This window comes from Alosa pseudoharengus, unplaced genomic scaffold (assembly GCF_046254945.1).
Source record: "Alosa pseudoharengus isolate Yale_2024_CS ecotype anadromous, Long Island Sound unplaced genomic scaffold, YU_APseudo_1.1 YU_APseudo_1.1_scf_18, whole genome shotgun sequence".
In the NCBI taxonomy this organism is placed as follows: Eukaryota; Metazoa; Chordata; class Actinopteri; order Clupeiformes; family Clupeidae; genus Alosa; species Alosa pseudoharengus.
Window position 1 is genome coordinate 10,866,446 of NW_027468650.1, and position 72,089 is coordinate 10,938,534.

Sequence of the window (72,089 nt, forward strand, 5' to 3'; positions counted from 1 at the left end):
GTTGTCATGAGTGGATCTGCGAGAGCGAGTAGCTCCTCCTCGAGGTAAGCCATTTCTTTCACTTCTGAAATAACATTCAATGTTCTGCATGTAGCCTAGACATAATTAGATTTGGTGTATAGATGTAGCATATTAAAATGCAATTAGGTCGTGCAGACAGTCCGAACTGCACGCTCATGGAGCTGCTTGAGTAGCCTATCTACCCGGGTCAGTCGAATCAGCTGGGCGGGCCGGTTAGGTTGTTATGAGTGCGAGTCAGCCGAATCAGCCGGCTACGTTGTCATGAGTGGATCTTTAGAGGAGCGAGTAACTCCTCGTCAAGGTTAAAAGAAAATCCACAACAAAAGCCATGCTTTCACTTCTGAAATAACATATATTCTGCACGCATAGCCTACTTTAAAATGCAATGAGGTCGCGAAGACAGTCCGAAACATTGCAAGCTCTGTATGGAGAGTAGGCTAGCCAGTCGGATCAGCCAAGCGGGCCGGTTACGTTGTTGTTATGAGTGCGAGTCAGCCGAATCAGCGGCTACGTTGTCATGAGTGGATCTTTAGAGGAGCGAGTAACTCCTCGTCAAGGTTAAAAGAAAATCCACAACAAAAGCTATGCTTTCACTTCTGAAATAACATATATTCTGCACGCATAGCCTACTTTAAAATGCAATTAGGTCGCGAAGACAGTCCGAAACATTGCAAGCTCTGTATGGAGTTGCTTGAGTAGGCTAGCCTACCTGGGTCATTTGGATCAGCCAGGCGGACCGGTTACGTTATGTTGTTATGAGTGCGAGTCAGTCGAAACCGGCTACATTGTCATGAGTGGATCTGTAGACGAGCAAGTAGCCTACTGTAGTTTCTACTCGTGTCAAGGTGATAATAATAATAGGCCTAATGAGAATAGTAGTAGTAGTAATAATAATAATAACAATAATAATAATAATTTATTCACTGCAGGGCATTTCTACATTCCTGTTTCTATGTCTACATTGAAAGTCAATTGCAAAGGCTAGGTTAAGACAATAAATAAACAGTCTGGCTCAAACTGCTTTCTTTCCCGTGAGTGGGCGGAGGTTTTGATGCTATTATATTAGGCTATTTTATATTATATTATATTATATTATATTATATTAGGCTACCTAACATGATATATATATATAGCTGATTAATAGGCTAATAATATTAGTTGCCTAGTAATACCGATTAGAATAGATTCCTAGTAGCCTACTATTAGTATAGTAGTGGTAATAAACATTGTAGCAGAGTAGCATTAGACCTAGGCAAATTTTCTATTGTTAACAAAACAACAACAAATAATTAATTATTATAATATAGGCTACCCTCTCTGTCAATAAGATCAAAGTTTCTGAACATGAGCACCAAAAAGATGAACAATGTGTGGATGCACTTTGACCAGGAGAGCAAAACTCTTAGGCTAAATGCAAGTACTGCAAAAACCTGGTTTCAAATCATGGAGGATCCACATCCAACATGAGAAGGCACTTAACGAAATGAAGCACCCCACTGCACTGCTTGAACGTAGGACTGAATTTCTTTGCGATTTAGCAATACTGACTCAAGTGACTCAAGTGACTCGTTCAACCCGGATCAGTTTAGTGAGTGACTCAGAATAACCCGGATCCTTAAAAGGAATCGAGTTTGACAGGCCTAGTTGAAACATGATACCGAGTGTGAACGTATGTCTCATAGCCCATCTCGGCTTGTCCCCTGCCCCCCTGCATTCCAAAAAGAATTCAGTGGAAATGCATGGATTCCAGTTTCTTCCAGTAGCAGCAACTAGAATCCATGCATTTCCACTGAATTATTTTTGGAATCTGATCCCTTATCATACCTGTTCATTCTTACTCGTCGCTCGACTTATCGTGACTAAATTCAAGATGGCTGCAAACGCTAAACTTCGTGAAGATACTGTCTGTATAAATCGTCTTGTAAGTAAACTACCAGTGCTTTTTCAAAGTTCTCAATGTCTCGTTTTAAATGTCAGGGCCTTCGGTAGTATACCAATGAAGTGTGGAGATACATTGAGCCTCGTAAATGGTGTAAAACAGTGATTTATTTGCACGGCTAGCCCGATGCCGAAGCACCACCATTGAACAAGCAGTTGGTAGCATCGGCTAACTAGCACCAGATTTTGGAGTGCAGGGGACAAGCCGAGATGGGCTATGAGACATACGTTCACACTCGGTATCATGTTTCAACACACTTTAGGTCAATATCACACTGGAATTCTCCTTTAAACATGTGTTTTTGACATTTTGAATGTTGTGTGTCATTTTGCTGGAGATTTTGGGCATTTTGCATTTTGTGTGAGCAGTTGTGGGTTTTGTGTGTGGAGTTTTGAAAAATAGACACAGAGTTTTGAAAACGTGTTTAAACAATTGTAAAAAACTGTAATTTGCAGCATGACAGACGAACTCCCATTGTGAGCGCACTCTACGGACCAGTGGCATCTTTAGTAGCCCTAAAATTTTTCATTATTATTTTTCCCCAGCAATCAGTACAAATAAGCATCGGTAAATATAACAATTAATCAAGATAGATTTGGCCAAAAGTGGTCGTGGGCCCGGAGCGACCGCCTCCCGTCTGTTTGTGTGTGTGTGTGTGTGTGTATGTATGTGTGTCTGTGTGTGCATCTGTTTGTGTGTGTGTGTGTATGTATGTGTGTCTGTGTGTGTGTCTGTTTGTGTGTGTGTGTGTGTGTGTGTGTATGTATGTGTGTCTGTGTGTGCGTCTGTTTGTGTGTGTGTGTGTGCGTGTGTAAAAGAGAGACTGACAGAAAGAGTGACTGAGAGGGTAAAACTACGCCATGATGGGAAGAGATGGGATGGAGGATTACAGGAGACAGGGGAGAGTGCAACCTGCTACATACCTGCTCCACGTCTGGGGATTGGACTCAGATACCCAACAAAGGAAGCTTTCAAAAAATATAAAATCTTGAAAGATGAAACTGAAGACAACAAATTCTGGTGAAGTTCAAGGCTGGTGTTTGGAAATCAAACCACATCATCAGCTGACAGTTACTGAAGGCACACGCCGAAATGCGTCTGTGCAAATAAAAGTCTCTATATGCATAGTGCGGCTTCTCTCCTACTTTACTTTATATAAACTGAAAGTTGGCATGTGTAGATGTGCACAGACGATGTTGATATCCTTGTCCTCAGGTAGAATAAAGCTGATTGGAGCAGACTTGATTAACATTATCCTAATCTCTACATATTGTAACGATTTGATAGCGACACACACAGTTGTCCAATCAAAAGGTTTATTAGCTGAGAACGAGAGCAAGGACACAGACACAGAACACAATACACACGGGGCAGGTCAAGCAGACACACACACTACACATACAGGGGAGGACGCAGCCCCCCACACAAAAAGGGTCACACACGAGGGAGAACTAAAAGGGAAACATGTTACAACAAAGACGCTAACATTACACTCAAAACTAAGGAGAATTAACGACATAAACCCCCCAAATGTTCGCTCTCGTATCCCAGGATGCCCTGCGCGGGAGAACGCTAACACTGTCTTTTGCGCCGACGTTACATAGCTCCCCCAACAAGCCATTGCCGTCCTCGGCAATGACCACGAGGTAGCCACATGCTAACGTCGGCGCGCGTCGCCCGCCACTCAGTCCAGTGCGACAGTACCGCCAACTCACGTGGGGTGCACACGCCGCAGGAGCTCACTCAGCGGGGCGCCACGCTGCTAGCAATCCAGTACGGGCGTGCTAGCAGCCACGTGGCCGACCCGCTCGTCACCAGCTCCCTCTCAGCAGCCGCCCTCAGGCTGCACTTTCCGCGGCGTGTCACCGCGGCCCTCCTCCTCTCCTGGCGGGGCCCTAGGTGGCCTTTTCAACCGTCGACACTGTACCAAGCACCGGGGTTCGAGGGGGGTCAGATGAAGCTGCACCAACGCCACTCCGCTCAGTCGAGTCGCCGACCAGGACAGACAGGCACCGACTCCGCAGCAACCGGACCGCGCTGAGCTCTCCCGCTGCAGCTACCGTCTTCGGCGTCCCTCCTCGTGTTGCCATCTCGCAGAGCCGTCCTGCTCTGCTCCCGACCCGTTCCACTCCTTCGCGGCCTCGGCGAAGGCACGACCCCCGAGATGGCCGTGCTATCGAACTCCACACACAAACTTTTTTTCAAAAGGCGCCGGCCAACAGGCCAACTAGAACGGGCGCCCACACAGCACGGTGCCTCACACACGCACCCAAACGTTTTTAAAGTTCAGAGGGCCTTACCGTCGAAGCTGCCCCACCGTCGTGAGTTCGCTGCCCTCAGCAGCTCCGCCAACCGTCCATCGTCTAGGAACCTCTTCCTCGCCGCACTCCCTCGGCTCTGCTCACGCGTCGCGGCTCGCTGTGGAGTCAGCGCCCAGGCTAGCGTTGTCTTCTCCACGACCGCTTCTTCCGGCCAGATCTCCTCCCATGGCAGCAGGCAGATCCCGGCGACAGCTCCTCTCCTCCGGCGGCAGTAACGATAGAAGGCTTCAAGCTCCTTAGCTCTCTCCGGATCCTCTTGCGTGGGCCTCCACCCAGTGGTGAGGTTTCCCGCTCCCAGCTTCTCTCGCTGAGCGGAGGCCATGTTCGAAAGTCGCTTCTGATACCAATGTAACGATTTGATAGCGACACACACAGTTGTCCAATCAAAAGGTTTATTAGCTGAGAACGAGAGCAAGGACACAGACACAGAACACAATACACACGGGGCAGGTCAAGCAGACACACACACTACACAAAAAGGGTCACACACGAGGGAGAACTAAAAGGGAAACATGTTACAACAAAGACGCTAACATTACACTCAAAACTAAGGAGAATTAACGACATAAACCCCCCAAATGTTCGCTCTCGTATCCCAGGATGCCCTGCGCGGGAGAACGCTAACACTGTCTTTTGCGCCGACGTTACAATATGTATAAGTTAATTTCCTTCAATGTAGATATCTATAATACCCATGTGCATTCTACTGTACATCTGAGGCTTTGCTTCCTCTCGTGTGCTATGCCTGTGTGAATTCCCCTCTCCCTCTGCCTGATCAGACGCTGATGTGATTGATGAAGTTCATTCAGACTCCTAATACAGAAGGGTCAGTCTGGCGAGGCAATCTCACTGTGCTGCCCCTGATCTGGCTCTTTCTCAGCTGAAAATTAGTCATCATCTATCCCCGTCAGTAGCAGCCTGGCCGCGGCGCTAACTGTATGCCACTACGCAGGCTGTCTTATGAGAGACAGGCTGATAAGTAAACGAGGGGAGGGAGAGGGAGAGGAGGTGAGGGATGTGGGGAAAGAGTAGGCTTGGAAAGCAGTATGAACTGGGGGTCAGTGGTATAGGCAAGGGAGCTTTTGTGAAATGTATAGATACTGAACCGAACTGAAAGTGCAGATATAAATAGAAAACCTTTACAGAGGACGTTTACGGAGGACGTAAGGAGGGCTGGAGAGTGAAGGACAAGACAGAAAGAAAGAAAGAATGAAAGAAAGAAAGAAAGAAAGAAAGAAGGAAAAAAGAAACAAGGACATTTGCAGAAGGAGAGCACAGAGGGGAAAAAACTAAGGTGGTGGGGAAAGGAAAGGGAGGTGGAGGAAGGCAGAGAGCTTCACCTCTCTCCTTGTGGAGTCCATCTGGTGTCTGGACAGAGTAGAGCCTGGGGGGGTCAGCCCCAGGGGCTCCACCATAAGCCGTGCCCTTCAGGAAAGTTCAACAGTCGCCCCAAATCTCTCTCTTCCTACTTCTCTTTCTCTGTGTCTGTCTGTCTTTCTCTATCTCTATCTCTCTCTCTGTGAGAATAAACACATGGTGGATAAGATTTCTGCCAAAACAGCTGGACTAGGTTAGAGACAAATCTGTGTGGGGTAAATAGCAGGGGGTGTGAGTGTAAGGGTTTATTTAGCTGGGGTCAAATTGACCCCAAGGATAAAGAGTGTCGGTAAGATTTGAGGATAACGCAAGGGTTAATACCACTGGTATTGTTATAACAATTGGAGAATAACCTCCATCATCATACATGTTCTGAATGCCTTTTTTAAAAATCCGATACCGCATGGCATAGTACACCTCACCATGATCACAAAATTCATAGTTTACCCACCTATTATTTTACCACTACACCCCTGAATTGGAAGATTAGCATTAGTGTGCAGTAACTTATGTTAAACTTTCATGCATTTTGTGAGTTGCCAAGATCATGTCACCCTACAGAAGGCCCTCGATGACTTCTCCTCTGCCGATATTGACGAGCTACTAGATGTCCTTGAGAAATATGTTGAACAAGACACAGCTGAGACACTTAGAGACATTCTTATGGAGGTCACACACCAAGAGCTTGTGCAAAAGCTGCTGATTGATTGAACGAGGGAGGTGATACAGCTAAATATCACTCTTAACCATAATGGGCTTTTCAAGATGTACGGCAACCTTAATCCAACTCCTTAAAAAGTATGAGGACTTTTTCCGTTCCCTGTAATGAGGACACCAAAGCAAAGGAAGGTAGAGAACCACCTTAGAACATACCTCAGGGAGTTAGATGAAGAGGAAGTTTGTTTTCTGAGTGAGGGTTTTCTGTTGGCCTCTGTCACAGATGCTCACACCTAGACGCTGAAGTTTGGGGATGTTGTTTAGATGAAGCATTCTATTGTATTCCGTCTGTTCTTTTGTGTATCCAACCTGACTATTTCTCATTGTAACGCTGTAACACTTCTATTTCTCCATCAGACATAGAAAGATACAGTACATGCTACGGAATACTGTAAGTGCATTACACTGATAGGTCATGACGAACCTGCCGAGGGCTCAGGTATCAGAGTATGAACTAAACTGACACGCTTTCAGCCTGCGGTATACTACACCCAGAGACACATTTGCAGTTCAATGTTAGCAGGCGATTCTGTCACATAACAATACACTTTTGAATGTACAGTATGGCTAATGAGACAGATTGTAAAGGCACATATGACACAGAAGAATATCAGGGAATGTGACTCTGCTATGTATACTGGTAATTAGTCATTACTCTGTCCTGAGGAGGAGTCAAAGAACAGTACATAACAGACTAACCGACACCTATGTGATCTGCTTCATCAGGCTGCAGTATCGACCTCAACTCCGGCAGTTCGGCCCTCTCTCTCTCTCCTCTCCTACAGATACTGGGGGTCATGACCACGGGCACTGACATTTTCAAAACTAGAGAGAGCAGAACAGCATGTCGACCGCTGTCATAAACATTAACATGGGTTCTTGTGACGTTGCGGTGAGTCATTATGTTTTCCTCAGAGGCGAAGGAGAGAGACCGAAACGACCCTGTTGCTCATGGACCCCGAAGGCATCAACACAACCTTTTCTGACTCTGGCAACAGGTGACCTTTGACCTCTTATGCATTGCCCCCCCCCACCCCTCCATGTTCACATCAGCAGACTAATTCAGCACATCCTCACTCTCTGCTATTTGTATTTCATAAAGGCAAATCTGTACATAGTCAAATCCTATGCAACCTTTTGCGTTGCACACAGGATAGAATTCATATATAAAGCAAAAGCAGTTCAACTGAAAACTCTAGTTTATGCAAGAGGGCTTCAACCACCACATGAGTAGGTAATTTAATAATGTGTACACTCACACCTTTCCTGCCCTGTCCTCTGTGTGTGTGCGTGTGTGTGTGTGTGTGTGTGTGTGGTGCGCATGTGTAAGTGTTTGTTTGTGAAAGAGGGAGATAGAAAGAGAGAGCGAGGGCCATCTGTGCCTGTATGCCTGCAGACTCCCAGACTCATCAGTGCGTCAATAGTGTTTCATTTGCGATAGTGGACCTGTAATAATCTCTGTTGCACACCTCATGTTTGCTGCCAGGGGCATCTGGACCTCTGCAGCCTACCTCTCTGTCAGAGTGCCAGCGCCAATTTAGCGGCTGTGACTGAACTAGTCCCAACAGTGATTGTTTCACTATAATTTGTGCTGTAATGAAAATGTAGCAAAAATAAGCCATTGCATACAGGGTCAACATACATTTATACTGTACACACAGACACACACACACAAACACATGCACACGCACACACACGCACACACGCACACGCACACGCACACGCACGCACACACACACACTATAATTTGTGCTGTAATGAAAATGTAGCAAAAATAAGCCATTGCATACAGGGTCAACATACATTTATACTGTACACACAGACACAGACACACACACACAAACACACACGCACACACACACACACACACACATGCACACACACACGCACACGCACGCACACACACACGCACATGCACACACACACACGCACACACACACACACACACACAAACACATGTTTTCTGACTGGAATCCACGTTCATACATTGGTAAACATTTACCGGAGATGTGCTTAATCAATAGTCATCACATACACAATTTGATGTAAAGTCTTTCGAAAGAAGTCAAACATCATATGAGTGATTGACAGCTTTCCTATTGACAGCCAATCAACATCACTGCCACAGAAGAGGTCAGGTGGGCCATACATGTGTGTGTCACACTGAGAGACTGAGAGAGTATGTACTTTCTGGGAACTCAGAGGGAGAGAGCTTTTCCTATTGGTGTTTGAGAGTGGCTGAAGCGTGTCTGAGCTACTGAGCACATGAGTGTCATTGACAGATAGAGTGGTCATCCCCACAATGCTTACACTAGAATTAACAGGCTCGTTCAGCCAAATATGACGGCTGTATCTCTCAATGCCCTCTGTCTCTGGCAGAGATGGGAAGTAAAGAAGTACAAATAAGTACTGTACTTATAGTATTTTTAAGTATCTGTGCTGGAGTATTTATCTTTTTACTTTACTATAAATTTTCACAGAAATATCTGTACTTTCTACTCCTTGCATTTTCAAAAGTCTCGTTACTTTAGTGTTAATGCATTTGAGGCGAGTTGTCAATTATTTTTTATTGGACATTAGCACATTGTGTGCTTTCCCAACGAGGCTGATTTCAACCTAAATCGATAGGACAGTAGTGATGCAAGAAGTGGGGATGACTTTGCAACTGTAGGAGTGCCCCCTAAGGAGCAGTGGCAAAACCATGGTGGCCAAAACATGACAATTGTACAACGTATTTGTTGAATTCAGTGCTTTATCTGAATGTGTACAGACGTCAAAACATCATACTCTTTGTTTGCTTTTCCATCTTAAAAATGTGTCAGAAAATATTCTGACATTTTACTACCAGGCCTATTCTGCCAGCAACCTTACCTCAAACAGAAAGTTTATTTCTCTGCAAGTTTATCCTTGGCTTTGTAGTAGGTAACAAGCTTGCTTGTCCATAGGGACAATTAGGAGTTGCAGTTAAGGAGTTACAGTTGTTAAATTGGAATATCATTGTAGGCTACAGTCTGCTTCTTTTTAACAGAAACAACTGGTTAAATAGTCCTACAAAAAGGCTCTGTACTTTGTTACTTTGACTTTAGTAAAGAAGTTGAATCACTACTTATACTTTCACTAGAGTCTTTTTTTACAGATGTATCTGTACTACTTGAGTATGGCAAGTGTGTACTTTAACCATCTCTGGTCTCCTGTATATGTATAGACTAAAGCAATCCCAATGAATTCAGCTGCAGAAGAATCTGAACGAGGGCCAAATACAGCAGCAGCTATATGTACCAAAGCACTTATTCACCTAATTCACGCGGCAGCCATTGTAAACCAAAACGAGGCGATTCGCTTAATTCACCCAGCAGCCAGAACAAGGGGTACGCAAACCATAGGATTGTTGTGTTTTATGCATTCGCCAGTGGGTGGCGAGACCGTGTTAATGATATAGTCAGTGAATAGTACTAAAGTAAGTAATAGTAAGCAAGTCGCTTTGGATAAATATGTAAGAAAAATAAACAACAAACCCATACTGTCTGTAATATAAAAATAAAAGTTTTAGTTTTTAGTTGTTTGTTTACTCTGTGAGGTCATCTGTATGACTTTCTTTCTAAAGTAATGAATGCCATATTTTATGACATGTTCTGTGATGCAGAATTGCATCTCAGTAGGCAGTTTTCAATTATGTCAGAGGAGGGATACCCTTGCGAAAATATCCCAGACCTTCTAACATGATTACACTGAAGACCATGCGCTACATCCCAGATGACATAATTTGCATGAACTTATTTTCTTCTCTGATAGTGGAAAACTGCCTTTGGACAAGATCTCTTAATGGTTCATTAAGAATAATTTTGTGGAAATCTATTCATCTCCGTCATGAATAAGTGGCTTGACCTTGGTAATTAAACTGGTGTTTTCCCCTGCTATTGGGCAGATGTGTGAATGTTAAGATGCCTCAGAAGCAGATTTCTCATGTGGCATCAGTAGCAGTGGGGTGTGGCACACGGCAGTGCTAAAGTGCATCCAAGAGGTTGACGGCTCACCAAAGTGCTCCGGTAAGTAAGGGATAATGGACGACATGGTGGTCTGCTCACAGAAGTTAATGCACGGTCGAGGTTGTAAAACGGCCCCGATGCGAAGCGGAGGGCCGTTTAAACCTCGTAGTGCATTAAATTCTGTGAACAGACCACCGTGAAGTCCATTATCCCGCTTATTCCACTGTTGCCACTTGCGTTGTGTTCATTTCCTGTTACAATTTAAACGTTTTAATCGCTAAAACTGTCTTGTTTGTAGAACTAATTTCTTCCGACTAATTTCTCAACTCACAGGACAAACTGCCGTTACTAGTTCTAAATGGATGGTTGCTACGGCCAAAGGCCAGTCGTTAGTTCTATCTCTCCCGTTGTCAAGTGGGCGTATCCCAAGATTCTGATGAACTTTAGCTTTGAAACATCGCTATTTTACTTAGCCTGCTGTCATCCATCTAGCTAAAAGCCACCTCCGTCATATGCTACAATGTTGCAATGTTCTGAACGTATGCATTTTACAGCTCGGATGCAACGTGACAGTTCATTTAAACTTCACAACGAGTTCGGCGAATTAATATACAAGTGTGATACGGCCAAAAAAATGGATCTACTTCATAGGTGTGCAGATAACATATGGTTAATGGTCGTTCTAAATTACGTTGGACAATGGGAAATTCAACCAAGCAGTGGAATAAGTAAGGGATAATGGACGACACGGTGGTCTGTTCACAGAAGTTAATGCACGGTCGAGGTTGTAAAACGGCCCCGACGCGAAGCGGAGGGCCGTTTAAACCTCGTAGTGCATTAACTTCTGTGAACTGACCACCATGGAGTCCATTATCCCGCTTATTCCACTGTTGCCACTTGCGTTGTGTTCATTTCCTGTTACAATTTAAACGTTTTAATCGCTAAAACTGTCTTGTTTATAGAACTAATTTCTTCTGACACATATCAACTAATTTCTCAACTCACAGGACAAACTGCCGTTACTAGTTCTAAATGGATGGTTGCTACGGCCAAAGGCCAGTCGTTAGTTCTATCTCTCCCGTTGTCAAGCGGGCGTATCCCAAGATTCTGATGAACTTTAGCTTTGAAATATCGCTATTTTGGAGATCACGTGACGCATCCATGGAGCTGCACGCTCACTGAGGGAGCTCCTGACATAAGCCTCTTTTTTTCTAAGTTTATCCTCGCTTAATGTCGACTGTGTTGATTTATTTTTGCCGGTTTGCTTTTCTAAATGTCTAAGGCACGTAAACAGCTGACTTCTAAGCCCTCATCCTCGAAGCAAAGGAAAGAAAAGAAAAAGTTAACGGAAAGTTCTGGTACTGGACCTACAGCTAATGTTAAAATGGCGGACACTCTGGAAAAACTTGAGTGCGTACTGAAATCTGAAATGGCAACGATGAGAAGCGAGCTATCCTCTCATATGGCTACTATGTGTTTGAAAATTGACTCGATATCTGGGGAACAGAGAGAACAGAAGAAACTCCTGAATAGCCATGCACGTCGCTTGGACACTGTTGAGCAGCAGCTAGTTGATCTACAGGACCGTAGCAGACGCAATAACCTCCGTCTGGTTGGGCTCCCTGAAGGTATGGAGAAGGACGATGCAGTGGGCTTTCTCAAAAGATCTTTACCTATGTGGCTACCAACGCTGGTGGACAGAGAGATTGAAATAGAAAGAGCTCATCGCGTTTATGCCAATGCCACTAACGACAAGAGACCCCAAGTCGTCATTTTCAAACTTCTTTGTTTCAACGACCGTGATGCCATACTACGTGAAGTAAGAAAACATGGGCCTATTCGTCTGGACGACGGAGTGATCCTCAGCTTTTTTCCTGACTACTCGCCCACGACTGCCAAGAAACGAAGTTTGTTTACTGCAGTGAGAAAGGAGCTAAAGGACAAGGGGGCTCAGACCTTTCTTCAGTATCCAGCAACTCTGAAAGTGACTTTTAATGGTGAGACTTCCTTTTTGCAAACACCAGAGGATGCACGTCAGCTACTCGACTCCCTATCTGAAACGGTTGATACAGGTAACATTGGAACAATGGACTAATGTTTGGATTCTTTCATGCTAGGTTTTATGTTTCATGTTACCTAATCCATGTTGCCATCATCGTTCTTTATCTGTCCGTAACGGCAAATCTTGGCGTTGTTTTTATTTAATTTTTTCCTCTACTTTGAGTTAAACCTACAATTCTTCTGAGCTTTATGATACCTTGTTTTCAAGGAAAGTGCTTATTTTACCGGCAACAATGTTTTACCCTTCCTTTTTTATTTATGTATGGGAGAATGTATTCATTTTTGAATCACTACCTACAAGCTAGCCTTATGGATGTCTAAAGAACATCTGTTTTAGTTGTAGTCTCTACTGCCGTAACATGGCTAACTTGTGGTTGTTTTTATTTATTTTCTTCTTCTTCTCCTAGCCTACCTCATAGACTACTAAAGCATAGAGGTGGTCTTTGTTTTTCATTCGGCTTTTGTCAGATCCCAGTGCACACCAGTGCTGATGTCACGGATTACTAAGAGGGTGGGCAGTCATGGGCTTGTTCTATGCCCAGTCTGCAGTGAGGGAATTGTTCTTTATGTTTTTTCATTTTTTACTTCTGGGAGGGAAGGGGGGTGGGGTAATGGTAAACATCTTGTGAGACAAATTCTTAATTTTTTGTTTTGTCATTCATCCACTCAAATATCTGATAGTTATGACTGACTTACATATTCTTAGTTGGAATGTTAATGGCCTGAACGGTCCCCATAAACGTGTATGTTTTCTGGATTTGTTGAGGAGGAGGAAAATTGATTTGGCGCTGATTCAAGAAACACATCTTAAGAAAGAGGATGTTCACAGGTGCAATAACAAGTTTTACAAAGTGGTCTCTTTTTCAACATCTAATGATAAAACTAAAGGTGTGATGATACTAATACGGAGGAATCTTCGTATTGATATACTAGAGCAGGCTAGTGATACAGATGGCAGAATAACTCATGTTAAAGTTTTGATTGAAAATAGGAGGTTAGCTTTTCTTTCTGTCTATGCACCTTCTACCTATGATCCTAACTTCTTCTCTGCACTAACCAGTTATCTCCATAATTTGTCTGACTGTGAAGTGGTGATGGGGGCTGATATGAATGCAGTCATGTCACATGATCTGGATAGATCAGGTGAGAGTGAATCCCATTCACAGTCACTCTGCACTGTCAAACTTAGGCAGTGCATTTCTTCATTGTCTTTGTTGGATACCTGGCGTATGTTTAATCCCTCTGGAAGAACCTACACATTCTTTTCCTCTAGGCATAAGTCTTATTCACGAATTGATTTTGTTTTCATCTCTAGCACTCTTTCCTCTTCTTTACTTAGTTCAGACATTTGTCCCATGTCACTTTCTGATCATGGTATTAATGTTCTTAGACTGTCACTAGCTAATCGACCTTCTCGGGCACCTCGCTGGCGCTTCAATCCTACATTACTTCGCAATGAGAATTTCTTTATGTCATTTAAAGCTAACCTTTTAGAGTTTATCGAAATCAATCAAGGCTCAGTGGATGATCCACGCATAGTCTGGGAAGCAGTCAAGGGCTTTATCCGTAGCTTTTCAATTTCATATGCATCATATCTACATAAATCACGTATCAAGAACATTTCTGACCTTGAGTCTGAGCTCTCTTCACTAGAGGCAGCAAATCAGGTCTCTTTTTCTCTACAAACTTCCACTAGAATTAGTGTGGTGAAAACCGAATTGAATCAGTTGCTCAAAGCTAAAGCAGAATTCCTGATTCAAAGAACCAGACAAAATTACTATTTCAATGGGAGTAGGCCCAGCCATCTTCTAGCTCTACAACTGCGGAATAATCAAAAAATTTCAAATATACCTGCTATACAGCACTCTTCTGGCAAAGTCCTCACTGACCCGAAACGTATTAATGACACCTTCTGTTCTTTCTACTCTACCCTGTATACGTCTGAGTCTTCCTGTGACAAACCTACATTTTCTTCTTTTCTCTCTTCTCTTAACTTGCCTAGATTGTCTGAGGCTGAGACTTCTTCTCTTGCTGAACCGATAACTCTTCAAGAACTAGAGGAATCTTTTAAATATACGAGTAAAGGCAAATCCCCAGGCTTGGACGGGATTCCTGTAGAGTTGTATTCCTCTTTTTGGTCTGAGCTGGGTCCACTAATGTTAGACATGATCAATTATTCAGTTAAACATGGGTCCTTCAGGCAAGATATCAATACGGCTGTTATTTCCCTTCTGTTGAAAAAGGATAAGGACCCTACCTCATGTTCTAGTTATCGTCCACTCTCCTTGCTTGGAGTAGACGTCAAATTGTACACTAAAGTTCTGTCACGGCGATTGGAATCCTTTATGACCAAGCTGGTTCACGAAGACCAGACTGGCTTTATAAATCTCGTTCAGCCTCTGACAATCTTCGTCGTTTATTACATATAATTTATTCTGCTGATCAGTCAGACCCCCTGTGGTGTTTTTTCTTTAGACGCTATGAAAGCGTTTGACCGTCTTGAGTTCAACTACCTTTGGTCTGTCCTGGAGCATATGGGTTTAGGCACCGGCTTTATTAACATGAACAGGTATTATACAGTAACCCAAGGGCGGTTGTTTTGACGGGACAAATATGTTCACAGCCCTTTTCCTTGAGTAGAGGTACGCGCCAGGGATGTCCTCTCTCCCCTTTGTTGTTTTCTCTGTCATTGGAGCCCCTAGCTCAGGCTATCAGGCAGTCAGACATAATTCCACCCATCAGAGTTAAAAATACATCTCACCACATTTCGTTATATGCTGATGATATTTTATTATTCGTAAATGAGCCTGCCTCATCTATACCGCATATTCTTGCATTATTTGACCATTTTAGTTATCTTTCAGGTTATAAGATTAACTGGAGCAAATCGTGTTTTCTTCCCCTAAATTTTGACTCTAGCTCTGTGCCTCTTCCCAACACTGCACCAGTTGTCTCTACTTTTCATTATTTAGGCATAGACATCTATCCCTCGCTATACAATACTGTGAACAAAAACTTTAAGAAAATCCTTTCAAATATTAGCGCAGACCTTTCAAACTTGACACATTTACCTAATTCCTTATTTGGCCGCATCTCAGTTGTTAAAATGAATATCCTCCCTCGCATGAATTTTTACAGTGCCATGTTGCCTTTGCCACCCCCTGCTCATTTCTGGAACTTGATTCCACACTGCTTAAATACATCTGGAATGGGACGCGCCCTCGCATTAAGTTGACCACCATTCAGTGCAGTAGGATAGATGGAGGTCTCTCTTTTCCTAATTTTAAACTCTATGCTCAGTCATTTACTCTTCGCCCTTTATCAGTTTGGTTCAACGCTGGCTCCAAAGTAGCATGGAAAGTCATTGAAGAGTCCTTGGTGGCTCCATATAATTTAAAAGACTTGGTCTTTTGCAGTATTTCAACTAAGCAATATAATCTCCGTTTTGGCCCGATTATATCCCATCTAGTGTCCACCTGGAAGTCTTTGGAAAAGCGGGCTGGTTCCATACCAAACTGGCACTATCATTCTCCGCTTTTCAATAACCATAAATTTCTATCTGGTAACTCCCCATTCAGATGCTCTCAGTGCGCAGAGTACAACATTACCATTCTTGGGGACTTGTTCAATGACAAAGGCCTAAGGTCATTTCAGGATATTAAAGCTCACTATAACATTCCTGCCTCTACGTTCTTTATATATTTGCGTATCAGGTCAGCTCTCCGTGCTTATCGGGTCCCTTTAGATGCAGAGTTGCCTCTACATCCTCCGTACTTTAACGTTTTTCAACAACACTCTTTTAAACTCTGCTTCATCCATATATTCTTTTCTCCTCAAATCATCATACAAACCTTTAGGAGTAGTTGCAGTTTGGTCAAAAGACTTACAATTTAATGTACAAGACACTTTTTCCGAGCACACATGGGAAGTCATAACCATGTCTTCTAAAAATCCCAATCATCAGATGATACACTGGAAATTAGCACACAGAATGTATTTAACACCTTTAAAACGATCCTATATGCGTCTTTCCAGCTCTCCTAACTGCAATTTATGTCCACAAGGGGCACCTTCATTCATTTTTTCTGGGAATGTTCAGCTCTTACACCTTTCTGGCAACAGTTGGCTAATGATGTTTCTATCTTGTTGGACAGAGATATCATCTTAACTCCTAACCTGTTTTTCTTAACTGACTTCTCAGAGCTTGAACTTACACCCTTTCAGACAAGCCTTCTTCTTGCTGCTCTTACAGCGGCTAAGAAGTTGCTAGTTAGCCGATGGAACCCCCCACACTTCATTTGTAGGCGTTTATGGGCTCTTAGTCTGCTTGACATTATCTCGATGGAGCTGTCAACCGCTAGGATACATGGGGCTAGACCCCAAACATTGATGAGATGGAGTACTGCTTTTGACCATGTTAAAGCTTTTATTTTTGACAATCTTGTCTAACTAATTATTACCCCTTTTTTGTGTAATTTTTTATTTTATTTTATTTTATTTTAATTCCTATTATTATTCATTTATTTTTTAACTTTATAAGAATTCTGTATAATTTTGGGGGGCTGTACATGTACTTGTATGTGACGTTTTTGTATGTATAGACCTCTCTATTTATTTGTCAATCAGATGTTTACCACAGGGTTTCGGGGAGGGGGTGGGTGGTTACCGGGAGTTATCTTTGTACCTCTGTACTTGATTTCTTCTTTGCTATTTCAAAATAAAAAACAATTGTTCACAAAAAAAGAAATATCGCTATTTTACTTAGCCTGCTGTCATCCATCTAGCTAAAAGCCACCTCCGTCATATGCTACAATGTTGCAATGTTCTGAACGTCTGCATTTTACAGCTCGGATGCAACGTGACAGTTCATTTAAACTTCACAACGAGTTCAGCGAATTAATATACAAGTGTGATACGGCCAAAAAATGGATCTACTTCATAGGTGTGCAGATAACATACGGTTAATGGTCGTTCTAAATTACGTAGGACAATGGGAAATTCAACCAAGCAGTGGAATAATGGTCAATAATATGACAATCTTGTCTTTCCTCACTGATCAGGAGACATGGCAAGAACAATCTGGTTTCAACATGCTGCATGAAACCAAACCCAGAAGGACCACTGCTCACCTCATGATTGCACATACTGTACATACACACACACGCACACACACACACACACACACACACACACACAAACTGTAAGTTGAGAGCACACACACACACACACATACTGTGAGTTGAGAGAGCACACACACACACACACACACACTCTCACACACACACACACACACACGCATGGAGCAGTAGGCATCTGCTGGCAGTCAGGGAGCAGTTGGGGGTTAGGGAACCTCAGCTGTGCAATGTGGATATGGAGGATTTGTAGTTAAACAGACACCCCTCATAAGATCAACAGACACCACGGCATCCCTCATAAGATCAACAGACACCACGGCTACCCGCTACCCTTCATCTGTCATCCCTCATAAGATCAACAGACACCACGGCTACCCGCTACCCTTCATCTGTCATCCCTCATCAGATCAACAGACACCACGGCTACCCGCTACCCTTCATCTGTCATCCCTCATAAGATCAACAGACACCACGGCTACCCGTTACCCTTCATCTTTCATCCCTCATAAGATCAACAGACACCACGGCTACCCGCTACCCTTCATCTGTCATCCCTCATAAGATCAACAGACACCACGGCTACCCGCTACCCTTCATCTGTCATCCCTCATAAGATCATCCCTCATAAATTGTTGCTCTTGGGTGCTCCTTGTTGGTGCCCCCCCCCCCCCCAATCCCAATCCTCCCCCACCTTTCTTATGCAGCCCTTGCCATTTAATCTACTAAACCCTCTTCTACTGCACTAAACCCCCCCCCCCATAAATGCACAAATAGGCTGACACCAGACATAATTTCACTGCATTTCTTACTTCCAGTAACTACATGCATGTGACAATAAACTTCCTTGTATCCACAGACACCACGGCTACCCGCTACCCTTCATCTCTCATCCCTTATGTGATCAAAATGTCAAAGTGTCCACTGAGATACAATCCTTCATCACAAAACAGCAAGGAACAGCAATACATAAATCATCAGATTTACAAATGGTTAATGGGACATCTGTCAGTGGGATTAGATCATAATTAAAGCTTATAATTAAAGAGTAGAATCTCTGAGTACATTTTACAGTCAAAGACACAGTGTTTTTGTGTTAACCTACCATGTCTACAGAAATGCTCCTCATTCTAGACATTGTGAGGCCTAATTGTGGCAAACCCTCCTAATTAAGACAGAGACACATACTGTTCTTTTCACCACAGCCTTTAATCAGAGGTGTCTCAGTAGGTTTGGAGAACATGGTGCCTTTGGAGTACTCATCTTAATGAGCCTTTTCAGTACAGAAATAAAGAGATGCTGGATTTCAATTCGCAAGCTTTATTTATTTATTATTTGCTCCTTAGGTAGGGAGAAGAGAGAATATTGCAATAGTGTCCATCAAAACCGAACCACCTTTGTCCTTAACATCTTAAATTAAAACGCACATGAGTTAACTAAACAAAATGGCTGATCTCATTACATGTTGTTTTCCAATACATTTCCAGAGGATCGAGTCCCAGACATCAGGATGTTTTACACTCGAGCTGAGCTCAACATGTCTAACATCAGTTTAATAAACGAACAAGTGGCTCCCATACCATGACATGTTGCTATGACTACACAACCGTAAATGGACACACATGAAATGAAATATTGATGGAGTGAAACCATGATTTTACAGAGATTAAATTAAATGAAACCATGAAACCATGACTTTTGGGTAATATAGATGAATACAAAACACACTAATCTGTATTTATAAAAGATATAATCCGATTGTATATGTACAATGATACATCTCCAATAATCACTGAATATTCCATGTTACATTCTTAATCAGCTAAAAAGGACATGTAACTTCTCTGACAGTTACTCTTCATTGGCTTCCTATAGCAACCCGAATTCAATTCAAATCTCTCACTGTGGCACATTGCTATCTTAATTCCGTGACCCAGCTCTGCGGCCCCTCTCGCCCACTGCGGGCCTCTGATGAGTGCCTACTGTATGTGGGCCTTCCATCAACACTAAGAGGACCGGGAACACTTTGGGCTATATTTTGGGTCACCAGCGCATGGCGTAAAGTTCGTTATTCACCGGCACGAAGTTGAATTCGTTATTTTCCATTTTTATTTTTTAAGCATTGCGCCCAGGGGTGTGGCAATTAACAACCTAGGGAGGGACCTGGCGCATTGTCTAAAAATCGCTATCATACACCACCTAAACCTGGTCAGAAGTCAATGGCGAGTTGTTCATATGCTATTTTAAGAGCGCATGTCAACAGTCATATTGGCAGGTGCACGCACCATCCTTCTATCATTCATGAACGCACACCAGCGCACGTCCATGCAAAGCATTACAAATTGCACGATTACAATGGGAAACATAATTAGAATAAAGATATTACGAAATACTGTACATCTCATGATGAGTAGTTATTCACCATCATTTGCAAAATTGGTAATGACGGTTAAAAGTGATTAGGGGAGAGGCGAGAGACACGTATGGAGCACAGCTGAAGACACACTGTCACGAGATATAAGCAACTCCTCTGCAGGATAAATGTTGTTTTATTCAGTCATTTGAGCAACATTAGGGTAAGTGTTGCTTTTTCCAGCCTATGTTTTCTATGGTAACCCATTGTCAGTCAATAGTGAAAGTAACTGCATATAACTGTCTTGTCGTTGACTGACTCCTTGGTGAAGTTAGTTTCACTTTGCCAATGAGTTCAAATAATACACGAGTGCAAATGCGTGAAGGCTATGCTAGGTTTTAGTAAAGCATGGTTTAAGAATGACTATTCCATACGGTCTCGCAAGCAGCCTCCTTCAAATGCGCCGTTGAATGCCAAAATACCGATGCATTTATTTGACATATCGCGCATTGCGCCGTTAAAGGGAATGACAGATGTCATTCTCATTGGTTTAAAATGATGTTACGCCCCAAACACACCCATATGACTGATTAAAAGACCTAGGAACACCTTGTTACGCCATGCGCTCCACTTTTGAGAACGAAACCCCTCCCAATGTGAACTGGACATCCTGGACATCCTACGACTTTTGACGAGTGACGATGCACTTTAGAATGTCATGATAGGGCCCTTTATAATAACTACACACAATTCATCATTATGACCGCCGCTAGCGAAGCTAGCGAAGCGGTCATTTAGGGATTGTCAAAGTTTTTTTTTTTTTTTCGTCATCTACTTCCTGAATTTTTGGTCAACGATACCCGGGACACCGAACCACCGGGGCACATGAAATTTGGTGGGTATGTAGCCCCACTAGACTTTTCCGGAAAAATTTCGTTTCGTCCCCGGGGGCCACTCCACCCCCGTGCTGGGCCCCCCGAACCGCAAAAAAAACAGTTTTTCCTAAATAACTACCTGAACCGTGGCACTGAGGATGAAGAATCTTTTATGGTATGTTGGTCTCAAGGGCCCACATCAACCTGGCCCATAATCACTCATTTGTGATTTGCACCCCCCCGGTAAAAAATGAAAATGCAATATTATTCTGCTTTAATCGCCCCTATCTTCAGTTAAGATGTTCAGAACTGCACCAAATTTTATGTGTATGATTGACCTGGCATTCTCTGGGGGTATGCCAAGTTTCGTAGAATTTCATCCATGGGGGGGTCTAAAAAAAATTAGGTTATGTGTACATTTAGTGACTGTACACTCATTGGCCTGTAGATGGCGGTGCACACATATACACATGCACACACACACAGGCACCCACATACTATCGGTATTAGAACGGCCGATACATAATTACAAATTCAGTAGGATTAAAAGAAAGCCATAATAAATATTCATCACCATCATCATGGCTGCATTTCCAGTATTGGCGATAAGTAGTCGTCTGACAGAGATGTTTTTGTTCATAAACAAACAAACAAACAAACAAACAAATAAATACATAAATAACATTATGCTGATACCTTTTGCTTTTCCCAAATACAATGTAGCCTACAGGTGTAAATGACCTTTCATCAATCAGTTGCAATGGATGAACTGTGATGAACTGCCCTACTTGTGATTGTTTAGAGATTTTAAAGGTTTTATAACAATGCTACATCTTCTTTGGCTATTCTACAATCTATTCAACTTTTCAGCACCAGTAGGCTACTTTCTGTGCAGCCGCACACACACACTCAGGCATGCCAAACAAGCATACACAAAAGTTTCAAGAGTGGGGGATGGAGTAAAATATGGAGACAAATTGAAGTGTGATTTATTTCCGCGGAACGGCTGTACAGGACTGAGCGGCGGTCATATTTTGTACCGCTATGTGATACATCTAGTTTATTAAGCCTTTGTTACGTATTAGTTAATGGTTTGTTCATCATTAGTAATTTATTGTTCATACATAATTTATCATCAGTAAAGCATTTGTTCACACAGTTATAAATGGTTTGTTCATAGTAAATAAGCCTATATACATTATTGTTAATACTTAATAAATTATACAATAATATGTTTTTTATGAAGTAATATTTCCATTATTTAACAGTTGTTACATACACATGCATTAATGATTAGTTAGGGTGAGGATACATATTTTATAAACCACTTCCTAATACTATAATTCATGATTAACTCAGGAGTTACAAGTGGTTAGTTAATGATTGTTATGTCTGTTTTAGTAGAGTGAAGAGGTGACACCAGGCTTAATGTTCAGGAATTTTTACTGGAGAAAACGTTACAGTCAAGCATAACACACTCGCTGAGTTCTCCAAGCGCGAGCATACAACAGAACTCTTCCTAACTACGGTGGCCAGTAAACATCAACAACTTAGAATACTGCAATTAACTACAGTGGCCCGCACATGACAACTACCCCAATACATAACAATGATATTTTGTGAGCTCATGTAAAGTGAGGACGTTTTATGCCTTGCAACACATTTACAAATGAGTTATAAAGTTTACATTAGCATTTATTCATTTAGACGACACTTTCACCCAAAGCGACTTACACATGTCAATGAAATTAAAGGGCAAGGCCACATTGGTGGACGCCGGGGCTTGAACCCCGAACTTTATGGGTAAATGCATGCTAACCCGGCTCCTTATCCACTACACTACTTCTGCCCAGTGGTATCACAACAGTCAATTCAAAAATATGATATAGATATGCGTGTTTACTTACTATGAACAAACCATTTTTAACTGCGTGTAAACATGATTTACATATGAGAATTAATGTAGGAATAATGCTTTACAAATGAAGAATACAGCATTTAATTATAGTTTACAAATAGATGCTTAACAGTGTGTAATAGAAGAAAACAGAAACTCTTGCATGGTTGTTGTAGGTCTTTCTATCTGGGCCAAGGTAGTGTAGTGAATAAGGAGCTGGACTAGCATGCAGTAGCCTGTAAAGTTAGGGGTTAGATTCCCGGCTTTCACTGTTGTGTCAATGGCCTTCAATTTAATTGACATGTGTACGTCGCTTGTCTGCTAAATTAATGAATGTGAATGTAATCTTTACAACTCATTTGAAAATGTGTTGGAAGGCATAGAAAGTCGTCTGATGAAGGGCTTGAGTTGGCCCGAAACGTCACGGTAAATAAACTATAACTTGGGAGCATATACTGGTGTTGCGGACTTTTTTCCCCTCTCTCTCATCGTAAGTGTTTTGTCAAGCACCCAGGATTAGATCGGGATGTGCGTGCATTTTTTCCTCTTTATAAGGCATAGAAAGTCCTCACTTCAGATAAGAAGTCCTCACTTCAGATAAGCTCACACAATATCATTAACTAACCACTCCTGAGTTAATCATGAATTATAGTATTAGGAAGTGGTTTATAAAATATGTATCCTCACCCTAACTAATCATTAGTGCATGTGTATGTAACAACTGTTAAATAATGGAAATATTACTTCATCAACAAAATATTATTGCATCATAAAGTATTAACAATAATTTATAAAGATATTTTAGATATAGGCTTATTTACTATGAACAACCTAGTTATAACTGTGTGTACAAATACTTTATTTATGAGATTTAACATAGGAACATTGCTTTACAAATGATGAACAAAGCATTTTGTAATAGTTTGCAAGTGGTGTATAATGGGAAAATATTTTCATTCATAAGTGCTTGTTTCATTATTTATTAAGTATAAATCATATACTTACAAATATATTTTTGGATAGGCTTATTTACTATGAACAAACCATATATAACTGTGTGAACAAATGCTTTACTGATGATCAATTATGTATGAACAAGAAATTACTAATGATGAACAAACCATTAACTAATAAACAACAAAGTAACAAAGGCTTAATAAATGATGAATTGTGTGTAATTATTATAAAGTGTTACCAGAGGGTCCCCGTCGAGACTCTCATCCTCTGTGATCCCTCATCAGTGCAATGATGTACCTACTGCTCTGCGTTCTAGGGATAGTTTTGGGATCTTCAAAAAGTGTCTAAAAACTCATTTGTTTACCTTAACTTAATTGTGGGTTGTTTATGTTTATGGTTATTGTTATTATTCTGTTAAATGTTATTTAGTCTATTACTAATATTAATGTGTGCTTTGTCTTTATAGTCCAAGGCTTTATCACAATTCAAAGCTATAAATCCGTTTCCCATAAAGTTCCTCAGACAGGATGATAATGGACTCAAACCTACTGTTGATTGCCGGTTTAGATGATGGCTGAGACGGTGTTGGATGTCTCCCCGGCGCCAAGATAACCTTGTTTCCCCATCAGGGGGGGAAGCAACACGGAGTGACGTATCCATGGCGTGTCATCTCTGTCTGATGCCATTATCTCCGAAAGTGTCTCGGAAAGCACCCAGAGTAAGCAGGATGACGACGCACGCATGCTGATTGCGGTGAGATCTGATTAAGTAGAGCAGGCTGTGTGAGGCAGGAAATACTTAAATCCACAAGATTCACTCAAGCGTCTGGCCGAGGAGCCAAATAGCATCTTATCAGAGGACCTCTCTCTGATATCTACACACACAAAGACTAATAGTTCAGATTCACACTGACCTCCACATCAGCGGTCTGGCTACAGCTGAACCATAATTTCTTCATGCCATATCCTAACATGATTCCATATGTAATACATCTAGGTGACATTACAGTATTTTTTGAAGTTGTTTTTTGTCAGCCTTTTGTTCCCTCCTGGTCAGGTGCTGCCACACGTTGTTTATGTAAGACTGAGGGTATAGTATAGGCTAATAGGCACCATGTATGGGAGGAAATGTAAACAGAAGCCCTGCATGTATTGAATGACATACTGCTCTCGGATGGATTCATCTGTACTGCTGTTGTTCCAGGCATTCTGTCAACACATGCCCATCAATCCATTAATCATTTATCAACAATGCCATGCTCCTGTCTCCTGTGGGAATGTGGCATTACATAAATGGTTACAGGGTATACACAGTAAATGTTTAAAACCTCAACACGATCATGATGTATGGCTTCATTTGATTGCAGTGTTCATGTTAACAACTTCAACACAGTCTATGTTTCATGATGTATGGCTTCATTTGATTGCAGTGTTCATGTTAACAACTTCAACACAGTCTATGTTTCATGTTGTATGGCTTCATTTGATTGCAGTGTTTGTGTTTAAAACTTCAACACAGTCTATGTTTCATGTTGTATGGCTTCATTTGATTGCAGTGTTCATGTTAACAACTTCAACACAGTCTATGTTTCATGTTGTATGGCTTCATTTGATTGCAGTGTTCATGTTAACAACTTCAACACAGTCTATGTTTCATGTTGTATGGCTTAATTTGATTGCGGTGTTCATGTTAACAACTTCAACACAGTCTATGTTTCATGTTGTATGGCTTCATTTGATTGCAGTGTTCATGTTAACAACTTCAACACAGTCTATGTTTCATGTTGTATGGCTTCATTTGATTGCAGTGTTCATGTTAACAACGTCAACACAGTCTATGTTTCATGTTGTATGGCTTCATTTGATTGCCGTGTTCGTGTTTAAAACTTCAACACAGTCTATGTTTCATGTTGTATGGCTTCATTTGATTGCAGTGTTTGTGTTTAAAACTTCAACACAGTCTATGTTTCATGTTGTATGGCTTCATTTGATTGCAGTGTTTGTGTTAAAAACTTGAACACAGTGTATGTTTCATGTTGCATGACTTCATTTGATTGAGGCCCTTTTATTACTACTCATCTTAAATCATAGTGTGATGAATGATTAGAGACAGTGAACATTAGAAGAATCGTGGGTTTTTAATTAACTTAATTGCTATTAATTTTGAAATTACCTTGCCTGTCAGAGCTTGAGAGTTTAATTACTTTTCCATGGTGACGTTCAGTGGAACAGCAAGCAAAATATAGTTAAACTATGATGAAAAGATTTGTCATTGCCATTGTTTAATTAATGGACTTGATCAGACATAGAGATCTTTTTGGAGTGACTGCTTTGACTTTTCATATTCAAATCAAAACAGCATGCCAACAAAAACAGTTATTTCAGTGTACTGCTTTAGTTTGCTTTTAGATACATACATATATACATATTTTACGTGTTGCAAAAAACAGTATTTCACTGGGGAACTTTAATTGTACGTTCCCAACTTTGTTTGGGCAGCTGGTCAGAGAGGTCTTTGAGTGAAGCTCATACTGTAATCTAAAGCCCATACCACCACTCACAGACAAAAACCCCAGAGCCCTACGTAAACATTGAGTCAGATGTGCACTAATCATAATGAGCACCTGTCAACACTCCCGTTTTTCCCGGGTTTCTCCCGTATTTCAAGGTCATCTCCCAGCACCCTCCCGTTTTGTTATTTCTCCCGGAAAACTCCCGTAATTTGCATGGCCATCAAACTTCATTTTAAAATCATTGATCCATTCAGGTTGCCAGATTGTGTATGAAATACACACTACACATACACGATCAATTAGTTTCAATTTCAACCGTTTTGTTATAGGCTAAAACCTGGCAACCCAAAACCCAAATAAGGAAGCGGGTGCCAACTGCGCAGCCTGAGTCTCGTCGTAAGCAAGCGGGCTAGTTGAATGGCCTACTCCAGAACTAGCTGTTGTGAAATTGTTGGGAATTTAATTGATTAACACATCACATAAACTGTTATTGAGTGTTGTTGATACACTGAACTTGTTCCCTTGGAACCAAATCTGACAGCAAGCAGCTTTGGAGTTTTGGAAGTAGGCTGCAGGCAGGCAGCTGGTGGATACATAACTGGCATGCGTAAGGTAATGGTAAGGTAAAAGCAATGACCGAAATGCAGTGTTGAAACACGTGTATGAAACATATTAAATATGCAAACACATATCCGGTATAAACACTGCCCCCCCCCCCCCCCACCCCGAACAAAAATCTCCCGTTTTTGGAAAGCTAAATGTTGACAGGTATGATAATGAGCTCTTCTGATCCTAGCCCCTGCGCAGCTTATCTCACAAACACTTAATACTTTCAGTCTCAAGTGCTACATTCCATGTGTTCTTATTGAGTCACAGCCCTGCTGTAATTTTTTTTTTTTTTCATGCATGTGAGAAGGATCATTGTGGAATCCTGAAGAGAGGTGCATTCCTGAAGTGCCAGACATGTCTGATGTCCTGGGTGTATCAGTATGAGTATTGCAGAAACAATGTGAGAGACCTGAGCATCGTGAGGGATCCACAGGTGCCTGGTCTATTTGCGTCCTGATGAATGAAGGGAGAGGGCCGGGGAGGTGCTGTGGATGCGGGGCTCCCTGGGCTTGGCACGGCTGACCTGATTTTCTTAATGACTCAAATCTGGTGCCCACGAGGGCCTTCCTCTGCCACGCTCCCCAGCACGGTGACGTCGGCACGGGCACACATGAAAGGAGTGTGGCCTAATTACCGCAGCTATCCTCATCAAATACCCCTGCTACCAGAGAGAGAGAGAGAGAGAAAGGTGAGGGATACCGGCTGAAGACAGGGCGAGAGGGAGGTGGGGGTGGTGCTGTGGTGGTGGGGGTGGTGCTGTGGTGGTGGTGCTGGGGTGGTGGGGGTGGTGCTGTGGTGGTGGTGGTGCTGGGGTGGTGGTGCTAGTGGGATGGTGCTGGGGTGGTGGTGCTGCTGTGGTGGTGGTGGTGCTGGTAGGGTGGTGATGGGGTGGTGGTGCGGTGGTTTTGGTGGTGGTTGTGGTGTTACCTGGGGTGTTTCCTTCCACTTGTTTGGTAAACCCAGCTTAAGGGTAATATTTGAGTAATTATCACCATGGTGTTGTATGTGTGTCTTTCTCTATGTGTGTATGTGTGTGTGTGTGTGTGATGTGTACACACAAAGTGTGTGTGTGTGTGTGTTTAGTGAGCACAATGTCACATATCATGAGGTGCCAGGTTGTGCCTGGGCTCTTTTTCACTAGTGTGTGGGACCCCTCTGCTGGTGAAGAAGCAGGAGCATGTTTATTTCATTAGATCACGTGTGCACATGTGTCAGTGCAGTAATAAAGAAAGAATGAAAGAAGGAAAGAAAGAAAGAAAGAAACCATAGCAGCTACTTTTCCTCTAATTTGCAGGCTGAAATGTATATTGTTACCAAAGAAAGAAAGAAGGTTGGTGAAAGTGGTAGGCTATACTAGGGTGAATTGAACACTCTGATCTCTGAGACATAATTCATTCCCTGCTGAAAAAAACAGCCTGACCAGCTTAAGGTAGTTTGCTGGTTGACCAGCTTGTTAAACAGCTTGTTTGACCACCCTATGATAGTTGACCAGCTAGACCAGCAAAACTTGAAAACCATTCCTTCAGCTGAATTACGATGGTAATTCAGCTGGTTTTGCTTCTCATACCACCTCAAATTGGTAATTTGGTATACCAAGTTGGTAATTTGGTTGGTAATTTAGCTGGTGATGCTGATCTACACTGCTGGTTTAGCTGGCCATTCCAGCTTATGTTGGTATTCTAGCAAACCAGCATGATCATCATACACCAACAATGTCAAGCTTGGCAAGCTGGCCTCCAGCATGACCATCATACACCAACAATGTCAAGCTTGGCAGGCTGGCCTCCAGCATGACCACCATACACCAACAATGTCAAGCATGGCAGGCTGACCTCCAGCATGACCATCATACACCAACAATGTCAAGCTTGGCAGGCTGGCCTCCAGCATGACCATCTTACACCAGCTGTATCCCACATGGCATGCTGGTCGCACGAGCATAAACAGCTTCCTCAGATGGTCACACCATCATGTCCACATGGTGGCCCAACCAGCTACACCAAGAGCTGGTCATGTCTAGCTAAAACCAGTTACCAGCATAAGCTGGTTTCTAGCTGTTTTTTTTCCCCCAGCAGGGTGGAGATCTCATGCCAGGCAGCAATCTACAGGTAAGAAGCTGCTTTCGCATGCAAGCTGCCAGATGGGTCACCACAGTGCTGGGCCAAGTGTTGACTCGTAGCGTTCTGTTCTTGAAGTGTATGCAACAAAAAATGAAATCATAAAAATGAGATTAGTAGTCTTCTAAAACACCTGAGTTGTGCCCCTGCCCGATATAGCCTAGATGTGAGAGTGGCATACATTCCTGGTGCTATTCTGACCTCTAAAACAGACAGTTGAGGAAATGAGGAAAAAAAAGAAAAATACTGTACGTGTGCAAGAGTAATGGGAAAAAACAGGTATCACTATAAGCACTACTGTAAACAGTCAAAGATATACTGCATGGAATTACCACATCATAAAATGTCATAGTCTGCATAGTCTGTCTGCCTCTAAACCCCCTCCATGTGGATACTGTTTTTAGAATTTATTTAGATTAAGTGTTAGTATAATTTGTATTTTAGTATATTTAGTATATTCTTTATCTTCTACTGTCCTTATTGCTTAGTTGTGTTTTTATATTATGTAAGGGATAATGTATTGTCCGCCGGTAATTATCAGAAAATAAGTCCCGACAGGGAGAACAGAACCCCGACGCGCAGCGGAGGGGTTTTGCTTCGACCTAAAGGGACTTATTTTCTGATAATCACCGGCGGACAATACATTATCCCGCTTATTACACGGCTACTTGCCAAAACGAGAAAAGAAACCTAACACAATGAATCTTTAAAAATGATTTTGCTACCGTTTTGTGTATTCCACTGACAAAATAAATAGTTCACCACACAGATAGAACTTGACAGTTTCAGATGTTGTGTGGCAACGTCTTACTAGCTTACTTTCCCTTTCAATGAAATTCCATTGCAATAAGCGAACGGAATTCTTGCGGAGGGATATGAAAGACGTTAATCAACCCGTTGCCATTGACAGCGGTGAATATATACTTTGCCGGTGATTTATATAGATTTAACATAGGCCCAAACGTTGGGAAGGCCCATTCATGTGAATGGAACTTTCTGCAGCACTCTGAAGAGCCGTGCAATAAATACTTTTAATTACCTTTTCTGCTGTTAGTGAATGTGTGTGTGTGTTGTCACTATCTATCTATCTATCTATCTATCTAAAATATAGGCCTACTGATGCACTAGAGAAGCTCAATGACAACTAAATGAAAAAGAAAAACTCCAGTCATCCAACTTCAGCCATCCTTGAGTGTGGCAACCACAATTTAAATTGGTTACCTTGGATTTGAACTCCACATTGTTGTGGTAGGTTACACAATAAGATGTCCTCTCAACCACAATAGACTGTTTTGTATTGTTAAAGTAAAACTTCAGCACTGTAATGGATTTTTAGTATACAGACCATATTTTGTGTGGATTCCACTAAGACGCATACTTTTCAACATTTCTATTAAACAGAGGGTCAGAACAGTCTCCTGGAGAAAATAGCTGTCCACATCTACTGTAGTGAGATTTGTCTTCCTATTTGCACCGGCCGAGGTAATTTAAGTTTAATTAGAAGGAGTGCCTATAGTTCAAAGCAGCTCATAATAAAACATTTTCATCCCCAAACACAACTATAAATCAAATATGCTTAATAAGTCATGGGTGAATATTAATATATAATTGAAGAAAATCATCTTTAGACATTAACATATCTATGATCTACAGTCAGAAGCGAAAGAAAAATGTTAATTATATTAAGCTATATAATTCATGTAGCCAAATAAAAAATTCACTTGCTCGAATCTATAAATAAACCTGGCTTCTATGCATGTGCATCCATTGGGGGCAAAAATGCATGAGGATGCAGCAAGATGAGGATTAAATTGCCACCGCACTCAGGCCTCCATCTGCCTAAGGTGATTTATTCCATTATCTAATCATGGGGAATCACAGGCAACACCACATACATAAGGGTCTCTTGCTATGTCCATAATTGTCATATCATCTTCATTAAAAGTGATTTTTACATTAATGCATATTCCATCACTCTCCTCATTATCTCAAGTGTTTATTCTAACAGGCAGAAGGCTATACATTCTTTGCAAGGACAGGACAGAGAAAGGAAAAAATAATTAAAGAGAGAAAAAATATCTCTATCGTCTTGCTTTCTCAGCACACGAGTACAGCACACGTGAAAGGGCCCAATCTGAAAACCAGAGGCTGCAGTGTTTTTAAAAAAAAATAATATTTATGGATTGTTTTGTTTTTCTGAGAATTGTGCAGGATTGAAACACCGACAACAATTACGCTGGCGGAGGCTTTATAATATTTTAGCTTTACTGTAATTACAACAACAAGACTCCGTTCAATTTGCTTGCTGACAGTTCACCTAATTGCATTACTGATCTGACGTTCTCCTTCTCCTCCCCATCTGCTCCAGAACTCCGATGGGCTATTTCTGGACTGGCAGCCATCTTGCCTCATCTCTTGTCAAGATGGACTAAGATAGCATTTTTTTTTTTTTTGTAATTTCTTCAGGGATGTTAAGGCTGAGCAGTGACAGTAGGAATAAAAGTGTGGCAAGTGTAATGTGCTTGTCACAAAGTCACTCATAAAGATGATATTTTTAAAGTCTCTGAGCTTGGATATGTTAAAAAGTCAAGTGATGAAAAGTATATTTATGCTGCATTTAGGCAGTCTTTAACTTATTACTTTACCCACACATCATTTACGGGTAATGCAGGGAAGAGGTTAATATGTATCAATGCAGTATTTTGTCAAACAATAACTAGTCATGAGCTACACTGTTGAAGAAAGGCATCCATTGTGTGGACATTAAAGCACATACACATCTACACACACACGACTGATATATGCAAATATCACTGAATTCACTTGCAGTGCAGCTACACACAACTGGGGAAACCATGTCTGACATACCTAGCAAAGACTTTTTTTTTCAGTCATGGCAAATCTTAAGAGCCAATCCACATCTTTTTTTAAAGAGCGTGAAGGCTTCTGGCATGACTTGGCAACGCCGCTTTCATGAAAAACTGCTCATGTTTCATCACTCATCTGAAAGGAGGGCTCTGTCACCCCCCCCCCCACACACACACACACACCCCCATGTCTCCGTCTTCATCCTGTGTGACTACACTCTACATCCTCTAGTGTCACTTGCTGAAATCCACCATCAAGCGGCTGACAAGAGTGACACAGTAGAACAGTGCGACTGTTGCCTAGACGACTGATGTTGGTGACCTCACCTGTCGTGGCTCTCTTTTATAAGTGCTAATACTTGCTTAATAATGTCACTTTAACTTCACCTTTATCCCTGTGCGGCTGTCAAGTATGCGAGCAGTAATATTATGTGACATTTGTGCTGCCGTTGTTGCAACAGCACTATCAGTGAGATTGTCTGATGGCCTCCCCTGCATTATTATGAAGACGTCGACATGTCAGACTCACAAAAAAGGCCATCTGAAGGCGTATTGATCCTTCAGATAACTCCTGTCAGGCCCCATTCTCCTCTCCGAGCGCCAGAGATTATTAAGTGCTGGGCACTGAAGGCTCTTGCACGTGCGTGGATGAAGCCATGTAGAAGTTCATACAAGTTTATCAGTGCCATACAACACGCACCAGACCCAGTTGATCCAAAAAAAAAAAGAACAAACAAATGCTCTTAACCCCTCTGTCACCCAACAACAAGCCGCATGGCCAATAAAAACACTTCTCAGGATTTAACATCGACAGCTCTATGTTGTAACAGTCGGACATGTGGCATACTGGGCACAGCAGATGACTTTGACAACATGATCAATGGTCACCCTAAAATCCGTTCTGTTTTATGACCCTAGTTGGCCAGCAGCCAGTGTGTTGTAGGAGGAGACTGTTGTGCGTCAGCCTTATTCCACCAGATGATGTGGCCCTCTGAAACAAGACTTCTCCTCCTGAGGACTGTAAGGAGCTCGCTGCCATATGAGAAATCTGTGGAGTCCCTCTGCAAAGCCAGGGGTGCCAGAGAATGTTACATTTATGATGTCACCCCGATTCAGTTATCCTGTTTGGAAATATAACAGGCTCTACAATTCTCTTACATAATTGTCTGTTTGCAAAACACACACACGCACACAAACACACACACAAAATCTCTAAGATTTAAAGCAGCGAGTTGCTAGTATGTAATAATCTTTCTTGGCTATGAATGCAAACATAATTTCCATTGTTTCATTTTCAATTTCATTCCAATTTCTGTTTGATTCCAAAAACACAACGCCAAACCAAGTTGTGGTCTTCTCCATGGTGACCACCCACTGGGGACAGAATTTTAATGCGCACGCGGTGATCAAAGCCTTATTTTCTTCGACGCTACTTTAACACACAGAACATTCTCATTATGACTTGTTTTTCTTATCTTATTCGGTTTCTTAATTGCAGCCGGTAGCACCAGATGCCAGTGGACCTTTTGTTAACCCCCCCCCAAGTACCAAGTAGCTCTGCGTGTTCTGAGAGAGGCTCTGCAGGAGACAACAGCACACGCACTAGCCATATGAGCCAATCGTACAGAGAATGGAGAGAATGCGTATTAGCATATGATTTCCAGAGGATCAGACTTATTGAAAACAAAAACAAAACTTTTCTGACATATTGACATTGTTAGAATCTTTTCTTTTCTTTTTTTTTCAAAGGGGGACTTGGCAGTGTGCTTTGTCCAAGTTTCTGATTCTTGAACTTTTCTCCATCAGCAGATGGTAGAGAATAGGAGACGGGTGACGAGAGAGACCAGCTGTCTCCTTCTCTCTTTCTTCCTTTTCTCTTTCTTTTCCCCGAGTATTATTCTGTAAGAGCCTGCTGAGAGCTTTGTCCCAGTTTATTTATTTAATTTAAATTAAATTATAAATTTAAATTTAGATGTACATGTGCATTTGCAAATCCCAAGCCTCCCAAACGATCAACTTGCATTGTCAGTGAAAGAAGCTTCATGCCTTGCCTCTCTTCACTATGATATGAAGACCAGCAAACGTATTGTGGTTTGTCATCATCTTTTATGCTTATTAAATATCTCCATGTTATTATATAACAGATGCCAAAGCCATGGTCCTCAGTGGCTGACAGTTCTCTACGAGGTGTAAGTTACTGTTATAATGTTATGTCTGTGTCGGCTTTGGGAGACTTTGTAGATTTATGGCTAGAAATGTTTTCAACATGTATTTTAATTAAATCTATTTACTTAGGAACCGTAACTGAAGTACAGAGAGAACGGAATGTACCCTGAAAAAATAGACTGAAAAAATAGATGTGTGATAGTGTGTAATTGTGTGTGTGTGTATGTGTGTGTGTGTGTGTGTGTGTGTGTGTGTGTGTGTGTGTGCATGGGCATGTGTTTGTATTCTCTCACACAAGAAAAGGCGGCCACACAAAAAAGCCCTCGGGCTGTTAGCCATGCAGCACCAGCCCTGGAGACACTCATCAGAAGTGACAGCGATGCCATGTTCAGATTTACCCGACACATCGCCTCTCAGCATTCCCATCAGAATGTTCATATTACACGTCCCTCATCCTCTGCTTTCTTTCTCTTTTCTCCCAGTCCACTGTGTTGTATCCCCTGTTTTTCTGCTACACATTTCCAGGTCTTGAAAGAGGTCTCCAAGGGACAGTAGTCTAGTAAAAACAAGAGCTTGACTGATTGAGCTGAGAGTATGTTTTTCTTTGGATTAAAGTGGAATCTGTGTTTAACACACAGAGACATATGCCATGCCCTCTGTGTTTTCCTCTTGTGTAGCTAAAGGTTAGGGAAACACTCTGAAACACAAGACACAAGGGGAGCTGGTGGGGAGTTTGGGGGGTCAAGTCTGCCATCACCAACAATAAAGTGGACCTGACAAGCGTGTAAGATTTAGTACCAGACATTTAGAGCGATCATTGTTTTGCTTTGTCAGCAAGTACAACATTTCTCCCTCCCCTTATTATGTCCTTCACCCTAGTGTTGGAGACCAGTCAAATTCAGTGCTACAGACTAGAAAGAAAAAGGTTGAAATAAATATGAATTTCTTATATATATATAAGTGTTATAGTTAATAAATTGTGATTTGCTTTGCACTATAGTTAGGCTACTGTTTGCCACATATAAATAATAGTAATTTATTACTAAATGGTGAAATGCTTTACACTTCACAATAATTCTCCATTTCAGCAGTTATTCATGTTTGTCAATCATGAGTCATTGGACATAAAGTTAATAACAAGAAACATCAAGCCGCCTTAAGTGACCAATAGATATCCAGTATGTACTGTAAGCTAAAACCATCGAGACCGGATGCTGAACAGTATGGAGGAGTATGGGCTATAGAACAGTATAGAGGAATGTGGGCTATAGGAATATGCATGGTAGGTGACAAAACCACACTTATTTTTTTTTCCTCAATGCTTTCCTAAATAGCGTCCGTGGACATTCCCACAGACTGCACAATGTTGTTTCTCTGGAAATACAAAATGGTCAAACAAAGACTTAAACGCTTCAAATGTAAAGTTATTTGATGTCAAAGTGACGTCGACATGAACGGGGATCAATGGAATTCTTACTCCAAGTGGTCCACGATTAGCCTCAGAGCCTTCGATAGGGGGTACACTTTTTGAATGTTCACCTACCCCCTTGGATTTTCCATTATGTTGAATTTTATCAAAAACATAAAACAGTTGACCCAGGTTACAAACTTTGTCCATTGTTCACGTACTTTCTCGTAGATGATCTTCAGATCAACCCTCAGAGCCTGAAAAGTCGCCAAACAGAAAGTGAGGTCATGCCTCTGCCAATCTTAATAACACCATAATATGTTCATGGCAACAGTGCTTTAATTTTATGCAATTACCTCAAAGGTCTTAACTGAGTTTCTAGAAGTATTCTATTCAGATTTGTATTTAATCAGATCATGCAGGCTCACTTGTTTCGGTAATGAACTTGAGATTGAGCATATCCGATTCTCACATCCTGTGGATGAGAGGGCCGCATTAGAAAGGTCACTCTGCTGATGGCCTGATTGTAATTACAGAGGTGATGGCCAGACCTCAGTCTTTGTCTTAAAATATGTGCAGTCTTTAACATTTTAGCTGTCTCTTTCTTACATCTCTTTCAGTTTCCAGACATACTTGCTCTTCCTGAAGTACACAGAAATGTTACAGTCGGCTGGCACCTCTGTAATCCTGAAGGGCCTGCTTCACAGATATTCAAAAAAGTATGAAATTAACCGAGGGCCTTTCCAACTCGAGAGGATTTAAATAAATTAATTACTCTCTCCGCCTATGTCTGCAAATGAGTCAAATGAAGAGGAAAGGAATTGAGGTGAACTAATAACTGATGTTAGCAGGTCCCCTGTGCAAGGCCCTGATAATGAGGCCATTAGGTTTTTTTTGCGTAGTGCATCTTAATCCATCCCCAATGGCGTAGGCTATGTTAGGGATCCATATCACAGATTTATCTCCCCTCTGGAGATGCTGCGTTTTGCCAGGCGACACAAAGACTGTTTGGCTATGAGTCTTGATTCTTTGAAATGTTGAAGAGATGGTGACTCACATGTGGGCTCAATCAATAACAGCCGAAGTGGGAAATGTGCATTAGATGGCGTGTGTTTTATTGAGGCCTACTGAGAAAAGAGAGAGGAAACTCCAAGCATAATTTCTTAAAGAAAAAAAATGCTAATCACACCACTGAGCATTTGCCACAGACTTCACAGAGATTTTTACAAGGAAGAGCGATCTGATATCCATACTGCCATCATCATTAATGACCAAATTACCTCAGTGGTGCTTTTTCACCGAAAATATTGCATTATCAGTTCATGATTAATATTCATGTTGGACAACAGCAAAAAAACAGTGTTTCACACAGTTAGCCTCCCGTCCTTAGTTAAGAATTCATGCCTCATTTAAGTAAGACATTTCAGCAGGAGAATAATCCTGTACATGAAATGAGGTCCAAATTTACATTTCTTAAACTGAGCCCACGTTGCATATTCAATTACCCAAAAAGCATGTTCAGTGTTAGGTGCATGCCACATAAAAATTCAGAGAGATTCCAATATCATTAGGAAGCATATGCACTTAGAAGTGTTGCCTTTGCACATCTTTTAAGATCTTCAGAACTGACTTTGGTTTCATATATCGACAGAAGTTGGTCCAAGGCTTTGATTTATGAGGAATCTTTTTGGTAAGTCTGTAAATTACTCAGAAAACATACAGCATGTAGCGTAGACTGCATTCCATTGCATTTAAAATGGATGTGTTTCATTAAGCATAGGGAGCTGTTTTGACACAGCCCCAAAAAGCTTGCTTATATAACAGAGTAACAGAGGCCAGTCCTACTGTGTGTCCTTGTTCAGAAATGGTGTGAAGGACCTGAAGCGAAAGTGCAGTCTACCTTTACATGTTCCATAGAAATAGTCTCTGAAGAGGCCGAGGAACTGCCCAAGGCCATAGCAACTACTGTAGCAGACTTGGAGACCATGTGTCTCAATGACTAAGTTCTGTTCTGTAAAACTGACCCATAGTTTCTATTATTCGTCTCAATTCAAATTCTATGGATGGCCATAAAGATGTGTTATTTATTAAGTGTGCTTGCTGAAAGGGTTAGACATGTAATAGACAAACATTGGTCGGCAGCGTTAACTTGATTTCCATACGTATTAATATGAATAGGTGTTTCTGTAAACCTAGGGACAATAAACTAACCTGACTCTCGCCAGGTAGCCTAGCTCCACTCATCCATCTGGGACCAATCCATTGGAGTTTTGCTTCAGAAGGCTGGGCCTAATCAAAAAATGCTTGCATATGATTGAATAAGCCACTTGTCCGTCATCTATTGGCGTGCTACTTCAACCACTCACATCGAAGCCAACCCGTGACGCTGATAACAGTCTCACAGTCGCTTCTACGCTGTCACATCTATGAAACCCTCGCCCTGCGTCCTGATTGGCTGTACCATAAAATCGGGTGCAGAAATCACTCTCAATGGAAGAGGTCCCAGATGGATGTGAGTGAAGCTAGGCGGAGCTAAGCGGAACGAAATTCATCTGGCGAGAGTCAGGTTAACAATAAACAGCTATCTCTGTTACAAAAACAAGCTGGTAATCGCTCATTGAAGAGGGAACTATGATAAAAAGATTGTTTTCATAAAAGCATGGAGTTGGCGAAAGAATAAGCAGGAAATGTAACATTAATGTTAAATACATCTGAACGCTAGGTGGCAACGTTGTATTACATTTCATTAAATACGGTGGAATTAGTGTGTATGTAATTTATCATAGGAAATGATTGGAAATGTTATTTCTTGTTTATTCTAATTGCAAACCATACACATCCATTCGTAATCACATGTACACTTTTAATACCTGGAAGACTCTCATTTCGTTTATTTGATGTTGCCTAGCAACACTGGGAACAGCCTACAGAGCAAAGATTCTAGATCAGAGCTTCAGAGAGACACGTTTTGAGTTTGTGGCCAAGTACCTAAAATATCGGTTTCCATGTGTATGTGCTGGATGGTGTGCGTCCTTTATGAAAGTAAGTGTTTTATAGAGTTACAGACATAATGAGTCATGTTGTAGTGGTAAACATAAATGTGCCCCTTCTGTTATTAGAATGCTAAGCGGAGACTTAGCATGCTAAGCAGATATTTAACATCATTAAAGGGACACCAGGCAACGTTTTTGTGTTAATCAATCATCTTCGTAAGTCGGTATATGGTTAAATGACTCATTACGGGGCGAATGAAGGCTCTCTCGCCCGCCCCTACTGCCTGTAGGAAGAATATCCCACTTGCAAGTTCGGTGTAGCTACCCGCCGACCGAAGCAGGATCAGTTTACAGCACAGAGGCAGGCTAACGAAACGCTAGAGATTGTTGCAAACGTTTGTATAATGGCAGAGCCGGCGATGAAGCAGCGAAAACCCTTCGGAACGACACAAAGAAAAGGAAAAGAGCTTCAGACCGAGCGAGGGGGAGTTTCGTAGAGTAAAAGCATCAGGCTTGCCTGGTGTCCCTTTAATTTCTTGTGTGGCTAGAAGCTGGCTAGCTATGTCATAGGGATGTTGCTGTATGGGATTTATGTTGCTTAGCATAATGCCATGGTCATTTGATATGAGATGCTTGTACTCGTAACTTCGTCACTCGTAACTTTAGGACTCCTATTTTTTTTTACTAAGAGTAATTCAGGAAGAATTTTAGCCCTAAAAGTAGCACCTGAGTCTGTGACAGCTTAAAAGAAGTCGCGAGGACTCCTAACTCACTAAGACCGATTCACAAACAGTTTTTCGTGGTGGCATTTCACGTTGCGATGTTTTGAAATGCGTCTACAGGAGCTTCCAATCGCGAGGGAACAATTTTGCATTGTAGGCATAACTAAGGGATGCAGTAACACCACCAACAACCAAAACTAGCCTACTCATTGTCAACATCTACTGTACATTAAATGTAACGTTTCATTTTGAATCAAATTAAAATGTACTCCTCTTTTCAAATAAAATAACTTAATTAGAATTCTAGGATATGCCCGCTTGACAATGGCAGAGATAGAACTGGCCTTTGGCCATAGCAACCATCCATTTAGAACAACTGGCCTTCATAGCAACCAAAGATCTTAGCTGTGATGCATGTATACATGTAATGTGATGCAAAGTATAGAAAGGGGATGAAATATACAGAGACAAGAAATATAGTGCAATGTAGACAGTAGTATACAGTTGATTTACAGAAGGTGGTTTAGAGTAATATGAAGTATTACTTTATTCCTTTATTCTGAGATACATCTGAGATACAGATGCTCTCAAAACAATCCCAGGCTCTCAAAATAATCCCAAACAGACATAAGGTCTTTATAGAGCAAATCCATATAGATTATTTGTCAAATAAACCAGTAAAACATAATTAGTGTCATGTACATGTATATATGTATATGTTGTATGTTGCCACCCCTAGAGGGCGCTTGACATCTTAAGTAGATGCTGTACATTGGATGGTGCATCAGTAAAGTTTCCGGTCTGATCAAGCTACATGTTGTCTGTGTAGTCCATACATTACATGGTGTCAGAAGTAAAAAAAATACGACAAGAAATATGACACAACTACAACCACCGTCTGGATTAAGTTTCGAAGGCAATCTTGCAGAAAACTGAAAGATATGGGAGCAGAAATTCAACTTGTTTCTCATTGCCAGCGGGTTTGCCAAAAAAGCGGAGGATGTTCAATGTGCCACGTTTCTGCACGTCGCGGGAGAAGAGGCGGTAAAAGTATACAATACATTCGTGTTTACTGCAGATGAAGTTAACAAGTTGTCTGAACTAAAGAAAAAATTCAAAGACTATTGTGAGCCAAGAAAGAACTTACCGTATATCCGTCATCTGTTCTTCACGAGAGCTCAGGGCCCGACAGAGAACATTGATGCCTACGTGACCGACCTCAAGAACAAAGCGAAAGACTGCGAATTTGGCGATCTCCATGATTCGCTAATAAGGGACAGGATTGTCTGTGGTGTTCGTGAGGACCTGGTACGTGCAAGACTGTGAAGAGAAACAGATCTCACGTTGAAAAAAGCCATTGATATCTGCCGTGCCAATGAAATCACTTCAAGTCAAGTAAAAGTACTCAAGGAAGAAATTGAGGTGAACAAGATAAGAAGTGTAAAGCATGCCGAAAAAGCAGACAGAACTAAGGCAAAGATGAGCAGACCGAAAATGACTGAAAATGACCAGACAGCACATTCAACATGTCCCAGATGTGGTTATAAGCATGGACCAAGGCAATTCCCAGCTTATGGTCAGACATGTAACGCATGTAATAAGAAGAATCACTTCGCGAAAAAGTGCAGATTAACTAAAAATCAAAGCAGTGGAACAAGGAGACTACATGTGGTTGAAACAAAGGAAGATTTCTTCATAGGAACTATTGAACTGAATAAGACTAAAAAACTAAGAAAAATCGACACAGTCACAAATGAAAATCAATGCAAGAAAGCCAAATGGACTGAAAAGCTAAAAATAAATGAAAAGGATGTAAGCTTTAAGCTTGACACAGACGCAGAATGTAATGTTCTTGCAGAAAAAAGCTACAGATCACTTGAAACCAGCTCAAGGCTGAAAGTTTCATCCTGCAAGCTGCTGACATATTCTGGCCACCAAATGTCGCCGGTTGGCAAAGCAAAACTTATCTGCGAATACAAAGGCAGAAGCCATGAGCTTGATTTCCAAATCATAGACGCTAACGCACCAGCGATACTTGGACGTGAAACATGTGAAAAATTAGGCATGGTGAAAAGGATTCATGAAATCAAAGCAGATGATCCACTAAAAGACTTTGAGGACCTGTTTATCGGTCTTGGTTGTTTGCAAGGGCATCACCACATTCAGATTGATCCAGAAATCTAGCCAGTCATACATCCACCGAGTTCCCACTTCCTGTTGCACTTAAAGACAAGATTGTGGAAGAACTGCACAGAATGGAACAACTAGGTGTGATAACCAGGCAACACGACCCAACTGACTGGGTGAACAGTATGGTCACCGTTGTGAAGCCAAACAAAATAAGGATTTGCATCGACCCGCAAGATCTCAACAGAGCCATCAAACGTGAGCACTACCCACTACGCACTGTGGAAGAGGTCGTATCCAGCATGTCTAAAGCAAAAGTGTTCTCGATGCTTGATGCAAACCACGGTTTCTGGCAAATAAAACTAGATGAGGAGAGCTCCAAGCTTTGCACGTTCAACACACCCATTGGAGGGTACAGATTTCTTCGTCTTCCTTTTGGCGTTTCATCAGCCTCCGAGGTCTTTCAACGCGCCATTGCACAGATGATTGAAGGCCTTGATGGCGTGGTCAATGTGATCGATGACCTCCTAGTCTGGGGAGAGACTGTTGAGGAACACGACAGATGACTCATACAGCTACTGAAAAAAAGCAAGAGAGCAGAATCTCAAACTGAACAAAAGCAAGTGCAAAATAAAAACAACTGAAATCAGATACATTGGTCACATACTATCAGCAGACGGGCTCAAACCCGATCCAGAGAAGGTGCACAGATACCCCCACCCGAAAACAAGCAAGCTCTCATGAGTTTCATGGGCATGGTTCAGTACCTGTCCAAATTCATTCCCCACCTTTCTGAGGTGAGTGCCCCGCTCAGAAAGTTGCTGGAAAGTGACATTGAATGGCATTGGGAAGCTTTGAAATAAATGAAATCTCTACTGATCAATGCACCGACACTGAAGTACTACGAAAAAGCCTGTGACTCTGTCTGTTGATGCCAGCTCTGAGGGCATTGGAGCTGTAATACTTCAAGATGGAAAGCCTGTAGCATATGGATCACGTGCGCTCTCAGATGATCAACGACGATATGCTCAGATCGAAAAGGAATTACTCGCCATTGTTTACGGATGTGAGAAGTTCCATCAGTATGTGTATGGCAAGGAAATCCTTGTTGAGAGCGATCACAAACCACTTGAGACTATTTTCAAAAAGGCTCTGCACAAAGCTCCAACAAGATTGCAGAGGATGCTACTCAGACTTCAGAGATACAGCCTCAATGTGACTTACAAACCAGGCAAAGAAATGCACATTGCGGACGCACTCAGTCGTGCATACCTGAATGAACAGACAGAAGATTTGCTAGGTGAGGAGCTTGAAGTGAACTGGATCACTCCTCAGCTGCCAATATCTGATGAGAAACTGGCTACGTTCTAAGATGCAACAGCTGCTGATCCAGAGATGCAACAGCTATGCTCAATGGTTATGAATGGATGGCCTAAAGATAAGAATGACGCACACAATAATGTTCAGTCTTATTGGACATTCAAGGAAGAAATAAGTTACTCATCAGGATTGCTGTTCAAGGCTGCAAAGCTTATTGTGCCAAATCAGCTCCGGCAAGAGATGTTAAAAAGGATCAATGAGTCGCATCTTGGAGTAGTGAAGTGCAAAGAGAGGGCGAGGGATATTTTGTACTGGCCAGGCATGTCAGTGCAAATTGAAAACATTGTGTCACAATGTTCTGTGTGCAATGCCAACAAAAACAACAACCCCAAAGAGCCTCTCATACCACACACGTTACCTGATAGACCGTGGTCCAAGATTGGAACAGACCTATTTCACTTCAATGGGTCTGAATACTTTCTCTGTGTTGACTACTACTCAAAGTTTCCAGAGATCAACAAACTGACAGACACAACAGCGCAGTGTTATCAAGTCAATGAAGTCTGTTTTTGCCAGACATGGCATACCAGACATCGTAGTGTCTGACAACGGACCTCAATATGCTTGTGCTGAATTCACTAAGTTTGCGAAGGACTGGAAATTCACACATGTTACCTCGAGTCCTGGACATGCGCAGTCCAATGGGCAGGCCGAAAGGACTGTCCAAACAGTGAAAAACCTACTCAAGAAAGCTCAAGATGGGAAAGGAGATCCATACATCGCACTGTTGGAATATCGCAACACTCCACTAGAAGGAATAGGTCACTCTCCTGCTCAGCTCCTAATGGGTCGCCGCCTGAAATCCAAAATTCCCACGACCACCACCCTGCTAACACCTGAAAGCAACATCTCGATCAAAAGAAAGCTGGAAGGAAAACAACTCGTACAGAAAAGCTACTATGATCGACAAACAAGATGTCTTCCAGAGCTACACACAGGAGAGAGTGAGAATTCAGAGAGGAAATGAATGGCAACCAGCTGTCATCATCAGCAGACATGACCAACCAAGGTCATTCATTGTTCAGACTTCAGATGGAAGGACCTACAGGAGAAACCGAAAACACCTTCTGAAAACAGGAGAGAAAGAGTTTGCAACACCTACAGCCGATGCAAACATCTACGTTCAGCCAGATGTCACTCACTCCACACCACCTAATGCTGCATCCACAGCACAACATGACCTAGATGCTGCACCCACAGCCCAAACTGAATCAGAAAAGACTGAGGTGCTGGAGGAACACTTCACTCGGTCTGGCAGGCAGGTGAAAATGCCAGCAAGATACAAAGACTGACCTCACTTTGCAACACATACATACATGCATGAACAATATCTCATAATGTACATCATGCACACACAAAGGACATGAAAACTCAATGCAGTTCCAAATGCAGTTAATGCAGTGTTGTTACATATCTTCAAATGTTTTTCCAGGCCATGACACTGAGTTTAGTTTAATACCTGACATTTTGCCAGAGCCTAGGCATTATAAGTTGCACTTAATTGATGCTAGTCTCTAGGTAACTTGTGATGTGAATGAGACTGTTAAAGAAGCCCTATGCAAGTCTGGTTATTCCTTCGCTGTTTCTGGGTTTTCGCCTGATTTTGGCTCGCATTTTTCACGACATAGCTCCCCCTGCAGCTTCGGTAGTGACTGCTACGCTAAACCCCCACTAGCTAGCGAGCTAGCCATCAAGAAACCACATACAGGGCTCACAATAAAACGGTCGAGCAAACACATTGTTCAAGAGACTATCAAACCACATTACAAAAACGAAGTTCACCCAAGGGTAGGCTACTTACAATTTCAGCAGCAACAAAGCCAAGTCGGAGTCCGTTTTGCAGTCGTCTTAGAAACTACATTCTTACTACATTTTCGAGGCCTTCCGCCGAGTCACATCCGGATTTCTTCGGTCCGGGACCAGAAAGTTGCATATTCGGTTTTTCCGCGGAGAAGAACTAGGGGGAGACGAAGCACCCACCAAACGACCCAAAAAGTGTTGTAGAACCATCAGAACGACTCTCAACCTGCATAATTAAGGTAATTTTTGCTAAAATTGTTGCATAGGGCCTCTTTAATGAAATCTGCTAGATAATGAGTTATATTTTTTGTTATGATTATAAAAAATAAAAAATCAAAGAAGGGGGATGTCATGTACTATATGTTGTATGTTGACATCTTAAGTAGATGCTGTACATTGGATGGTGCATCAGTAAAGTTTCCGGTCTGATCAAGCTACATGTTGTCCGTGTAGTCCATACATTACAATTAGGGGATGGAATATATAACTTTCACACTCATAGCTCATATTTATTTTAAATAAATCAGTGAAAAAGTATCCTGACAAACAAGCAGCATTTTAATGCCTTGGTCATATTTCATAATTTCAATTCTTCTGTAGGTTACCTGATAGCCCAGTTTGAGAGGCGCAAAACACGTGACGTTATTTATTTTTGCAGCCAATCACTGCTGTCGTTCTATTTTATTGATTTGATCTTAGTTATAGAAGCTAAATTTGAAGGCAGGCCACAGGTAAAATCCAACGAACCACATTCACCCCGCATGTCAATAGTTGAATAGCCCTCTCCTAGAGCTTTTGAGATATTGCCACTGCTCCAACACTGAAAGGCACTGTTAGAATGCTTGGATTAAGCCAGGTTCAGCATAGCGTATGCCACTGTTTGCTCACGTTGCTGACCGGACCAGGTCAAGCACACTTTCGCAGTTCCCGCCGGAAATGCAGTCTAGTTTTTTAAGCAGATTAAAAACATTTTTTTTTAATCTGCTTCTGGCTTCGGTTTTGAGTGTTTGTATATACTGCATTAGACATACAGAATAGAGAAGATAGACAGTTATCCACGCTGGAGTTGACGCCTACACAAACATTTCATTCTGTGCAGTCAAGCTTAAAGACTATTCACATTGCCAGTAATTATCATACCCCTCTGTCCTGCAATCAATTATCTAGGGTGCCACCTGTTCCTGTCTTCTTCTGTTTATCATAGTCATGTCTTTTCATAGCCCTGCTCATATGGGACTCAAATGTATGCCTGTGCTTCCCCCTAGAGACTCTCTTAATAGTGTGGAAGCTGCTCCCTCTGGGCGGTCCAAGGTAGATAAATAGTCACAGCCACTGGCCTTTTGCTGAAAGCAGTTTGTCTCTTTTTTGCAAAGGACTTAAGGTTCCAGAATGAGGTTTCCTCCAATCTGATGTAGTTATTAAAAGAAAAAGTCAAAGGCATGAGTTTTCGGCACAATCTGCTCATTTTTGCTTGCATGTTTTCTAAGTGGTGTGTCTGGGAATAACTTCATTCTTCACTGAGTATATTGTATATTTGTGTTTGTCAATTGTGTCACCGAATTTCACCCTCTTTATGTTCATGAATACATACATACAAAAGGAGACCAGATGAAGTGGTAATGCACAAGGGTCACATTAGTGAACACATATCTCCTTCCTGCCTGACTCTTTAGAAGAATGGCTCATTCATCAGAGCACTTCACAGCTGTCTTACTCAGTTGTCTCACACACACACACACACACACACACACACACACACACCTCCCTGCCCCTAATTCAAGTGAAAGCCTGTAGTCCGTCACAGTCCTGACGGATGTACCAGTAAGAAAAGTGAGGGCCTGTTGGCATGCCAACCGTCTGCGATGTCACAGGTGATGTAAATTTTCTGTGATGGATGAAAGAAACCTGTCTACCTATCATCACCTCTAACCAGAGAACTCTCTCTCTCTCTCTCTCTCTCTCTCTCTCTCTCTCTCTCTCTCTCTCTCACACACACACACACACACACACACACACACACACACACACACACACTACTGCTCTCCGTCTCTGCCCCTTATTTTCCTCTAAGCACTCTGCTGTCAGATTCTCCCTGCTGTTTGTGTCCCATAGATCTTCACTCGGAGAGGGACCGAGTCAAGTGTGGTGGGAATGACACCTCAAGGTTACACTCCAACCAAAGCATGGAGAGAAGGACATATGGTCAGTCAAAGAAAGACAAAAAGAAAGAACAGAAAAACAGAGATGATGGAGGTGTGCAGAAGAAGAACACAGATCAAGACCAAACGCAGAAAAATAACCCAGACCAATTTGAAAGCTGCCACGAAGACCCACTATTCCTCATGAGTACTGTTGCGTTTTGTCTTTCATCGCCATGAGCTACTGTTCTTCCCTCACTCATTAACTAACACCAACAGTTGGCCAGAAGTGAAAGAGCCGAGAGTCTGTGATCTTTTCAGCTCCCGCCTGCACGCTGAAGAGCCTGGCTGTCTGACGGTGGCATTTGCACGATGGTGAGGAGTGTTTCCTTGATGGAGCCTTCTCTGAGCTCAAGTGCTCGTGGAGTGGAGTATAAATTTCATTGTTGGAAATCGAATAACGCGCCGAGAGTCATGGCGATACCCAGCCGTCTGCTACGATAAGCCCTCCTCTGCTTTCATTACCATTCTGCTGCCATCGCCTTAGGTCTGTTTTGAGATAAAACATGCAATCTGTCACTAAAAGTCTTCTACTCAGTCAAAGCCTGAGATCACACAGATAGACTCCATGAGCACTATGAACAGAGAGAAAGAGAACATAAAAACAACAACATAAAAACAATAAAAAAGAATATGAATATTCTGTGGTTTGTTTTCGAGACAGAAGGCCAGTGGGACTTCAGTGCCTATTGTAACTGTGAGAATGGGCTCATCAAACGCATGCAGTAGACTGCACTAAAAGTGGAAATGAGAGGGGAGGCAAACCGAGCAGGATAGGTATGGAGGGTCATTATTATTCTTTTTGGGCCCGCTTCGAGGAATCGGCTGACTGAGTGCCTGCGGTAATTGGCGTGAGCCAGCGTGCAGAGGAGACGCTCCACTGGGCTAATAGGTAGCCGGTGGTGCCACCAAGACACCTGCCCCCCCACCCACCCCAGCCTCACACCTCCCAGAACCTGTTTCCTCCTAGCTCATCCCTCTGTTTGTGTTCCATTCCTTTTTCTTCTCACCTTCTCTCTCTCTCTCTATCTCTCTATTTTTCTCACTCTTCCCATCCCTTTGAACGCTCCTCTGAGCAGATGAGGAAGGTGTGGTGTCGATGTGACTTCCTGCCAAGGGCCTTTTGCTTGCTGATCCTTCCTTCCCATCCCCTGGTCATATCTGAATTCCCCTCCTGTGAATCGGCCTGCAGGGGAGACTTTTTGTTGGTTTTTGAATCAAGAGGATGCACAAAGCCATCCCTGCATTGTGCTGCACAGATAGCAGTCTGCAATCTCTGACCATTTTCTTTTTTGTTTTTATGGGGCTAGAGTACTGAGGCATTGAGAGGCACAGAACATTGTCAAGGGAGGAGTTAAGATGGGAGGGGGGTGACTTGGTTCATCTCTGATAGATGTTTTGTTTTTTATCCCACTCGTGGCTGTGCCAACAAGCGAGGTGTAAAATAAATATGCCACCCCCTCCCCTCTCCCTGCCCCCCCCCCACACACTCACTCACACACGCACACACACGCACACACACACACACACTCCGTGCCCGGTCTCTGTGGCGACAGGCAGACATAACTGATGCAAAACAAACACTAATGGCAACCGCATGCAGAGATTGAAAGACAAACAGTGATCTCTGTGCTACACTAGCGCAGTGTTGGCAACGTGAAGAAAACAATCCGAAAACACAACCCTACAAAGAGCAGCATCATCAGTAAAGTCTCACCATATTACTCTTTTAACTGACACCCACACGCCGTCATGATTTCATGCCTCGTCTGAAGGGTACAACGCATTTACTGTATGACCATGCACTTTTAATCCACCCTGTTTTCAATCTCCGCTTTCCCCTCTTTCCTCAGTTTTCCTCTCTGTTCCTGTGTTTACCTCTTTCTCTTTCCCTCTCTCTCTTTTCCCCTCCTTGTCCTCCTCACTCCTTCCCCCCCCCCCGTGTCTTTTTTCTCTCTCTCCCGTCTACCCAGTGTTTTCGACTGAGGTACCTGCTGACTCCTGCGGCCTGCATGCCTGAGAGATGCCGAGGCCTGGCTCTCTTGGAAGCCCAAATCTGAATACATGGCGAAGGCCTCCTCCTCTTTATCTACAAGATGTGAGCGCCGCCGATAAGGGCCCCATGCCCAGCTGCAGAGCCGTGATAAGCTCCGCAAAATCAGAATCTTCTACTTTAATTAGAGCTCGCGGGTTTCTGTGGTGTACAGAAATGATGCACACACATACTTACACATACACAGATGGTTTGTGGACACACTGCCAATATAAATGCACTGGAGACATGTTACATATTAATATGTAATATGAGTGAATAATTATTTTCCGGGTTACAGGATTTTTAGACTGGTTAAATCTGGGCACTTTTGATCCACAGACGGACAGAAGTCTGACAGTCTAACATGGGTCCAATCAGCCCGTCTGGCTGTCTGACTCACAGTCCGCCTGTCCTTATCAGTATGCTTCACTTACAGCATCAGAAGCTGAGATGTACTGTATGTCTGTCTGTCTGTCTGTCTGTTGCCCAGTACATGTCAATCAAGTTCAGAACAAAATACATTTACTTAGAGTGAGAATCTCTAATTTTGGACTAAAACTAAAATTATCGATGACATTGATGGTGTCTCATGATGTCAACATCCTAATTTATTTTGCTGAATGTCTAATGCAAATTTCCGTTCAAGACACCCACTCATGCACTAAGGCCACTACAAAGTGTACAGTACTATCCTGCTGTGATGAGTCAACCTCAGAATGTAGCCTTAGGATCTGAGGAACCTTCCCTTAACAACAGACATACCAGGGAAACACCATTTCAAACATACAGCATACATCTATGTTTAACATTATATGATTGTGCCATGCCTATTGAAAATATAATTGATTCTGCTGCCTGAGCTTGTTCAATCTGAAAATAGAAATCCAGATGTAGAAGTGAATTGCTCAAATATGTATTAAAACAAAAAATCTATTTCAATTTCTTTCAACATAAAGAGGAGAAAAAAAATTGTTTCCTGATAAGAGCAAGCAGGAATTTTTGCTCATCTCCCAGGTACACGTATTCAACTTCTTAGATTTCGAGGTTGAGAAATGCTTAATATATTGCTGTATTTATGGTATCACATACGGTATCCTCAGCACGGGAACACCTGTGAGTAAACACCTCTCATAAATCTAACCCCCAGAGTGATTGGTTATGGTTATGGTTATGGTTATGGATTTAGCAGACGCCTTTGTCCAAAGCGACATATAAATACAAAACAACATAATAATATTTAAAAATGAACAGGGAACAGATTAAAATCTAGGTCAAATATAGTAAGGAGAATAGTTGTAGTACACAATAATATCAATTCAATCAATAGCCTAATAAAAAAGCAATGTAAAAAAGGGGAAAGGCAATAATAAAAACAATAATGTCAATTCAATCAATAATATAAAACAATAACATGCTAAGACTACATTAAGGAGAATATCAATAATAAACAATAATGTCAAATTAATTAACAGCCCAATTAAAATAAAACAACATTATATAAACCATAACACATAAGCGCTTAAACAACTAAGTATATGTTGAATAGGAATGTCTTTAGACCCCTCTTAAACGACCCAAAACTACCACAGGAACGGAGACCACTGGGCAGTTCATTCCACCAACATGGAACCACTGAAGAAAAGAGTCTGGAATTAGACCCAGTTTTTATGACTGGTCGACACAACATACGCTCACCAGAAGACCGCAGTGGGCGGTTGGGGATGTAAGGCTTGATTATTGAATTAAAATAACTAGGAGCAGATCTAGTTAGTGTCCTATAGGCCAAAGTGAGAGATTTAAATTTAATTCTGGCTACTATAGGGAGCCAATGGAGAGTAACTAGGAGAGGAGTTACATGTGTCCTCTTTGGCTGATTGAAGACCAGGCGTGCTCCAGCATTTTGAATCAGCTGTAATGATCTTGTTACACAAGCGGGTAAGCCAGCTAACAGTGAATTACAATAGTCCAGCTTAGAGATGACCATGGTCTGAACAAGAAGTTGTGTGGAATCTTGTGTCAGATAAGGTCTGATCTTCCTAATGTTGTAAAGCATAAACCGGCATGATTTTGCAATAGAAGCTATATGCTCAGAGAAGTTAAGTCGATCATCAATTACAACGCCCAAGTTTCGTGCCGATCTAGTTGGGGTCAGTGAAGTTGAGTCAAGCTGGATGTTAATCTGTTGGGGAATAGCTGTTTTAGCTGGAAACACCAAAAACTCTGTTTTTGAGAGATTAAGCTGAAGGTGCCGATCTTTCATCCAGGCTGAAATATCCTTAAGGCATGCAGAAATCCGGTGGGAAACACTAGAGTCATCAGGTGGGAAAGACAGGTAAAGTTGAGTGTCGTCTGCATAACAGTGATGGTCAAATCCATGGGAGCGAATAGTATCACCTAAGGAAGTGGTGTAAATAGAGAAAAGCAAGGGTCCTAATACTGATCCCTGAGGCACACCTGTGGTGAGGGCATGAGACTTAGATACTTGTCCCTGCCAAGACACGTTGAAAGAACGCCCTTTAAGGTAAGATTCAAACCAGTCAAGAGCTTTTCCAGAAATTCCCAGTTCAGATAGTATAGATGTGATTGGTCCTACAGTATGTGAATTGTGTGTGTGTGTGTGTGTGTGTGTGTGTGTGTGTGTGTGTGTTTCAATCTTCTATTTAGCAAGCACACATGAAACCTGAATGAAAGAGGTTTCATTTAAAGTTGAGGAAAACATATCAGTGAAAATGCTTCTTTAATGAATGAGAATGAATTCTGAATGATTCAGTCCAGCGAGTTATGTGCAAACCAGGCACTATAGAGTTACAGTATACAATATAAAACAATATACAATAAAAGTTCACCTGTTTTACATATACCTGGGCCTTTGGTGTACTCACATTAATGCAGGCAGTTATGTGTGTGTGTGTGTGTGTGTGTGTGTGTGTGTGTGTGTGTGTGTTTGTGCCTGGCAGTAAATTGGTATTGGGTGGGCAGTATATTGGTATGGGGTGGGCAGTATATTGGTATTGGGTGGGCAGTATATTGGTATGGGGTGGGCAGTATATTGGTATGGGGTGTGAGTTGGGCAGTATATTGGTATGGGGTGGGCAGTATATTGGTATGGGGTGGGCAGTAAATTGGTATGTGGTATGGGGTGGGCAGTATATTGGTATGGGGAGAGTGATTGACATGCAAACAGGACTGCCGATATTGGTATGGAGTGGGCAGTATATTGGTATGGGGTGGGCAGTATATTGGTATGGGGTATGGGGTGGGCAGTATATTGGTATGGGGAGAGTGATTGACATGCAAACAGGACTGCCGATATTGGTATGGGGTGGGCAGTAAATTGGTATGGGGTATGGGGTGGGCAGTATTTTGGTATGGGGTATGGGGTGGGCAGTATATTGGTATGGGGTATGGGGTGGGCAGTATATTGGAATGGGGTGGGCAGTATATTGGTATGGGGTGGGCTTTGTGCAGTAACGGACATAGCAAGACAGCTGACAATAGAGTCGTTCACCTAGCATAGCTACACAGCATAGACGTAGCGAGTTGCCACTGAGAAAACCAGCCATGCTACTTCAAGAATGGCGGCCCAACAAATCTCATGAAATGAATCATCAAATTACCTTGTCAGTGGATATAGCTCTTTGGAGATAGTGTTTGCCTGTTGTTAATCCTTCACCTCCACAAAAAAAGCATTTTCATTGTGTACAGGGGGGATAAGTCACAAGCAATTTGCAATTATAAATATATTGCGACTTTAGAGGGAGCTCTACAGTCACCAAAAATACCTAAACCTGCATAGTGTACCTTTAAACAATATGGACATTTTTTTTTATTTGAAACAGAGTAAACAACTCCATGTAAAACCTTTGTTTACAAGAAAGATAATTTAATAAACCATACAGTGTTGTTATAAATGTGTTATTAACCCTCTAACCGCCTATGTCGCAATATTGCGACAAGCGTCATTACTGAATTAAACAGACGATAGTCGCGAGTACAGTGTAAAATCTCATTTGTACTCTTAACCACTAGTTGGCAGACACCCAGAGCTTCGATTCAAGCTCAACCTTTTTTTTCCAAAGTTTTCAGGAAGCATGTGAAAAACACGCAAGAAACACACGAAGAAGACGTGCATTTCCTCCATAACGCGGAAGCGATGCGGGCCATAGTTTTGCACAAATTGAAGCAGAAATACAACAAATGTTGAAAAAAAAATTAACGTGTGATGAAGTCTTGGATCTGTTAATCACCTATTCTGATTCTGAAGGAGAATATCTGGCTTTTGGAGAATATGATCGATCGTCTATTGACTGATAGTCACGGTGCGTCTGTGAATGGAGGTACGTCTTTGCGACAGTGTCCACTAAGCATACCAAGCTTATTTCGACCCTTTGTCCAACATAGCTGGAGGTGCCAGTGGCAATAGTGATGATAGTGTCCGTAATGGACGTGGTATAGACAGCAGGGGTTGTAAAAATAGGGCTCTGAAGAACTACAAAGTCACCCGCGATATGGAACTGATTTGACCAGGCTACTTTATTGTATAGTAGCATAGGGTTTGTGATTATAGTAATAGTTTACTATTGTTGGTTTACATGTGACTGTATTCCTGTTCATTTGTTATGTCGGTGAAATGACAAAAAAAGAAAGTAAAACTGCTCAAATATGTTCAACATCTAGTATTTACTGAAATGTGCATAATTCACGGTGGTTACCATCCAGTGACGTCATAATATGCAAATTAGATGAGTACATTTACCCCCTTCATAAACTTCTGTTCATACTAAATGATTTTCACATTTACAGTAGGACTTTATCTCTGACCACTTCCAAGCCATGGCCTTTTGAAATTTTGATGTACAAATCCAATTTATTCTTTTTAAACCCTGGCGGCTAAAGGGTTAACATGTCATACATGCCTTACAACAATGTAATAACAAAGGTGCAGAGGATTTGCTTTGAGTAAACACAAATGAAGTTGATGTACCATTCAAGGTATAGAGCAACATCAGTGGTGACCTGAAATTATGTGGGAAGAAAAATGCTGCTTGAGATTAGTGCTCACAAATGATTTCTCGTGATCTGAGTTTAAGCACAAAACACACAAACACTTGCATGGGTGAACAGTTGAACCTGTTAGCAAATTGCATTTCCTCTATACGGCATTCAAATTCAAATTTTCAAAATTTCAAGTTCACCCAGACTACACAAACACACAAAAACAATACATGCAAAGGCCCCAAAACATCACTTTTCATATCTTCGAGAATCACGTTTTTGACTCCAAAGTAAATATCTGTTGTTCCATGGCCTGAGATGACTTAATTCTTGTTCCTCCTCTTCTTGTAACTGTGAGACTGTTCTAGATTATGTCAGCTCTACTTCTGAGGGAGTAGCACTGTGGTACACACATCTATTATGCAACTCCATTGAGTGAACTGAAGAGGAATGCAAGAGGCCTGTGTGTGTGTATGTCTGTGTGTGCATGTGTGGGTGTGGGTGTTAACCTTCATTAGATATGACAGCGAAGAAGAGACAACAGAAAATGATTGGGAGAAAGAGAGAGATAGGATGTGGTTCCAGAAATGACTAATGACTTCAGATCAGACTTGGGTCCCCGCGGACACATGTACCTGGATGTGGCATAGGTGCTACTGCTTACTGTTTTTGCCACAGTTTTCCCTTGGTTTTTAGATTTTAACAACCTGGTTTGGCCTACAGATCTCTTAGTTGGATTGCTTGAAGAAAAGCAAGCCTCAATGACATGGATACCAGTAATTACTCTTTCCCGATGGGCAATGGGCATACAGTAAATGTTGGGATTTTCAGACCATTCTGGCAATTTGTTTACTTTGACCTCCATTTCTCGAGGTCATGAGTACTGTAGGGAAGGAAAAGAAAACGGCAGCTTCATGGCTTCACTCTGGGGGCATGTTCCTGAGCCCCCATGCCCATGCCCCCAAAGTGTAGCGCTGTAGCTGCCTGGCTACTTTAGCTGCTGGCTGCAGCAACTCAAGATAGGTAAAACCAATTGGTTATTTTTACCGTACCGACAGTATTCCCTGACCTCGAGAAACGGAGATCTATCTGAAAAATCGCCGGAATTCCCTTTTAAGTATGACGTGTTTGTTTGCCTATGGGTTCTCTATATTATAGATGCCTAGAGTTACATTTTTATCCAATTTAAGAATTAAACACCATTTACATGTGGAGCCACTAGGCTGTTATACTCCAACTCTCCATGCCTCTGAATTAAACACCATTTACATGTGGAGCCAGTCTGGCTTTCACCAGACCAAACTTAATCTTTTAAGATTGGTCTGGGGAGTCTGCTATGTATTTTCTACTGCACAAGAGGCGTGATCAACGGGCATAGTTCAAATGACTCTGTACGCAATTGGATAGTCATTCACCAATCTGACAAATGAACCGGGTGACGCTTGCAGAGCGACGCAAAAACTCCAGGCAGGAAACTTGCTGGAAACTTGTCAACAAACGTATCGTAAAAGCACCAATTTCCACTCCTTTCGTTCAAAAATTCTAAAACAAAGGTGATTTTTAATACTTAAAAATAACATTTGATAAATTAACCTTATTTTTCAGTAGCCATGGGTGTGTAGATTTGAACAAAATCTGGTTTGGTTCTTAACGGGAGCATTTACTGCCTTAAAAACCCGATGTTTACCGTGCTTGTTGTTTGGTGCTGGGCTGGTGGATGCCTTATTTCCGCCGCACTCGGCGAAAGAGAACTCTCGTCGCAAAATCAAAATTCCACTGGAGCTCCAAGCGGGTAGGTCTACGCACCCTTACAACAGTGTTTACGAGTCACGGTAAAATTAATTTAATTAAACTAATTTAGATAGAATTATGGGGTGGGGGCTTGCGTTTCTTTAGAGATCCGCCGTCTTGGTGTGTATAGAAATTAATATTAAGTGACACATACACAAAATAGGTGACGTTCCATTTATCAGCGGTCTGCAGAAACAGCAATGGCATCGAGCGATTTTTGCAGGTTGTGCAAAAAAAACATGAAAGTGAATTGGTGGTATTTACACCCACTCGATCGATTTATTTGCTAACCTAAAAAAGACATTGAGCAACGTTAAGAGGTTAGGATTTGGAAAGGGATTCAAGGGAATTAGATTGACGGTCGAGAGAAAGACTTTCCTGTCACTCCGCTAACGTCATCTTTTTAAACCAGCCAATAGCGCACCAGGTGGATAAGCCAGCTTGTGATTGGTCCCGGCAAAATTGTAATGGAAGCAGCAGAAAAAGATGCACAGGTTTCCAGCCTAAGCTGCAGGGTGAAAAAGAAATCGCCAGCAGATCAGGCTGGGTGAACCATGTGGAGCCACTAGGCTCTTATACTCCGACTCTCCAGGCCTCTGAATTAAACACCATTTGCGTGAGGAGCCACTAGGCTGTTATACTCCGACTCTCCAGGCCTCTGAAGAGATTAAAGTGCTCCTGCAGCATTGCTGCCCACCACAAGATGAGCTCACAGTGTTGCCACCACAGCCACTGCCATATTGTCGATGCCAACAGGAGACAATGTGAGGCACCACAGGCACTGCCATATCGTCCATGCCAATCTAAGACAATGTGAGGCATTGAAATGAGATGAATTTGATATATTTTCTGTGTTTTTTATTTTTTTTCTTTCCAATGTTTGACTGAGGTACCTGCTGACTCCTGCGGCCTGTCTGAGAGATGCCGAGGTCTGGCTTGGTATATTTTTTATGAGACCTTATTTTTTTTGTTATTTTATTTATTATATTTTCTAAGGCTTCTATTTGCCAAGGTCTGGTCTGTATGAGGGAGACAGAGAGGGACACGGCTCTGGCACCTAAACAGAGCAAAGCCACACAAACTAGACTCTGAGGAGCAACAAAACAGCACCATTTCTCACTTCATTATCTAAAAAAAAAAGTCAACACGTACATCTAATTATGACCGCCGCGCAGCGAAGCGGCGGTCATATAGGTTTAGTCAGATTTTTTTTTTTTTTTTTTTTTTTTTTTTTTTCTTTTTCGCATGCCCAAATTTCTGTCAATGATTCCCGGGACACTGAAAGACCGGGGTACACGAAACTTGGTGGGCATGTAACCCCACATGGATAGCATGGAACCATCGTTTTTCGTTTTGATCTGTAGCCCCCCCGCTGGACTGGACCCCCCGAAAGGAGGGTAGGGCAGACACAGTTTTCTGTGAATGTCTCGAAAACCGTAGGGTTTAGGAGGACCTTTTTTTTTTTGTATGTTGATCTCAAGGGGCCATGTCAACCCATTCCATAACGACTCATTTCATGTATAGCGCCACCTAGTTAAACACAAAAAAGTAAAAATGAGGTGTTGTAATTGAAGGTATCTGTGACCTAACAAAGTCAAAACTGTACAAAATTAGAAGTGTAGGATCATTATGACACCCTCTGTATGCACGCCAAGTTTCGTGGAATTCCGTTCATGGGGGGCCACACAATAAATTAATTTATGTTACTATACACCAACTGGCCTGTAGGTGGCCGGAGACAGTTTTCTGTGAATATCTCGATAACCGTAGGGCCTAGGAGGTCCACCTTTTTTATGTATGTTGGTCTTAAGGGGGCATGTCAACCCATCCCATTACCACTTATTTCATGTATAGCGCCACCTAGTTAAAAATTAAAAAGCAAAAAATTAGGTGTTTTCATCACAATATCTCTGGCTGACAAGGTCAAAACTGCACAAAATTAAAAGTGTAGGATCATTATGACACCCTCCGAATGCATGCCAAGTTTTGTGTACTTTCGTTCATGGGGGGCCTTACAATAAAATATTTTATGTGTACATTTAGTGACGTACACCAACAAGGATTCCCGGGACACTGAAAGACCGGGGTACACAAAACTTGGTGGGCATGTACCCCCACATGGATAGCATGGAACCGTCATTTTTCGTTTTGATCTGTAGCCCCCCCGCTGGACTGGACCCCCCGAAAGGAGGGTAGGGCAGACACAGTTCTCTGTGAATATCTTGAGAACTGTGGGGCCTAGGATGACCATTTTTTTTCGTATGTTTGCCTCCAGGGGTCATGTTAACCCATTTCATGTGCACACATGTGCACAAACAGATACACACACACACACACACACACATACATTCACAGTAATCATACGTATGACACATACTCACACAGTAGACATATGTACGCTTGCATGCACAGGCACATACGCAGGCATACACACAAGCACGCACACACACACACACACACACACACACACACGCATAACATAAACATGTACATGCACACATGCACACAATTCAAGAATTTCTCAGAATTATGAACAGGCAAGATGGAGGTGGGGTTGTATAAAATGAATTTTACATGTGAAATCTATGAACTAATCATGTTTTGGTACTTGTTGTCTAGCAGATACCAGTGAGAATTGAGTGTGGATAATGCAATTTAGTGAGACAGTTAGAATCATATAGGCCTTTCAGCGTGATTTATTTTTGTGGAAAAAATGTGCTGGACTGGGCGGCGGTCATATTTTGTACCGCTCTGCGGTACATCTAGTTTATTATCATGTGGTCATATATTTATGCATTGAAGAACACACACACACACACATACACACACACAGAATCTTAACTTTAAAAGTTACTTCTTCATTGAGTTCAAGATCATTGGAAAGTAATACAAATACCTGTGGGTGTGTGTGTGTGTGTGTGTGTGTGAGCATTCATGTGGGTGAGTGTGTGTGTGCGTGCGTGTGTGTTGAACTAAGAGGAATAAATTAGGAGGGGAAGAAGCCTCGTTTCATTTAAAGCCGTGCTTTCTCTTCTCTGGCAGCGGTGCATGTGTGAACTGCGGTCGCGCTCATCAAACGACTTGTGCGCTGTCTCCCTGGGATGCATAATTATTGTGTACACTGAGCGGGTCTTGAATGTGCTATTTGAACGGGAATTATAAAGGAGGAAGCCTGCGTGGTGGGATTTGAACTTCAAGTGTAATTTGAAGAAATTGTAATCATGAAGCCATTCTGTTGTGTGGCCCTCTGAAAGACACCGCTGGGTGCAGAGGAACTGAATGGAGTTGAGCTCCTCACTTGATCAGGAAGGTTACATTTATTTTATTGAGTCTATCAGAGGCTATAGCAGCATACTGTACATCTCTCCCACTGCCGGCCTAGTATGGGTTGTGATTAGTGGTGGTTGCTGCTCTTTTGAATAGGGGAAGCTCTGATAAAAATGGTCAGTTCTTAAATGAATATTATTAAGGTGCTATATTGTTATTTGAGGGCAAAAGTTATCCAAAAACCCAAATTAGACCAAACAGTATAGAGTTCTGAGACATGGCAGCTGGCCAGGCTATACCAGTTCATTTTGGGGGGAGTTTAAATAGGCTATTTGGTAGCCTACTAGAGTTATTTCTCTGTCACTATTCTGTACGTTCATCAGCCTTACTGTTTTATTTTGAATCTCCCCTGGTGGGGAAGACTATCAACTTGTGAACATCTATAGCGGTAGTTTTCATCATACTGACCATGACATTGTATTGTCTGTGCAATTATTGAGCTCTCAACTCCATGCATGTCCATGTGGTCCGTGTGGGCAGATAGGAATATGTTTGGTCAGTCTTTCTTTGTCTCTTTTGATGAGGCTGTTTGGTCAGTCGTTCTTTGTCTCTTTTGATGAGGCTGTTTGGTCAGTCGTTCTTTGTCTCTTTTGATCAGGCTGTTTCCCTCTTTTTCCTTCTCCAGCTTCCTCCACTCTCTCACTTTTGACCAGATGGACTGTGCTCAACTCATCATGTCCTCCAATGAGTCACGCTGACTAATGTGACATGTGTGACAACAATATTTTGCTCAGAAAAAGCCCCCCCCCCCCCCCCCTTTTTGTTTTAGCCCTGGGGTGTTATTGATAAGGCTAGTCCATTTCCGCTCAAATCCCCCACCAGGATGACTTGGTCCCCATGGGTAAGGGGTACCAGTCCCTCAGACTCAGAGTAGAGCCATCAATGGGCCTGCTGTGCAGAAAGGCACATTCATATGAACCCCTAATGGGCTAAAAGGGTCTGAAAAGAAAGTCCAAAAGCATGGAAAGGCGTCGGCATTGAGGCATAATTACTGGGCAGGAAGTGAGAAACAGCATGAGAGGCATTCAAGGTGATTCGCTTGTGGTTCTTGAGCAGTGTGGTGATTATTATGTGGTTCTTGACCACTTCCTGCCTCAAAATGACTCTGATGTAATTGTCCATCAGAATTTAGTGTACTGATTAGATGTGTCATGGATGACACAAAGGTACACTAATAAAGGGTAATTACATAACCCTGTCATGTCATTTGGTTGCAAGTTATGCTAAAGCAAAGTTTATCAATTTAAATCAGCAACATTACTTGACTAGGTTAAGTTGAGTCAATACAAAATGCTCTACAATGTAAAGGACTATCAGAATGGTTGTAGAATAGTTTTAATATTCTCTGTGATAAAAATATTGTCATGTTTCTCTATCATATGTGAGTCGGGAATTCAGATAGGAAATTGAACTCACACTCAACAAGACTACACACTGGTACAGTTTCTAGCATAGACCCTTCTGTCAGCAGGAAGACAGTAAGTTCAATAGCAATCCTCTCAGGTCTCTCCACAGAGAAGGCCTACAATACTTGCTCCTGATTGTTGCTGGTTTTCCGACATCAGATGCAGCATTCCTATGACTTATTTATTTGTTTGTTTGCTTAGCTAGCGAGGGCGCTCATGACGGTTGTTGCTCTCTCATCTGTTCAGGGGGGTGTAGGGCTCGTTTATGAGCATAGCACTGCTGGATGTGGATGCAAATAGCCTGACAAGGCCTCTGGGTGGGTAATGGGGAACAGCATCCCGGTAATGACGCTGGTTATGAGCCATTAGAACACAAATACTCAGTATAGAACACATCATTTCAGAGAGAAAGAGAGAGAGAGAAACAGAATGCTTTCTTCCACTGTTTGTTTGTTTGTGTGTGTGTGTGTGTGAGAGAGGAAGAGAGAGAGTGTGTGTGTGTGTGTGAGAGAGAGAGAGGCAGCAAATGTCTCCCACAGCATGTAACAGTCAGTTCAATCAATCCGCCATCTCAATGTAGGAAAAGGCAGATTACTTCAGCAATATGGCATGAGTGTGGGATTGGCCAGTCGTTTTGACATAATCACAATAACACTGAATTTCAGATTCCCCACAGAAGGACCCAAAGGTGAAGTGAAAGGGTTTCAGAGCAACACTGCCATGAGGGAGCACACTGAATAAGGCATTGGGAAACAGTGGAGAGAGTGAATAAGGCATTAAGGCATTGGGAAAACAGTGGAGAGAGTTCATTACCATTTGGAATAAACTGACTTCTGACAGAAAAAAAACAGGCCACACATCACCCGCCATGTCATCGTTTCAAAGCTGATCTGAAGCTGGGTCCAATTAAACAAGCTGACAGGCTAAAGTGGGCGAGGCCATGCTAACTCAATTTGGATTGAGTCTGACTGCGGCATTGATTAGTAAATTACTGTTTGGAGAATGTAATTGCCTCTCTTACAGTGATCATTGATCTGACGTAGAGCACCGCACCGACATATAGCCGTGGCATTTAGCAAGGCCAGCCTTATTCTGCACAGTAAATCATCTCAAAATCTCAATTTCAATAGCAGAGGAGACAGGAATCCCTTACTCTGTGTGTGTGTGTGTGTGTGTGTGTGTGTGTGTGTGTGTGGGCCCACTGGTGTCAGCAAGTTGTTCCACTGACTTCATTTATGTGGTAGCTCGCTTGAACACAATCAATGAACCACTTGTCTACACACAACTTTTTATCCCCATTTTTGAAAAGGCAAAAGGTTGGCCTCTCTGTGAAAGTTTTCTTCATTACTCAAATCTGAAATGACTTGGGGAAAAAGTCATTAGGGAGAAAATGAAAAGTGTAAGCCAGCTGCCCCATCCTCCCCATCACCCCTCTTCCCTGACCCGCCCTACATTTTTAATGCCACGGCCACGATCCCGCCGAAAGGACACATGCATCACTGCCAGTCTGCAGACATATCAGCGGTAATGACCATAATGTGAAACCTGTGAGAGTGTTATTTTTACAGCGTCCGTGGCCCTCCAGTGAGAAGTGCAGTAAACAGCCACTACAGAGAATAATCTGACCTCTGAGGGAAAATGGATTCCTTTTTTCTCTCTATGTCTCTCTCTCTCTCACTCTCTCACACACACACACACACACACACACTTTGCTGGAGTGTATCATGGTGAAACCTGTAGACCACTAGGGAACCAAGGGAGAGAGAAAAAAAAAAAACATCTGCATTTTCATTCAAGCTTGCAGAATGGAATGTCGTCTGGTGTGGCTGGCTCTACTTGGCTTCAGCAAATACCTCAACACACTTCTCAAGGGATTATGGAAGGTGACCTGCTGAGACTAGCTGAAAACATCTTAAGATGACATTTTCACCTCCCAAAGTGTATTTTATTGCTTACAGTAAACATCAATTTGCATTACATCAAATGGATTGGATTTGTCTCTTAGTGCCTGTCGTCTTCTGCTGGAGGGCCAGCGAGAGCACAATAGCAGTAGGGACGAACCCTCCAGAAAATCTAATGTCAGGGAGAATACGTTTGATATTCTAGCCTGCTAACTATTCTCCATCGGATACATTCGATTTACAGGCTCCTCACGTAGCATGTTCCTATAAAATGCTTTTACGTCCCCCAGTGCCATCCATTTCCAACTCAGGTCAGAGTTAGAAGCATGACTGTACATCTGACCACCACTGGGTCCCATACCTTAACACAACATAATGTATTGCTTTTACCAGCTTCAAACTTATTCTGATGCCACACTGACTTAGAAGAAGTATTATGGAGTCTCTGACATTGCCAATATGTGCACAGAATGCCTGGTGTTGCGCTGCGTAACATTGTCGCAGGTTAGAACAGAACTGATTTACATTTACATTTGTAAATTACTTACATTACTTTTTTTTTTTTTTTGATTACTTACATTTCCTTTGTAAGGAAATTCAAAGTTTCTACATCCATCATGAAGGCCTTCTACACTTCAGCGGTTGAGAGTGTTCTAACTGGTAGCATCATCACCTGGTATGGGAACTCCACAGTTAGAGATTGTAGTACTCTGCTGAACGTACTATAATAACTCAACTCCCTGCTCTACAAGATATCTATTCCAGAAGAGTACTCCTAAGAGCCCAAAAGATTCTCAAGGACTCTTCTCATCCTAACAATGGATTATTCCTACCGCTGAAATCAAGAAGAAGCCAGAACTGAGAGACTCAGGAGAAGTTTTTATCCCCAGGCCATCTGAACTCTGAACTCACACTATACTGACTTTGCACACATTCACTCCTCAGCACTCTCAAACATTTCCCAACTCTGAATTCACACTATACTGAATTTGCAATCATTCACTCCTCAGCACTCATGACCACCCCCCCCACACACACACACACACACACCTACATGACCTTTAGCACTTTTACATCCCTCTCCCTATGCTACAGACCTTTTATTTATTTTCTTATTTCATCACACGTCAAAACACACACACACACACACACACACACACACACACACACACACACACACACACACACATATCTGACTTTCTCCAACTTTTGCACATCTCCATAGTACTTTTTATTTATTATTTTTGATTTCTCCTCCATCTATCTACCCATGTCCTTGATTGCCTAGCCTTTCTGCCCCCCCACCCCCTACCCCACCCCCATCCCCAACACACACACACACAAAACACACACACTTACATCATCACTGGCATCACCTCACATACATACAGCACACTGCTTGCTACAGTAAGCCTCCTCTACATACTTGCTGCACACTGCCCCCCCTCCCTACATACACAGCACATTGTCTTCAGGATCTTCTCCAACACACATCCTCTACATACTTACAGCACACTGCCCCCACCTACCCACACACACACTACACACACTCACACATACACAGTCACTGCTCCACTCCCCTCCCGCCCACACACACATCTTCACTGTCATCACTCACATACATGATACATACAGTACTCTGCAATAGTAAGTCCCTTCACCATACTTGCAGTACACTGCCCCCCCCCATCTCCCCTACCTACACAGCACATTATTTCATCAGGAAGCTTCTCCAACACACATCCCCAACATACTTACAGCACACTGCCCCCCCCCCCCAATACACAGCACATTGTCTCATGAGGAAGCTTCTCCAACACACATATTGCACACTGCCCCACATACACAGCACACTATCCCATCTCCCCTGTCATCCCCCCAACACACACACCAAGACCCCTGACAGTTGGGTTAGCCCCTTGAGCCATGGATCTGCCCAAGGTTTCCTCCTTGGTAAGGGAGTTTTTCCTTGCCCCTGTTGCTCTTGGGTGCTCCTTGTTGGTGCCCCGCCCCCCCCAATCCCAATCCTCCCCCACCTTTCTTATGCAGCTCTTGCCACTTAATCTACTAAACCCCTCTTCTACTGCACTTTTTACCCCCCCCCACCCCCCCGCCCCATAAATGCACAAATAGGCTGACACCAGACATAATTTCACTGCATTTTTTACTTCCAGTAAACTTCCTTGTATCCTTGTAACTGTCTGTCAATTTAAGACGAATTGGATACCTGTCTTCTGTCCAACATCACTATCTTCTTCAGCCCTACCTAAGATATGTTCAGATGAGGAACTAAGGAGGCCTCTCCTTTCTTAAGCTGCCTATTCTGCTTAAATACTCCTGTCATCTGGACGGGATGAAGAGACACTTACTTGGGGTTGGGCAGGGGTTTGAGATAATAATCTATTAATGGAAAGTCAATGGACTGTAGGTGGAGTACAGATCAGGCAGTGTGTGTGTGTGTGTCTGTGTGTGTGTCTCTGTGTGTGTGTGTGTGTGTGTGTGTGTGTGTGTGTGTGTGTGTGTGTGTGTGTGTGTCTGTGTGTGTGTCTGTGTGTGTGTGTGTGTGTGTGTGTGTGTGTGTATGTGTGTGTGCATGTCTGTGTATGTGTGTCTATTCCTGCACCATTCCCTACTCTACACACGGTTGGCACTACATGGCAATACTAAAGCAATTGTGTGTGTGTGTATGTGTGTTTGTGTGTGCGTGTGTGTGTGTGTGTCTACCTGTGAACACAGACACAACAAAACAAAGATAGGAATACAGTAATCAAGGTCATACTTAATTACACTTACACACAGTGCCTGGCAGAGAGAGAGTTAGAGAGACGGAGAGAGAAAGAGAGAGAGAGAGAGAGAGATACTCTAGTAAAAAAGTAATCCATTCCTGTGGTGTTCCCTGCCTTACTGTTGTCTGGTAGGGTGGATTCCAGGGGCCTCGAGCAGAGGTGATTATCATCCCATTAATCACACATCTTCGCTCCCTGGCGGGACAGCCTGCCCAGAAGAGGTCAGAAGGGGCCGATAAAGTAAAGTAACTAAAAGAGCGGGAAGGGAGAGGGACAGAGATCTACACATCCGCACTTCATCATACTGGAGGCTCTACCTATCTGCACTTCATCATACTGGAGGCTCTACCTATCTGCACTTCATCATACTGGAGGCTCTACCTATCTGCACTTCATCATACTGGAGGCTCTACCTATCTGCACTTCATCATACTGGAGGCTCTCTCTATTCATGGAGTTCACAGCTCACTGTGCTGCCAGCTCATAGTACATTCATTTAAAAGTCTAATATTTGGTGCTGATAGTTGAGCTAAGTCGTACACAGGTTTCTGATTTGGCGTCTGACACTGTCGTATTTACAGGTTGCGCTTCACTTAATGCTGAGGCTTGTTCAAGCAAACGAAAAAAACTATTTGCTGTGGCAGGGGAAGGAAAAAAATATCTACTGCATTTTCTCACATTTTAGTCAGTCAGTTGAACACAGCAATTCCACTTGATTCAACAGAAACCAATCTCCAGATATTTACAGTACTTTTAACCTCCTCTAGAAAGTAACCACATGAGACAGATGTAGGTGCCATCATCACATCAACACAGGTACAGAGGAACAGTGATGATCTAGAATAAACCATCTTAAAGATAAGACATACAGTATTGCACTTCGATACACACAACGCCGGGAAACATTACTCTTATTATTAGAAAACATTTGTTTGTATGTAGAATGTAGAAACAAGGCTGGAACTGCAAGTGCACCTGGAGGCACAGTAGAGAGGGACAGAATGGGGACTGCTTTCCCAATGGAGATGGATCTTAAGGATTATGAGTGTTTTTGTTATGTTTTTTCCCCACATAACATACTCATAGCATGAACGTGCATATATTTGTGAATTTGGCAAGATCAGGTGAAGAAGACCTACACGTTAATTGACTTGAAGATGAGGAAAACAACTTTAGTATATCATTTCATAAAGTATCCACTTGTAGGCCAGTGACCAACACAGACATAAATAATGCTAATGATCTAAACATAATCACATTTCATTCACTGTAATTAAATTTAATATAGAACCGAAATGTAACATTGATAAACACTGGTGACCTTCGTGAAAAGTTCCTTTATAGAAGCTCTTTCATTGTCTACGACTACTAAAGTAAATCTGTGAGTATTTTCCCTACATTTTGAGGTTAATGTTTTTAACAAATGCTATGAAATTCCCCACCAAGGACCTTTTCTGTCTGATTACTATTCTTCTATGCCACTGTTTTTCTGTCCTTATAAAGATGTTCGGTTACACTTTACTTGACAGTATCGTCATAAGAGTGACATGACACTGTCATGAACGAGTCATAATCTTTATGACATAACGCTTCTGTTATTAAGTGACATTCGGTTTTTGTCATAACAATTTAGGGTTAGGATTAGGGTTAGAGTTAGGGTTAGGATTAGGGTTAGAGGTTAGGATTAGGATTAGGGTTTGGGTTCATGTGTCATGACAGTGTCATGTTTTCATGACAGTGTCATGTCACTCATGTCGATACTGTAAAGTAAAGGGTTACCAGATGTTCTGTACTTTGTGTGCGCGTGTGTGTGTGTGTGGATATGAGTGTGTTATCCACCGGTTCATGTGTCAACCAGGCTTCATTGTCCAACCTTGGCTTCATTAGGGCACATACAGTACGCCATGGTGCCCAGTGTGTAAAGCCAAAGTTCTTTTAGGCAAGTCCCTCCACTCAGCGGCCATTTGACAACGCTTTTTGGGCACTCGTCGGGCATCCATTTCGGCAGAAATGCGCGTGCACAAGGCTTCACAACACCAATCTTGCTCCAGCGGCGAGTTCACAACACATGATTGGCACGATGTCTTCACAACACACCATATGATTGGCTCAATGTATTCACATGTCGACGTTTTGCCGAGGAAGGGGTGGGATATGTGTAGACAACAGCCATATTGGCGTGACAAACTAGCCCCATGCATTTCTATGGAGTATTTTTTGAGTGCTGTGTCTCCACATTAGAAAGTCTCTGGTAAAGCACTGATGAACAGTGGCTTTTCTACAAATTCCTCACACAATCGTCTTAACCTCACATCTTAATCTGGTTGAACTGCTACAGATGAAATGGCTTCATTTAATTGGTGCCTTCAAGTAAGTGAGTCATCCCATCATACAGCATGCTGCTTTCATGACATAAGCAGAACTCAAGAAAGACAAAAGGTCTTAGAGTGCTCCAGTGTCTAGAACCTATTTAGGATTCAAACTACTCAGATGACGATGCACCTCCATTTTGTTTGGCCAAAGGAACCTTTTTACACTTTTTGGAGGAGCACACAATGTTTCATCTTGAAAACGCCGCTAAGGGGCTTTTCACCTGGCAGTACTCCCAACAAAATAAATGAGTCATGAAAAACGTGTAAAAAAGAGAAAGAAAGAAAGAGAGAGAGAGAGAGAGAGTGTTAAGAGCAAAAACATAATCATTGCTTGAGGTCAAGAAGATCATGGGCTGTTAATTTTCTGATTCATAGTTTTTAGCCCACAAATGGACTGTCTGATTTAACGATGAAGATCACCAAAGCATTTCTGATTAGTCTTCCATTTAACAGCTTCATCGCTACACAGTCTTTGATCCTGAGGTATCCACCCTCTAATCTCCACCTTATCCAATCACACAAAGTAAATCTCCCGCTGCGTCCAATAAATATCCATTGAGGTATTTATTTAGAAATGATTACAGGGGCTAACATTTGTTGTGCCGTCCCCCATCTCACTAATTCGGTAAGCCTGTAAAGCTAAGCTGGCTTAATGTATCTGACAAAAAGGATTATGCACATTGTACTGTTTTTTTTTTATTTTATTGTTGTTGTATAATGTTCATTTCATTGTGCAGTGCTCACCTTCCTTCTTTTGATTTAGTAAATAACCTTATCTCTCTCAGGCAGATTTTTTTTTTTTTGCAGTACCTGTTGTGCTTATGTCCCCAGGGAGCATGGGGTGACTTCTGGTGTAATTAAATTACTGTTTGATAATGCACCATGACCACAGCAGCAATGGCTGGCAGAGATAGCAGCGCTGGAAAGCGTTTCTAAGTCTCTGTATGACATTGTTACAGTTATATTGTGTAGCCCTCGATGTCAATGTGGAGCAGGGATGGCAGGGAGTGATTTGCTTGTTTGTTTATTTGTTTCTTTGTTTGTTTGTCTGTTTGTTTTGCTATGGGGTGGGTCAGGGCTGGGCACCTCTGCCTCAGTTGTATTACCGACCCGATTCCTGTATCCTAGGCCTGTAACAGAGCTTGCCTCTAGAGTTGAATATGGATATTTACAGCCACAGAAGAGTACTTGCCACCTAAACACCATACACACACTACTTCTATGTACATTACCTACCTATAGTGTGAGTACTGATCACCTCTATTGATTACGGTATTTTGAACCTGGTGGTACAAGGGTGGTGTGACAGGCACCAGATGATGGATGATTACTGAAAAAATAGCACTTCATGACACTGTATGCAGAAGAGTGAATTTGAACTACATGTGATGTGCATACACAAACACATACACATATGCAGGCACACACACACACACACACACACACTTACACACACAATCAGTCAATCTGGCTAGTGGGGGCAGGAGGGATGCTGATGATGGATTGATTGGCTAATGGGGATGACAGTAAAAGCTTCTTCAGCCGTGTGGTTTCAGGACAAGGCCCGGGCGCTTGCCTGCTTTTTCCTCCGTAAACGGATAAGCTCACCACCAGTTGACGGGACGTAGCCATCTCCATAAATACAAACCAAAAAACAGCAGTGGCGCAGCTGTTCCTCACACACACACACACACACACACACACACACACACACACAGACACAGACACACACACACACACACAGACACACACTAACAAAGCAGACAGCTGCTCTTCCACCAGGCATTTGTCCTCCCCATTTTGTCTTCATTCTCTCCATCTCCTTTGTCTCTTTCTCTTTTCCCTCTCTCTCTCGTTCTCTCTCTCTCTCTCGTTCTCTCTCCATTCTTCCTTTCTGTGCTGCTCTCCTATTTTCGGTCTGAGTAAGTGCAGCCAGCCTGCCCTCCCTGAGGGAGAGGAAGGGGGATGGATCGTCTCTGACAGAGCTTGTTCAGTTGATACACTAGCTTGATGCCACCACCAGCCCCACATCGCTTCCTGCTACACACACACACACACACACACACACACACACACACACACACACACACACACACACACACACGCTAACACACACACAAGCACACACGCAAACACACTCACAAACACAAACACAAACATACACACACACACACACACACACACACACACACACACACACACACACACACATACACACAAACACCAACACACACACAAACACACACACACACACACACACACACATACATACACACACACACACACACACACACACATACACACAACACCAACACACACACAAACACACTCACAAACACAAACACAAACACACACACACACACACACACACACACTGCCAGTGGGCATGTGGAGTGGCCAGTTGCAGCCGGGTGCATGTCCAGCATGCCGCTGGCCAGAGGCTTTTGTGGGCCTGCTCCAGTGAGGCCTGCTGCTTATCCCCCGCACAGGCCAGGGAAAGGATAGCAAGCGGGTCAGTGCACATCTGTGCTGCTGCGCCATCGACCACACAGGGCTGATTGATCACCACGGAAATGGCAGGGCCCACATTTCTATAACACTGAGGGAGCTGCTTCTGGCAGCACTTAAAGCACAGTCCCTACAGCTGTCAGAACAACACATGCCCATGACCATTTTTGTTATATTTTCACGTGTACCACTGCCAAGACCAGCCAAGCCACCCAGGATCTGTCGACTGGACACAGCCTTTGCTGGATGATTGGGGCGAATAGAGTAGTTCCCTCTAGACATGTTCCACCATCAGAGAGCAAACACACGCCGATACCGTGCCAGACTGACCACATGTCATGTCAGCTGGAGAATTAACATGTTGTGATCTAGTGCAGCACTGAGACCTGGGGAGAAGCCATAATGAATTTCATCTTGGCCAAGAGGTGGGTAGAGATGAGGACAGGGGTGTGTGTGTGTGTGTGTGTGTGTGCGTGTACGTGTGTGTGTGCATGCGTGTGTGCATGCGTGTTTGTGTGTGTGTGTGTGTGTGTGTGTGTGTGTGTGTGAGAGAGAGAGAGAGAGAGAGATACAGAGATAGAGAGAGATAGAGGGTCTGTACGAAACGGAAAGCAGCTGTCTGCTGTCTCGTTGTTTTCAGCTCTCTACCGAGTCACTTGCCGTAGCAGGCAAGGTAACGGCTACGAACTTTGTTTTGGACAGCCTAGAAAGATAGCATTTAGGACTAGAATTTTGGACGTTTAAGGCAGCATGAAGGATACATCTATGCTGCCTTCAACATTGGGCAAAACGAAGGTATCTTATAGGGCAGCATTTTTGGATGCCACGATGCCTCGCTTAGATATCTTAAAAGGCAGCATTTTTTCCCATTTCGTACAGGCCCAGAAAGTGTCGGATAGACAGAGAGAGAGACAGAAAGGTAGTAAATTATTTCAATTTCTACACCTAACAGAAAAGAGTTTCAATCCCCTGACTCCAGGCGGCTGTATAATTTCATATTCCTCAAGTGCTTCTCTGTCGACAGGAGACGGTCCACATGTTCACCGGAATTGGTGTTGAAACAATTGAAAAACTAAAACTAAGCAGTGTTTCACAGAAGTAATGAGCATTTGACCCTTTTTGATGTGGTCCCTTGTGGTACAAGAAGATATCATATGAACATGTAGCAGTAACAAATTGATTGTGCCACCTGAAAAGGAAGTCAGGGCAGAGCTGAAAGAGCTCCACTCTTGGCAGCGGATGAGCACTGGGCCTTGTACTTGGTGCATTTCATAACTGTACTTTTGGGCTTATGAGGTTTGTCAGTTGAGTGCTCTGATACAGAATGATGCAAAGGCTGAAAGCGGAACAAAGGATACATCTGCCGACGAAAAAAAAAAATGGAATGTGTCTCTCCATACCTTTCAAAGAGCAAAAAGACCTCTTCTCGTCTTTGAACACAGGATGGTTTTGAGTGAGGGGTACTTTTGAAACTTTTCCTCTTTCCCAGAGTTTGTTAGCTGCGGTTAACTCTTTGCGGGTCATATTACTGTATATAGGCTGCTAGGCTTTAAAGGCATGCAGAAATATGCCTCATGCTACAAGTAGGGAAACAGAGATTTTAAATAATCTGATAGGATATACCTTTGCTATAACATATTACAAAAACATATAATGTTTTTAAAATATGTGAGAGAGAGAGATGCAACTACATTGACCTGTGGCCAATCAGTAGGCCTTTTTTGTATAAAAACAAAGCATGAATTACTTTGTTTGCTATGCAGGTGTAGTCACAGAGAGTGCTCAAAAGTTGGACTGATAGAACAGGTGTTATCAAACACATGTGTGGAGAGACAGAGGGGTGAAGGAGAAGTAGCGATGGACTACCGCTGCTCTTGTTATGCCTCTTGTACTCACATGGCAGCTGTTGGCTAGACAGTGAGAGGGAGTAGCACTGCCTGACTGAATCTCTGACCAGCCTCGCTATTAATATTGTGTTTGTGCACTGACAAACCCTGTGAATAGTACATTACCAGTGCAACAACCAACAACACTCCTATATATATAATAATAATAATTTGCCACACTCTCTATATATATATATATTGTTGGCAGGAGCATCTCTGAGAGAGTGTGGCAAATTATTTTCTAGAGACAAGGATGCATTTTGAAATGAATATGGTTACATAACAACAGGCATACTGAAATGATATACCGGTATATAAAAATACAAATAAAAACATGATTTTAACAAGACTTAATTGAGTCTGGATCTTGTGGCAGCTTGAGTAATTTATCTGATATGGACTCTGGTGTTGTTTAGTGTAACAGACTTGGAGCACATAACTGCTCTGCACTCAACGTGAGAACTTTATTTTGATACTTGTGTAATTATCACTTGTCATGAAGAGCTGGAAGCATGATGATGTGTATAATTTAGACTGAACTGACTGT